At 41.0% G+C, this 60,948-nt stretch overlaps 5 protein-coding genes across 6 annotated transcripts; 4 read left to right on the top strand and 1 right to left on the bottom strand.

The window, feature by feature from the left end:
- Nucleotides 1-1,394: 1,394 nt before the first annotated feature.
- mgat1b (alpha-1,3-mannosyl-glycoprotein 2-beta-N-acetylglucosaminyltransferase b) lies at nt 1,395-8,702 on the top strand. The gene is made up of 3 exons (XM_080736010.1): nt 1,395-1,479; nt 3,546-4,880; nt 6,860-8,702. Exons 2-3 carry the CDS (start codon nt 4,011-4,013, stop codon nt 7,559-7,561), a joined length of 1,572 nt encoding a protein of 523 aa, XP_080592136.1. The 5' UTR covers nt 1,395-1,479; nt 3,546-4,010; the 3' UTR covers nt 7,562-8,702.
- Nucleotides 8,703-10,984: 2,282 nt separating this feature from the next.
- On the bottom strand, nt 10,985-25,849 carry ddx39b (DEAD (Asp-Glu-Ala-Asp) box polypeptide 39B). The gene is made up of 11 exons (XM_080734375.1): nt 25,796-25,849; nt 23,824-24,039; nt 22,003-22,130; nt 20,487-20,579; nt 19,711-19,894; nt 18,331-18,449; nt 15,200-15,331; nt 13,411-13,520; nt 12,640-12,784; nt 12,186-12,333; nt 10,985-11,390 (listed from the first exon to the last, which is right to left on the bottom strand). Exons 2-11 carry the CDS (start codon nt 24,032-24,034, stop codon nt 11,374-11,376), a joined length of 1,287 nt encoding a protein of 428 aa, XP_080590501.1. The 5' UTR covers nt 24,035-24,039; nt 25,796-25,849; the 3' UTR covers nt 10,985-11,373.
- A 74-nt stretch (nt 25,850-25,923) lies between these two features.
- polr1h (RNA polymerase I subunit H) lies at nt 25,924-31,619 on the top strand. The gene is made up of 5 exons (XM_080735062.1): nt 25,924-26,013; nt 26,773-26,892; nt 29,710-29,810; nt 30,061-30,170; nt 31,167-31,619. Exons 2-5 carry the CDS (start codon nt 26,775-26,777, stop codon nt 31,189-31,191), a joined length of 354 nt encoding a protein of 117 aa, XP_080591188.1. The 5' UTR covers nt 25,924-26,013; nt 26,773-26,774; the 3' UTR covers nt 31,192-31,619.
- Nucleotides 31,620-31,850: 231 nt separating this feature from the next.
- gtf2h4 (general transcription factor IIH, polypeptide 4) lies at nt 31,851-42,010 on the top strand. Of its 2 annotated transcripts, XM_080734836.1 has the most exons (14): nt 31,851-31,939; nt 32,148-32,266; nt 32,370-32,474; nt 33,195-33,326; nt 33,855-34,040; nt 35,276-35,384; nt 36,426-36,494; nt 36,660-36,743; nt 37,325-37,478; nt 37,591-37,721; nt 38,394-38,441; nt 38,580-38,658; nt 39,625-39,686; nt 41,719-42,010. In XM_080734836.1, exons 1-14 carry the CDS (start codon nt 31,937-31,939, stop codon nt 41,827-41,829), a joined length of 1,392 nt encoding a protein of 463 aa, XP_080590962.1. In that variant the 5' UTR covers nt 31,851-31,936; the 3' UTR covers nt 41,830-42,010. The 2 variants fall into 2 exon arrangements, with proteins under 2 accessions (XP_080590962.1, XP_080590963.1); XM_080734837.1 differs by having other exon boundaries at nt 31,872-32,266.
- Nucleotides 42,011-48,258: 6,248 nt separating this feature from the next.
- Nucleotides 48,259-60,773, top strand: sh3bp5lb (SH3-binding domain protein 5-like, b; the record flags this gene model as incomplete). The annotated part of the gene is made up of 6 exons (XM_080734502.1): nt 48,259-48,570; nt 48,966-49,028; nt 49,644-49,772; nt 53,297-53,458; nt 57,533-57,706; nt 60,147-60,773. The coding sequence occupies exons 1-6, from the start codon at nt 48,271-48,273 to the stop codon at nt 60,771-60,773; spliced, it is 1,455 nt and encodes a 484-aa protein (XP_080590628.1). The 5' UTR covers nt 48,259-48,270.
- Nucleotides 60,774-60,948: the final 175 nt, after the last annotated feature.

The following is a 60,948-nucleotide window of genomic DNA, read 5'->3' as shown; positions in this document are numbered from 1 at the left end:
AATGAAGACAAACAGAACGTGCACATTAGCAGCCAGACCGTTTGGAGGTTTTGGGGAACAGAAACTGAAGCTATGAGGAACCAGAGGTGGACGAGAAGCTGATCAGAGGAACCAGGAACAACAGAGATGTGTGTTGTAGTGAATGTGAGAGTGGAGACAACATCATCAGGTTGACATAACTGTAATGTCTGCATCTGCATGATGCTGATGCACAGCAGCTTCCTCTCAACATGCAACCAACATCATCATGCATGTCTGACAGAAAGCAATGGAAAGGGGTGAGTGGAACTGGAAACATCGTGCTACCTTCTAAATCCATGCAGGCAGCCACTAGCCAGTGTGTGTGTGCTGTGCATGTGTGTGTGTGTGTGTGTGTGTGTGTGTGTGTGTTATGAATTAGAGAAGTGCTAGCTAGCGTAGCTATGCGTTAGCCAGTCAGCTAGGACGTTCATGTTACCCTCCCAAATGTATGTTGCAGTCCTGCCAGAAATAACAGCAGTCAGTGGTTTACTTGTGGACTTGTCAACATACTGTATTTTGTATTTGTATTGGTAGCAGCAACTTGGCTAATGTTAGCTATGAGGTTTAGCCTGTTAATCTAAGCAGCTAGCCAACTAATGCTAGTTTAATTATAGGTAATTTGAAACTGCAGAGTAGATTCACTTTTATGAATGAACCTGGCCACAGCTGCCTGTCTTTGGTTGTACAGACCAACAAGCATGTAGACAGCCTGCTTTTGATTTACTTCTGAATTAAGTTCACTGATGTTTAATTGCATCCAGACACGACCCCATGCTTTATGAATTGACTGGCATGTCTGGTCTAACCTTTTCCATAATTTACTGTGTGATAATGTCATTAATACAAATGTGTCAAAATAGGCCTACTGCCTTTCTTTATACTGTCATTTACACTTTGTTACCCTTTGTACTTGTTGGGGTGCTGCTATGAGATATATTAATTTATCAGTCAGTTATTACATAATCATATCTTCAGACAAGTTCAGAGGTTCATTATAGGAGAAAGAAGACTGACAAAACAAAATTTATTCAAGGTATTACAAAACACACACAAAACAATTATCCTAGTCAAGCCCTATTTTACACTTCCCCCCAAATTTCCATTGTAGTTTCAGTTTCACCTTACAATAACACCAACATAGGGATGCCATGTTTTAAAGGCTTTGGTAGTGGTATGGTTTTGATATAATAATGCCACGTTACAATCTGTGCGGTGAGTCTGCTGTCCTGTGTGCATTATCCTACCAGGGGGCTACACGTTTGTCAGAGGGAGGAGGGGGTTAAAGAAGAATAGTTTCAGCTGGCAGAGTGTTTCTCAAAAGACCAGCAACAATTCCCTCCCACTCTGCTTGTCTTCCCTCCCATTTTCACAGTCAGCTCTTGTCCGTAGGTTTACTGTACTAGTGTTGAAACATAGACAGGGACGGGAGCACTCTTCTTTAGGCTGCTTGCTGTTCAGGTAACTGTTATTTTTATGACTTGTAGACTGGGGACAGCAGGGGTCTGCCCTCTTGTGAATCATCCTTGACAGCTTATTTTCTTCCTCTAACTTGGATGTATGTGTTGTCTGTTGTGTGTCTCTGCTCCTTTCCCCTTCTCACTCCATAATCTTAAGGACTTCTTCTGTGTAAACTGTGCCACTCTGTCTTTGAATCCCCCCACCTCTTTATTTATTTGTTCACAGTTTCCTTACCTTAGCAGGGCTTTAGTGTTCACTGTTTAGTGCAGTTTAAATGCATAGTGTGCAGTAGATGTACTTTGGACTGTGTGTGCATGTTTGTTTTTTGTCAAGAGAGGTAATGTTAGGTGAAGGATGGGTTACCATAACAAGTGTCCATAGCGTGTCATTCCAGATTTTCTGGTCTTTCACACTAATGTGGATCAACAGGTTTCAGACTATTCAGCCTATGCTGAATTGAGTTTGCCATTACATTGGAGTGTAATACATTAAGTTGTGATTAGCCAGAAGACTATTATTAGCCTGTATTTATCACCAGTAATTGGTTTAGACATCTATCCTGTTTAAAATCTCCTGTAGAAGAGATGGTGACCTCTTTCTACAACCCTCATTCAGTTACTTCTTCAATTCATCCTTTAGTCTGCAACAACACATAAGATAAGATAAACCGTTATTGATTCCTGGAGGGGAATTCAGGATACCGCTTTCTCCAGAGAAACATGACCGACACTTGATAGTGGCTTTGTTTTCTAAAAAGAAGGCTTTTCAAAGACATTTTGAAGGCATAGCATTGTCTGTGGCCGCTCTTGGTGTGTGACCATGACGTCCCTGTTTGGCAAGTTGGGAAATTTGCCTATCTGTCTCTTTATCTCTCGGGAGGTGCGTGGACTTTGATTGTTGACAGATGACAGATGTATTGGCAGACGAAAGGCAGAAAGTTGACCTTTTGCCAGTTTAATGTTTCAGCTCTCTTTGAGAACGTAGCTGTCAACTGGTGCAGGCCTAGTTTTACCACGCAGACTTGGTTCAAACCACAAATTCACTTCCTGTGCATTTACTAAGTTCCTAAGAGCACCGCCCTACCAACTTTACTCAGAAATGCCTCTCAAGTAGAGAATGTCCCTGACTGTCTGTGTTCACATCTAGCCCATCATTTCCGTATATGAACAGTTCTCTCTCATAGTTAATCAGTGGTGTCTCAAAGTTCTTTTTTTTAACTACAAGGGTTAATAGTGAATAATGTTCACTAAGACACGATAGATGGAGGCAAAATAACAGAACCTCGATAATCTTTATTGTTTTAATACTGATATCTTATTTAAGTGAATTCTATTACTGTCCAACATGTTGATGGTGATTGCTTTACAGATAGATGTCATTTTATCTGTAGACCTCTAGAATGTTAGCTGCACAGCTAAGTTACTTCTTCAACCGTTCTTCCACCTCAACTCCATATATGTGTCTAATGCTCACTATTAAATGGCACAATTTCTGTCTCAGGCAGGCTGTGGATAGCAAAAAAAAAATGGTGATGTCAAATCTGACTCACTGGCTCAGGAGGCACAGAACGGGGCACTTTTTAGACACCAGACTCTGTTTACTCGTTGTGTTAAGTATAATGTAGCATCATGTGAAAACCTTTTTCAAGTCTTCTGTGTTCTAGTAGAGCCAACCAAATTACTTGAATGACATTACTGTCATCTCAGATTATCCACCACCCGCTCTAGAGACACAGAGCACTTCAAAATATTATACCCACTACTCTAGATTAAACAGTATATTTTGTATTCTAAAATTAAAATATTTTATGCATTATTATATCAGTGATATGTACATTTTGGCCCATAAAATCAGCCAGCTGATTTTTCTTCATAATCAAGTAAACCGATTTTGACGTATTTTGTGACCTTTTTAAGGTTACATGTCCTGTGGAGAAGAGAAGGAAATCCTGTCTGCTCCTTAGCAAATTTGGGATAGTGTAGAATGCTTTGTTTCTGCTGTTCAGGAAAAATTAAGAAGCAAGTTTAATTTATTGCTCTACTAATTCACTCTTCTCTTTTTTGCAGGAGGATGGCAAAAGGATAACATCGAGGATTCACATTCCCTCGCCCCAAAGTAGCCCTCATTTAACAGCATTTTTGCTGTTTTAATCTGATGCGTTGCTGCATCCCCCTGGGAAACTATCGCTGCTTTCCTTTACACCTCGCTGTTTGCTGTGGTATTTCATGGAGTGCGTGCCTTCCACTTCAATATCGGCTCAATACGTTTTGAATGGGTCCATGAACAGCTGGGTGCTAGGAGTCAATTGGTACCCTCATATCCTCATGGCATTTGGACCTAAGACAGAGTGATGCCAAGTTTACTAACAACAAGAATGTGATTGGACATCAGATTCCTACTTGGATGTTTTCGTCTAGCCCTCTTCTATGATTGGGACCCTGGCTTGTGGGAATTGTGTTCTTGTTTAAGCGCTCATTCCCTACCTGTAGCCATTTCCTCAACCCCCACCCTCCTTTGGTGTCATTTGGGCCATGGTTCGCAAGAAAGGTTCTCTTATCTTGTGTGGAGCTTTCCTATTTGTTGCCTGGAATGCTTTACTTCTGCTTTATCTTTGGGGGCGTCCTCCCATCGGGCGCCATTCAGAAGGTGGCGGAGCCGAACCAGGGGGGAAAGAAGAGTGGGGTGTGGCCCAAGGAAAAGGGGGCGGGGCCAACCTGGCAGGGGAGGTGATCCGATTGGCGGAGGAGGTGGAAGTTGAGCTGGAGAACCAGAAGAATCTGCTGAAGCAGATTGAAAGTCACAGGTCACTGTGGGCACAACGGAAAGACGTCGGCAAAAGAGACACGGACGGTGGGAAGGAGGAGCAGAAACAAGAGGATGTCAAACAGCCCCTGGAGCCTCCAGCTCCTCCCAAAGACCATTTAGATAACAAGGACCAAACTGAAGTAAAACAAACACTGGTCCCTACAACAACAGTCCCAGACTCAACATTTGAAAAGAAAGAGGGCAGTGACCTCAAAGAAGAGACCATTCTGGACCATAAGTCGGAGGTTACCGACGGCACTCCTCAAGTCGTCATCCCCATATTGGTCATCGCTTGTGACAGAGTGACGGTGAAAAGGAGCCTTGATAGATTAATACAGTATCGTCCTTCCCCTGAACTCTATCCAATCATAGTCAGCCAGGACTGTGGCCACGCGGACACGGCCCGTGTGATTGGCTCGTATGGAGATCAAGTGACCCACATCCGCCAACCAGACCTGTCTGACATCAGGGTGCGGCCGGAGCACAGGAAGTTCCAGGGCTACTACAAGATATCCAGACATTACCGCTGGGCTCTCAACCAAGTCTTCAACACCTTCTCCCACTCTACCGTGGTCATTGTGGAAGATGACTTGGAGGTACAGTAAAAGCTCTGAGTATTGTAGCCCCACCACCAAAATAGAAAATAGTAGTGACATATTCTCTAGATAGTAAATCATTGACTCAGGTCTTGATAGGAGGGAATAATACTATAACAGATAAATGAAAAAAATACTGTAATTGGTTGTTTACATTGAAATAAAACGAACCCAAGCTATACAGTATATCGATTTATTATGATAGCACATTCTCCACCTACAAATCAAACTCTTTACGAATGTATAACCCCAATTTAAATGGTCAAAGCAGTCATGGTTTGGGCCTTAAAGTTCTGTATGATGCCGTTCCTGTTACTAATCCATAGCAACAGCATCATATATCGTCCAAAAAACACAAAAGTCTGGATAGCACATCCTGTAACTTGTGTGAGTGCTGTGGTACTGGCCTGTCACCACCCCTGCTCTCTTTTCTCCCTTTCCTGTCACTCATCCCCCCCCCCCCCCCCCCCCAGGCTCAGTGAAACACATTTGATTGGTCCAGGTTCATCTACTACTATGTCTGGTATCAATAACTCCTTCCCTTATGTAAATCATCAAAGTTTGTGTCTACTTAGTTCAGAGCAGGCTCTACAGCGCTGGCAGAAATGACATACTCTGCTACATTGTGATTGCTCAGCATTTTCCATAGATTTAAAATGGCCCTTTGATGGAAGAGGTGTAATTACATCTGGCTCAATTTTAAATTTGGGTTATAAATGATCGGAGTTGGTCTTGTAATGTTCCCACGTTTGTCCGGCTGCATACATCACAATCATTTTTCTTTCTCAGTTTTGTTTTATGGTTTCTTGATCTAGAAAAAAAGTTCTGCAGCACCAACCTATTTATACGGTGTAATTATGTTACAGTTTGAAGCATTGCTCCCTAAGTTAAACTCTGGGTGTACTCTTAAGGCTGAGTAGTGAACAATGAACATTGAGGAGTTTTTGATACCATGCATGCATGCATAAACCTAATATGTGGGGTGTTTGTAAAGTTAGGCATTTCGAGAATGATTGCTTGTAAACCATTCATAATTTATTCTAATTCAGAGTGGACAGCTAGTTTTGCATTTTCAGATGAGCACATTTAAGTGATTAATGAATTAATTAGCTTTCTCTATTCAGAAAAAGGGTGCAGCAGAAGTGCCTATGCAAATCAATTTGCATACTTGAGACCTGTACTTGGTCATACATTGTATTGAAAATAGCTAATCTACAAGCTTGTGACACATTGTGAGTTTGTAGATCTTTTTGGAAAATGTTCACCTTTTAATGCAAAGGGACAGCAGGTTGAAAGTCGTTAAAGCAAGCAAAATTCCCATCTGTGTCAACATTGGGTAAGGAAAAAAGAAAAAAAAAATCAAGAGGAAATGATTTGTAATAAAAGTTGCCCAACAGTCAAACAGCTAGTTCATTGGGCCACCTAATAGTGGTTAGGGCAGATCTCACATGGATCGTGAGTCTCCGGTTCGATTCCCAGGCGGTAAAACTATTTTCTTCATGTCACTCCCCTACTCTTTCTGTGTTTCCTGTCCCTTAGCTGTATCTATCAAATAGAGGCTCAAAATCCCAGCAAAAACCGTTAGTTCATCAACCTTCCTGTAAGAATTGGAGACTTTTCAGTTCTGGTTAAATTTACGTAACATGTTTTCACATGTTTGTTTTTTATCACAGACAACTGTGGGACTCTTGTTCACTTTCTGTTTGTTTTGGCTGATCCATTCACCTTGACGAAATTAAAGGTCAAGTTCACTAAAAACAGATAACAGTTTTCATTCCTTAGGCCTGAAGTAGATTTGTTCAGCCGCCTTAATCGTTTTTCGCTTCATGGTTGTCTGTGATTGATTATATGATTAACAACTGGCCTAATCTCTTGGCTGTGTGTTTGACAGAGATAAATGTTCGCTGTTAAGAGTGTGACGTGCTCCTTTTTTTAACATGATTCATAGACACATCTCTTTTTTTTCCCCCCACACACAGGTGGCACCTGATTTCTTTGAGTATTTCAGAGCCCTCTACCCTATCTTGCGCTCTGATCCCAGCCTGTGGTGTGTGTCTGCCTGGAATGACAATGGCAGAGACGCCTTGGTAGATCCAGGCAGGTCTGATCTCTTGTACAGAACAGACTTCTTCCCGGGTCTGGGATGGATGCTTCTCAAGGAGATGTGGGACGAATTGGAGCCCAAATGGCCCGCTGCCTTCTGGGACGACTGGATGCGTCAGCCGGTGCAGCGCAACGGTCGATCTTGCATCCGACCGGAGATCTCCAGAACTATCACTTTTGGACGAAAAGGCGTCAGTTTAGGTCAATTCTTTGACCAGTACTTGCGCTACATTAAGCTAAACACAGATTTTGTGCCTTTTACCAAACAGGATTTGTCTTACTTGATAAAGGAGAAATATGATGAAAACTTTATTAAGGAGGTTTACAGCGCCCCTCTGGTGAAAATTGAGGATCTACAACAAGGGGGCAGTTTGAAGGGAGCGGGTCCATTCCGGGTGCAATATTCCAGCCGGGACAGTTTTAAGGTCTTGGCTCGCAACCTGGGAGTGATGGATGACTTGAAATCGGGGGTTCCTCGTACAGGCTACAGGGGCGTCGTCAGTTTCCTGTCACGAGGTCGAAGGGTCTTTTTTGCCCCACCAGAGGGGTGGACACAGTACGACGTCAGCTGGAGCTGAGAGAGTTTGGATCCAGATATGATAATGTGAATGGTGAGCAGGGGATCGAGCTGGACACGAGACACAAGAGGAATGCCCTCTCAAACCAAAGAATATACTGTAGTTAGACACAACACATAAATGAAGGAACTTAATTAAAATTGAAGCAGGGTTGGGAGATTAGTTTTGGTGATGGGGCAAAACATTCTTTTACATTTGTTTATGACTGCAGACAGAGGCCTGTGTTCATAAAGCTTCTAGAAATGTACTGCTGTTAACAAGTTCAGAAGGTCACATGAGCAGATAAAGTCGGCTAGAATGTCATAGTCACACTGCTCTGGGGTCAGCACTGCTATTCCAAGATGATTTATGAATACCGGCCCTGACTGCAGTGGTGCACAGGGCACAATGTGATGTGAAGCTAGAGATTAATCTCAGAAGAACTAAGAGCGTTGTTCTTTGGCTCGAGCTGGTCTTGGATGGTCTGCTATTTGTTACTATGTGATGTCTTAAACTTCTTGGTGCAGCCCAGTACTTTGACAAAAGAACGACTTTTACATGAAGGCAGTGTTTTTTAGAACTACAGCATCTTCTCCTCTCTTTGGGTTAAAAGAATCTGCATTTCCAGTTCAAGATGTCCACCCAAGGTGAATGAACTTATGGTCAAAATTGTCTGGAATAGTTTTCCTTTTTTTTAATTGAAAAAGAAGGGGGGAAAACAACTGTATGAAGCATATAAAGATTTTTCAGTAAAGCTATTTTGAAATTATTTAACTACCATTTAAAAGATGTCATGCTGCAAATTAGTTGAGATTCAAACATCACTGGGTCTGATAGCCAGTTGTCCATTCTATTGAAGTATTATCACCACGAGCCGTACTACAGGGCAAGTTGTACTTAACATGACTTCCAAACAATGGTTTGGTAAGACTGGGTTTGTTGAAAAACCAACAATTTCTTTGTTTTCTTTCTGCCATAAGGATGAAAAATGTGGGCTAGAGTTTAATAAATGGTAATCATTGTACTGTAGCTTTGGGACATTATCCAGAAGATTGGCAGAGTGATTCCTGTCTGTATGGTGATGTGTAAAACCACTGCCTGATGTGTTTATAACTTTAATACGTTGCAAATAAAACAGACTATTTTGATATTTGTCCACTTATCTAGGGAGTCTCTCTTTGTATTTCACAGTGCATTCAGCTGTAAACACCTTATGCTGCCTAAAAAATAAAACTGAAGAAGTCTATTGTTTAAAATGACCCGTGATGGCCAGTTATCTCTCCCACTTCCTTTAAAAAACAAAAGTTGTCATCCTGTCAGATTCTTTCCTGCCCTATTTCCTGTTGCAAAAACATGCTGATATTGGTTTTCTTAAAGCTGCAATCCGGAACTTCTATTAATGGTGCACATTGCTCCTAATAGGATGGTTGAAGGCAGAGGTTAAATTTCATGTGCAAAAGTACAGTGACACATACAAGATCAAAAATGTATTTTAACGAATAAAACATTTGAACTAATCTGCATGGTAGAGTATGTTAACACAATATAACTTGCACATTTGCAATGGTTGAATCGGAAACAGAATCTTTGTCACATCACAGGTTTACAGATGTAAATCAGTAGGGGATATTCAGTTTTGTGCAAGCTCCGTAATGTTTTGTTTCCAGAAAGAGGTGGTGTTACTCAGGGGTGTCACACCACATTCTGGGCCCTGGGTACAAGGATTCACTGCGTTATTTTGTGCTTTAGCTATTGAAAAATAGCAGATATACAAGCTCACAGCGCAGCACCGAGTGCCGGGCTGCGAGCTTGTAGATCTGCCATTTTTTTTAAATCGTGAAAGTCTTAGAAGGTTTTTTTGAAAAACCTGTTTCTATGTCAGTGGTGCTCAAACTTTTTCCATGTGAAGGACCCCCAAGATTACATGTATTTGGCCACAGACCCCCATCTCAAAATATTTACTTCCAGGCAGGGACCCCCCAGAAGCAAAATTTGAGTTACAAATGTTTGCTTAAAAATACATAATATTCAAAGATTTGCACACATTTTCACAAAGTATGAAATAATTTAAGGCCCCTCCACCTTGGGCCCTAGTAACTCAGTCTAACTAACTTGACGATGGCGAGCCAGATTGCTGACATAGAAACATAGGTTTTTCAATTTTTTTTGAAGGATTCAAAAGACACTTATAGAATCGGGTCAAAATTCTAATTTTCACGATTTTTCAAAAATAGCAGATCTACAAGCTCGCGGCACCGCGCTGTGAGCTTGTATATCTGTTATTTTTCAATAGTTAAAGCATAAAATAATAATACACTATAATGTACCTGTTTAAAATGTATGGATTGCAATTTAACACCCTCTCAATCCAGGTTAAGGACAATTAAGAAATAGGGTAGCATGACTAGAATGAAAACTGACGAGACAAAGGTTGTTTGATTACGTAACTCCTCTCCACTCCACTCTACTGTAATCTCTATAAACATATCAAATCACCATCAGATTTTAGTTGATGGATTGACATTGCATGTCCCAGATAGATACAACATGTCAGGATATTATCTGGTGTCTTCTTCTGGTGGAGCTGGCAGAACGTTGGTCAGGATTAACAAGCTTCACTCTTCTTGAGGTAGAACATGACCTCACCAAACATGGAACAGATGTTTGGAGCACTCATCTGTAGGGGTCGACCGATATGGGATTTTCCATGATCCATTTCGATATCGATAAGTCGTGATCAAAGAGGCCGATAACCGATATTATGAATCGATATGCATTTTAAGTAAAAAAGAATAAAAAAATGTATCACCCAATTGGAAATAGTGGTTAATTAATTTATATATTTTTCCCATCCTAAATGTCTAGAGGCTCACATCTAATCGCCACATACTAGAATAGCGTGAAAATCAGTAACCAAGATGCAAAAAATAAATAAATAAAAAAAATATATCAAAACTTTTTTCAACTTTCTTTTCCGATATCGATATTTTGCGATATTAATAAATGTGATGAATATAGACTTCGGTTATCGCCCATTTCGATAATCGGTCGATCCCTACTCATCTGTGCACTGGGAGCACCAGGCCAGCTGTGTTTTGGTAACTGACATGCGGTGCAGGCCTGCTTATGACTATTTGTTCATATTTACAGCCACAGAAAGGAAAGAGTAATTAAAGGACAAACAACCGTCATCAAAGTCAGACTTTTGTTGAGCGGGTATAGCCAAGCACTTCTATTAGTAAATAACTTGTTATGCCTGATTATAAATACTTTCATGGCAGTCTAGAGTAGTTGCACAGCTGGATTAAGAATGAGAGAGATGTCATTGGAAAAAAAGCATTTATTAACAATTTCCTTACAATTAAGGAACTTCAGATAACACAAAACACAAGCTTTGTTTAAGTAAACAGGAAAACAAAAATCGAATTTTCAAGATGACGGAACACTATAAAATTGAACCAAGCAAATGGGTTCTCTCTCCTGACTGATGAAACTGCTGTCCCAAACTGCTGAAAATGTACTTTTTGTTAATATAAAGCTCAACAATATAGCCATGATTAATATCACACTATAAAGCTTTAATATTTTAACAAAAAACTTCAGTCTTCTTTTAAATTATACATACAGTCTGCAGAGGGCACTGCAACAAAATACAATATAAATAAAACAAAATCCCATTTGTATCATTTAAAATAACAAATGATGTTGGGGAAAATATACAAGCCAGGTTTTCAACTTGAAAAGAAAAAAAAATATATTGCACTTATTCTGTATTAAGTGATAAACTGCAAATATAAAACAAACTGCACACAAGAAATTGGGATCCGTGTCCTCTACCGTGTGGGTTCAACTGCAAGGAAAGGAAAGGGGGAGATAGGGTTGAACAATGCTGTTCTCAGGTCAGGTATATAGTACATCATTAAAGGGAAACACATATTGTGCATTTCAATTAATTCTAGGTGTGCAGTTAATAGAACTGAACAGTTTAAAACAGAGGCGACAAACTTGTTGACACGTTAAAATAGTTTTTCTCTCTTCTTTTCTTTTCTCTTGTGTTTCACTCTTCTCTCTGGTTGTATCTATTTAGCTCACGTGTTTTCTCTCCTCTCGTTTTTCTCATGTGCTCAGTGCGCTGTAATCAATAGTAAATACTTGCGCTCTGTAATGACGTCATTACAGCCGCGCTCGGGTCGCGCAGCAAGTGACGTTTGGCCAGTTTGATGTGACTTGCATGTGACTTGCGTATAACTCTATGGAGTGGATGTGGTTACTGCTTTCAGACTGAGACAGATGTCCTCACTCCTCAGATACGGGATTTGAAACCACCTCTGGATGTGGTTTTTCAAAATCGGATTTCATGTGACCTGCATGTGACCTGTCTGGATTTAGACTATTTTTTTAAAATCGGATTCCACTTTTGATGTGACTCAGATCTGATTCAGGCTAGATTTCAGTGGCAGTGTAAAGCCGGCCTTAGAAACCGGATTCTGCCAATAAGATGCCAAGTCCTGGTACTTACACTTTTGTTTACCTATTTCACCTACTAGCAACATTACACCGATATCAGGGGCCCATCGACTGCTGTAACTTCCACCAAAGGTACAATACAGTAAAACATGAATAAAAAAACATCAAAGGTACTTACTGTAAGAGCTGATGTCGATCTCATCAGGCAGCACGCTGATGTTCACTGCAAAGCGCTCCTGCACACTGAGGAGCGTGCGGACGTCAGTCTCATCTGCCACAAATGTGATTGCAAGGCCTCTGGTGCCAAACCTGCCTGCCCTGGCAACCTGGGGAAGAGATGATGTTTTGTAAACGTGTTCAACCCTGGCTGCATGGTCAAATAATGAACCACTGTGAAAAGAATAGATTCAAGCAGTCACTGAGTTTAGAGTCTAATATTACCACACATTACCAGAGGAAAACAATTTCTAGAACATGTGATTGTTGTGCTGTTTACCAATACTCACACCCTTCTGGAGCCCAATAAAATCCTTGTAGGACAATAAAGATTTGTTTTCGGCTGATTGCACAACAGAAGGTACTGGTAACAGAAAGTGCAGCAAAAAAGGGGTCGATGTTTATTCAATTCCTACCCTGTGTAGGTAAGTGTCCGAGTCCTCGGGCATGTCGTAATTAAAGGCAATGTTGACTCGCTCAATGTCCATCCCTCGGCCAAACAGGTTGGTGGCCACCAGGATCCTCTGCTGGAAGTCTTTGAACTGCTGGTAGCGTGACAGTCTGCAGAGGTGATGAGAGGGGAAATAAAGAACCATTTGATGCTTAAAGCTGCAATCTGTACGATCCATGTCCAACAAAACTGTCCCAAGATAACAGAACTGCAAGCTCTAAACCAGGGGTCTTCAACAGGGGGTCCGGGACCCCTAGGGGATCCTCAGAGTTACTACAGGGGGTCCTCCAAATCTTTGTGTGTATTAGAAACTTTTTTTCTCAAATTTTTTATATTAGCCACTTGAACCCTAGCGTCCATATTCTGAGAACTTTAGCCAAAATAGCAGATCTACAAGCTCACAACTTGTGGGCTTGTAGATTGGCTATTTTCGGCAAAGAGCTCTGGTGTAGAGGGGAAAAGTACAGAGTGAAAGGTCAAGTTCATTAAGTATTGACGGTTCAAGTGGTTAAATATCTACAAACACAAATTGTCATGAATCCAAAATACACTGAGGATTGTGCTGTCAAACAATGAAACTATATGGAATCTATGAAAAGGTTGTGGGGGTCCCTGCTTCATCTCTATCTCAACTAAGGGGTCCTTGGCCTGAAAACATTGAAGACACCTGCTCTAAACAGTGAGCTTGTAGATCGGCCATTCTCAGCGTGCAATTCTACTATCAAATGAGCCTCACCGTTCTTCCTGTTCCATCCCGCTGTGGATGGCGATGGCAGGGAAGTTCTGCTCCACCAGCAGCTGGGCCAGAGCCATGCAGCGAGGGACGGACCTCACAAAGATCACCACCTGGACAACAGCACATTTGTTTTTTGTGGCTGTGAATGATTAAACATGCTGGTACCACGTGCATGAGACGCATGCATGAGCTCATTTGCTCATCCAAATGAGGAATTAATGGATTCTCAAAGGGATATTTCACTTTCAAAAACACTTTTGGTAATGTACAGTAATAGTCTAATCAGGCTTTTGGGAACAACGCAGACAGTTTTTAAGTTGCTTGATTCAATATTCAGATATTTGATATTTATTTTATCAGACTCTTCCTATACAATCCCATTGTAACTTCAAGCTCCATTTTAACCATGATAGATTCATCAAATACACCCATCTTGGTTCTGGTGACTCATTGTCCTCCTAATACAGTATGTGTTTTTTCAATTACTTTTTAAGAATTATTTTGGAAGGGGAAAAAAAATTGTTCCCAAAAGCCTGATTAGATGATAAAATGACCAAAAGTTTTTTTGAAAATGAAATATCCCTTTAAGCCCATCTTTTCTTTCTTTCTACGTACTTGCAGTTCTGATTGGGGATTGACCGATGTTTTTGAAGCAAAACGTTCCCACAAATCAGGAACAGCCTTAGACTATCATTCATGAGTCACAAACAAACAATGGGGGACTCAGTGATCCATCATAATTTCTTTCAGTGGCAGGGGAAGTCGGGGGTAAAGTAGCCTTTAAATGATGTAATTTGTACAGATGAGATGTTGGAGTTCCTCCAGGAATTAGATTAGATTATTGTATATACCAATATTGACAGGCTGATATAAGATATTTAATAAAAATGCCATTTACAGGCTGTTGTATCGTCAAATAGTTTGGTCTTTGCCAACCAAGAATTTATTCGTTGATTTGTTGTTCAATATAGGTCTATATATCTATTTAAAATGGTAAGCAGACTGTAAACTCCGTACGAAAACCTTTCAATTCCATCAGTTTATAACTTTAAATGGTAGACAATGTGACAACATTGTGGGAATGCGGGAATACTGTATAATACTATGATAATTTCGGGGCGTGTCAGTGGAGCTTTAAGTGAAGTTGGGCTTTAAGTATGATTAATTTGTCTGTTAAAGTTATACCATGTAACTTTTTTTATAAAACAAATCTTAAAATGGTCCTAACTGTTAAATCGCTAAAGTTTTAGAACCCCCACTCCGTTATTTTCAGCTTCAAAAGCCTTCTCTTTATATGTTTTCTATGAGCCGTGAGGGGGGGAGAATTTCGCGGCAAAATGACGTCATCATACTACCAGCCAATCACAGCGAGGGTTATACACTGCTGGCCAATCACAGCGCATCTTGGAGTGGGGTCGCTAGGGCGGCCATATTTGTAGTCTCCCGTGTGTCTGTGTACTCGGTTGCACAGGGAGGCATGGGTGAAGGAGTGTATCTCCGGAATGGCTGAACGCACAGGAACCAGGTACCCCTCAAAAGATAGATCTCGGCGAGGTGGAGGCAGACGCGGGGGTGTGAGAACCGAAAAACGGCCGAAAGACGCGGACGCGACCGAGGTTTGCTATAGAGCTACTGACCACAAGTTGAGCAACTTACACAGTATAGCTTTAATTTAATAGTTCAATTATTTTATAGATTATTTCCTTTTTTTATAATCAAATTAATCTATTCGTTTGAACAACTGTTGAACCCCTGAAGAGAGGGTCAGCTGAGAAAGATCATCTGGTACCTGATTGAACTCCAGCACATCCAGCAGATCTATCAGCTTCCTGTTCTTTTCACCGTCCTTCAGCTTGACGTAGTGCTGCTGCAACCCGTGAAGAGTCAACTTGGTCTCGTTGTCCACAAAGACTTCCATCGGCTGGAGCAGGCAGGGGTTATTAGACAGTGTTAAGGTGAGGGGGTGAAGGCCAAGGAGAGTTATATTTGTTAGCATTTAAGACGAGATTGTGAATGATATCCAGTGTGCCAGAATGATTTTGGAAAGTCCTATCCGATGATGTTTTGATGGGTATACTATTAGGTATTATGTATTATGTAAAAAAGGGCAAAATCCTGAAATATTATATCAAAGGTGCTATATGAAAACTTAACTTAAAATAAACTTAAATATTAAATACACAAACGGAACTTTCAAAAAGTGCTGATCTATAAGCTAAAAAAACTAAACCTACCTAAAACTACCAATATTTACAAGCAACTTTACAGAATAAGAAGCCCAAAGCTTATAATAAGCAGACATGGAAACACTACTGGATAAGTAAGCTGCAGATGGCAGATCCCTCCCTTTTGATCGATAAGGCTGGTTAAACAAAGGTTAAATCAATAGGGTTTTACAACACAGATACAAATAGACGCATTACTCAGTACAAACAATGTCTCTGACCCCCTCTGGCCCTTTGTTAATGTGTCTAAAGAGTGAGGGGACCATTTAAGTAAAAAAAACTACACATTTCTGCGCTTAGGAGCTGCTACATGTATATTCAAACATTCGCTCATCAGTCCAATAATAACTGAACATTATCATGAATGTAATGTGTGTAATTTAAGAGAAATTCTGAATTCTACCTCAAAGTAACTGTCAAACCGCTATGCTCATCAAACACTGTCTAATCCTTTCACAAACTATCACACCCAAATTATTGCCAGTCTAGCAGGTTAGCCAGTCATACAGTCAGTCGGTTGACTGTTGGATCGTTTTTCATGTTTGTGAAATTGTACAATTTAAACTAGTCTAAGGGAGCCTATATGTATATGCCTACATTATACAGTACATCCCATCCCATATGTCATCAATTATATTCAGAATTTCAATTTGAATTATTTACCACTATTTAATAGTGGTTGTATGTCTATTCAGGCGGTTGTATTTAACATCTTCCGTTTGAGTTACTTCAGTTGTCCTGTTTACCTTTAATATATTTGGACTCTACACATCTTTACACGCTCTCCATCTCCATTATCATCTAATTCCTTGCCTGCTCCAGCGTTCAGGGTTCATGTTTGCCATTTCTTAGACTGCATTGACAATTAATGTGCAGTAAAGAACAAAACGATTGCTACAATTTAGAACTGCTGTGCTTGCCTACAGGGCGGTTAGTCTATCTCAAGGCAGTTACCTCAACTCCATTAAAGTTGACTCGGATGACAATAAAAGTAAGAGGCCCGTTCTGGCAAGGTGGCAGGCAGACTCAGGCTCTATTTCTTTGCACTGTCCTCCACTTTGCTGGGAAAAGTAATTAACTACAGAGGTCTCAAGAGCTAGAATCACTACGGCCTGGTTCACTCTCTGGGGCTTGACTTCAGTGTTTCTACTGGAAGGCTACTGTAGGTGAGAATGTTCCCTTCTTATTGAATTCCTTTTTCTTTTGTTGGAAGGATCTGTACATTTAGCCACATGGTGCACTAACAACAGAGAAGGAAGCTCAAGGCAGAGCAGAGATTTCACTGCCAAGATTATAGAGCAGTTTCTTTGATAAGTTCACATTAAAAAGTATCTTTTATGAGTAAATATTTGTATTTGGCGTCCTTGCATTGTCTGAAAGGAAATTAAGTTTTACTCTTATGTACCTGTACACAAGTTGTGACAATAAAGTACAACCTTGAACCGGTGGTAGTTCTAAATAATTTGATAGCTACTTGAAGTCAGCTACATATTTGATTGTTATCTAATAAATGTTCTGTATCTGAGTTACTTTTCTCAGCCACTAAGAGTCTGTTGGTGCTGGGGATAAAGTAAAACTTTTAAGATTCATGAAAGCTCATTGCCAAGAGGGAAATATGCTAAATATGGCAATAACCAGAGAGTGTAGTAGCCATAAATTATAACTTCCAGCAGAGGGTGCTAATATTCGGACGTTTTGTCTCTCCTGGAGTTATAACGCAGAGTCAAATAGCTCTCGCTGGTTGAGCCTCCACGTCCCTAATCGCCTCAAAACATGTTTAAATCATGAAGTTGCTCACCTCATCGTCGAAACAGCTTTATATCTACCTATTAGCCCACTCGTTGGCATGTGTTAGTCCATATGTTCCTAATACATTAATGTTTACTAAAACTTCACCGAGTCTCATCGCTTTCCTTGTTTTTGAACTGCTTGGGTAAAAATGGCCGAACATATCACGTGACGTTGATCGCCGTTGCGATTCGCTCATACTAGGACATGACGTTTTATTGTATGCGGAAGTATTCCAACGTTCTGTAGTTCTGGAGCGTTCTGAAGGCGGAAGGATTCCGACGAGGAAACGCGAGTCTCGGAGAAGTTTTAGTAAACATTAATGTATTAGGAACATATGGACTAACACATGCCAACGAGTGGGCTAATAGGTAGATATAAAGCTGTTTCGACGATGAGGTGAGCAACTTCATGATTTAAACATGTTTTGAGGCGATTAGGGACGTGGAGGCTCAACCAGCGAGAGCTATTTGACTCTGCGTTATAACTCCAGGAGAGACAAAACGTCCGAATATTAGCACCCTCTGCTGGAAGTTATACTTTATGGCTAGGAGTGTAGGAAGAAACACTAATTGCAGTGGCACCAAATTATATTGTGCTGGGACTATAATTAGCTTAGCTGATTTAGCTATCACTGGCCAAGGAGTTGCAGGGTCAAATAGAGTGACCAAGCATTGGCCATTCACAAGCATTATGAAGACCTCACGATGACAATGATTTGACATTGCCCATGCTTCAAACTAACTGAAGGGGTTTTCTTGGAATAAGGAATAAGGAGAGACATGTCTTCCTTGCCAATAGCTCGAATTTATGGAGGCCTTAAGGCAACATAGACACAGAGTGGGGAAAGAAGTGGGGGGAGTGTTGAGGGTGGGTGTTGGTGATGCAAGAGAAAAGACGAAATTACATCTTGCATGAACTTTCTGCAGACTGGACGGATCTCTTTACTCAGGGTGGCACTGAACATCATGACCTGCTTCTCATGGGGCGTCATGCGGAAAATCTCCTGGACATCTCTGCGCATGTCTGGAAGAGGGTGGAAGAACGCCGTGATTAGAATCAGTAAATTCACTCTGTAGCTGGAAAAGGAAAATTGGTAGAAGGGGACTAAAACAAGCACAGAATTCATGATGAGGTTCAACCAGCTCTCGGTTTTCCTCGAGGTTGTACAAATTCATAATTGTGGCATACAGCAGTCGCCAATACCAACAACCACAACACAACTAACAACAGACAATATCAAAACACATCAACGTAATTAGAATTACACACCTATTACGCCACATATCATATGGTGATATTGAATATAAACACAATATACATTCATAGTAACTACTTATGTGGACTTATCATGTGGAACTGATGCAGATTGTATACATTCCCATGTGAACCAATGAGTGTATACAGTATGTACTGTAAAGCAGACTTATGGAGCAAATCATTTTTTTCCACCAATGTTTCATGCAAACTCACGATTTCATGGAACTGAAAAGTGGAAACACTGTACATACTATTTTAGCATCATATGACCAAAATAGATAATCAACTTCTGCATAATGGGCAAGGTAAACTGTTGGACCATCTCATTGATTACACAAGGTATTGCAAATACGTGTCAGCGGTGAGGCCCGTGAATGTGCTTGTTAATCATCAAAAGCTGATGTAATACGGCTCAAGTGGTGAAAATGGTTGCTTCTTTTGGGCTTGTTTTCATAGACCTGTTGTTCGCTTGTTTCACTCACAGAATCTGTCAAATGTGGCAATACTCTCTCAGCCCGGTAGAAAACAAACAAGGCTTGGTTCTGCAGCAGTAGCAGACTAGAGGTCCACTCTACAGGAATATTTACCCCCCTCAATTCTACCAACTCCTAGCAAAGATGGCAATCGACTGAATATGTTCAGTTCTTCATTGACGGGTTCCGACAGCGCTATCGACGGCAAACCGACTAAGTGCCGACGGCAGCAGACGTTTCCGACTATATCTGTCGCCGAATCTATGCTGTGAAGAGACAGTTTAACATCCGTCTAAACGTATTTTTGGCCTCATTGTCCGGAGCTATACTTGCAAACTAGTAACAACTAGATCAATTAGTGCCAAATGTATATTGTATATTATATATATATAATTATTTATATATTATATTTATTTCCTTATCTATCTATGCCCTGAAAACCATTCCCACATTTGGAGTCATATATGTGATAGATGTCACAGACATCTGATTTACGGTACATTTAAGACTTGAATAGCTTTACACAACGTGGAGGAAGATGCGTGTTTATTCACCGAGCTGTTCGAGCATCTTGTCACATTCGTCCAGGATGAAGTGTTTGATGTGACGCAGGTTGAGTATCTTGTTGCGCACCAGCGCCAGGATTCGTCCGGGTGTTCCCACCACCACGTGAGGGCAGTTCTTCTTCAGGACCTCCGCGTCTTTCTGGATAGACAGACCCCCGAAGAATACTGCTACCTGGAGAGACAAACACGACGATGGGATGTGTTACACAGGATCATCAAGGAGCTGGGGGACACAGTGTTGTAGAATTGTACAGATAATAATGGGTAGACTAGTGCAGTGGTTCTCAACGTGGATTCCAGGGACTCTGTGGGTTCCTTTAGTCTAAATTGATCCTTAAAAGTCTAACTCTGACAATGTACAAATGGAACCAAATGAAACCACGTTCCATTTGTACACTGTCAGAGTTAAGGGGAGACCTTGATATTTGAAAGTTTGAGAAACACTGGACTAGAGCAGTGGTTCTCAAACTTTTTCATGACCCCAAAACGTATTTGGCCACAGACGCCCATCTAAAAAAATGTGTTAAAAAAAAAAAGTAGCAGATCTACAAGCTCATAGTGCAACACAAAGAGTGGGGCTATGAGCTTGAATATCTGCTATTTTTAAATAAATAAAATATTGTTTAAGTGTTTCAAATGATTGTGATACTATATTAACTAATTATACTGGGGATCCCCACCCCTTTAGCACCCCCTGGTGTCCCCTCCCAGACCCCACTTTGGGAACCACTGGACTAAAGGATAAGCACACCGTGCATGCATACCAATACAGTGGGCATGTATTTGGAGAATCTCTCATACTCCTTGCTGATCTGGAATGCCAGCTCTCGGGTGTGGCACATGACCAGGACAGATACCTACAACAAGAAAAGCATGTGAGTAGAATGATACGTGATACAATTACATAATGGTATTCACATTTAGTAGGACTGTCACGATTATGACATTTTACATTATTTGTCACTCAAATAATTGCAATTAACGATTTAATTGTGTTTTTGTCGTTGACAATTACATTTCTGTTCGGCTTTTAGGCTTTGAAGTTGCACATGGTAGATATGACAAATAACCTAAATATACAAAGAAATTACAAATACATATTTGACAACTTTATACTTAAAAAATAACATTGATAGTGGAAATAGCCGATCTACAAGCTCGGTTGTGAGCTTGTAGATCTGCTATTTCGGAACTTGAGTTTCTCAGAACTTGAGTTTCTCAAAACTCAAGTTCCGTTTCACCTAAATGACTGGATTATTGTCCTTTACTCTGTATCATCTGGATTTGCAGAGGGCGGCAGTCACTGGTAGAGCGACCGTCCATGAGCAAAACCCTTAACCCCTAGCTGCTCCCAGGGCGAACCCTGGGTCTGCACACTGCTTTAATATCGACAAATAGTTTCTACAAATACATTTTTTTAACTGATTGCTTAGCATTGCCTGGTTATTTGACAGTCACTTTAACAGTCTGTTGATTTTCCTATTTACCTTCACAAAATGTTTACTGTTATCCTTTTTTCTATTGGCTTTGCTTATTGGAGATACGAGTCTCTTCTCAAGCTATTTGTACTAATTTGTTAATTTTGAATTCTTCATAGCTATATGCCTCGTTTCTGCTGATTCTCTCTACTATTACGACAGACCCATCCATCCTGCTTTGTAATTATTATTCATGCATTTATACAGTGTTTTCCTTACTTAATTATCATAGACAATTTATTATCATTACAGGGAGTGTAGATTGTTAACTATTGTTTTCAAAGGTCATTTTTACTTGTGGAATGAACATTCCTATTCCTAACCACTCCTAAAGTATAATTATTAAGCAGTGCGTTCTTGTGTGATTTAAGGAACATTAGCTGCTAAACATCAGATTTATGGCAATAAGTTACATCACCAGAAGGGAGTTTGCCATCTAGAATTCATGTTTATTTGTTTTTTAAGATGGCTATACTTATTACTTCAGATGAGTTTAGAAAGTTGGAAAGTTACACGTTGAACCAATTTCCTGCAAGCAATGCTATTTTGCAAGCAAGGTGAGAAATCAGCCATATACTGGTAAATCTATGACAATGCATGGAATCTCTATTCCTAGTCTACCAGTCAGCCACAGGTAAAAAAATCAATCAAAAATAGCACATCTAAAAGCTCACAACGTGTCGCATTGCGATGTATTGTGAGCTTGTGTCGGTCAGGATCGGATCAGTCAGGCTCTAGTGCCAGTAGACTGTAATGACATTAGGATGAAGGGGATGTTCGAGTGACAGCTGGGTAATGTTACCTGACCAGCGACAGGCTCCAGCTGCTGTAAAGTGGCCAGAACAAACACAGCGGTCTTTCCCATTCCAGACTTTGCCTGACAGAGAACATCCATACCCAGGATGGCTTGAGGGATGCACTCATGCTGAACTGCAAGAAGAATGTACACCACCAAGATTATGTCTTCAGAACAATACATGTATTCCATGAAAAACAAGTGTTGTTATGTGTCTAGAAAAAAGGATGTTTCTGTAAACTACTGGCAACATTTCTTCCAAACTCCTAATACAAATATTCATTTATTTGCATAAAATGCATCAAAATAAAATAAAATAGAATAAAATAAAATATTTTTTTTTCTGACTTTGAATAATGCAAAGACAAGCTCGTAAAAAGTTCATGTTTCAATTTAGGAACAGTTCAGAAACCCTTAAACCAATACTTTGCACTGTTTGCCATCCAGCTGGTCCTATTGCTATCCTAATTAATTGCTATTAAAGGACCAGGTGACTATGACAACCACAACAGTCGTTTTTTTTTATTTTCCTCGTTAAATAAGATTTGGTTCAGGCGATCAGCTAATCAGTACCTCATTAAGTTAGAATGAGGTGCATTTGTGTTAGAATTCAAGGGACAGTGGAATGAAATGGCTGTAATGCATGTAGACATGCTGAATTATGTTAACTTTGGAGTGGACCATAATGTTTTCCACAACTGTATATCATTGCTGTCAGGCACAAACCTTGTATCTCCATATTTAAAATGTTTGTTTTTAAATCAGGGGTTTTCAACGTTTTCAGGCCAAGGACCCCTTAGCTGAGAGAGAGATGAAGCAGGGAGGGACCCCCCACAACCTTTTCATAGATTCCATATAGTTTTATCGTTTGATAGCACAATATATTATGTATTTTGGATTCATGTCCATTTGTGTTTTCAGATATTTAACCACTTGAACCGTCAATACTTAAACTTGACCTTTCACTCTGTACTTAGTTTGCGCTTTTTGCCAAAAATAGCCCATCTACAAGCTCACAACACCTTGCAGTGTGAGCTTGTAGATCTGCTTTTTTGGCTAAAATTCTCAGAATATGGACACTAGGGTTCAAGTGGTGAATATAAAATAGGAGAAAAAAAAACGTTCTATCACTCAAAGATTTGGATGACCCCCTGTAATAACTCTGAGGACCCCATAGGGGTCCCGGACCCCCTGTTGAAGACCCCTGTTTTAAATGAATACCTTATGTCACACTACAGTGTCACACAAAAGTAGCAAAAATAGCCGACCTACAAGCTCACGCCTCACAATGCAAATGTTGTGAGCTTGTAGATAGATTGACTATTTCTTGCTATTTGAAATTTAAAGTGAAAGTGGTAAATGGATAAGTATTCAAAAATAGCAGATATACAAGCTCACACAGCGCGCTGCGACGTTGTACATCTGCTGAAAAATCTTCAAAGTGTGAAAACTACTGATTTTAGAAGGCATTTGTAGAAAAAAGTATTACAGTAGATTTACCCCCATTGATTCTGGATGGGGACCCAAATAAGGCCCTGGATGGGGACCCAAATGCATTTGGATCAGAAATCTGAATTATTTGTCTTAGTAATGCGACAAATACAAAAAAATATTATTGAATTCAAGTCTCCATGGTGACTAATCAATAGAAAAAAAGTCATATTGGGGTGATCTACTCTTTTAACGGGCTAAAAAAACCTTTGGGACAACTTGGGGGGGGGGGGGGGGGGGAGTATGTATTTTAGTGTTTTATGTGTTTATTTGTATGGACCTCTGAAGTCTACACAAATAAAGTTGATGATGATGATGATGGCGATGAACACTCACCCTCAGACGGATGCTCAAAGCCACAGTCCACTATGGCCCTCAACAGCTCGGGCCTGAGCAGGAAGTCTCTGAATCCAGAGGAGTGAATGGAGACGTAGGAGCCCTTCAGCCCGTCCTTGGAGTCCAGAAGATCCACACTCCCGGTGTCCACGTCCACCTCGTCCTCCTCGTAGTCCAAGAGCTCATTCTCATTCACGTCGTTCAGCGACATCCTGACTGGAGGAGACAAGGGCACCAATAGGCCTATCAATCAATCATAGGGGGCAATAATTCACTGTCAAGTAAAATGTCATAAACCGTGACAGCCATAGGTGAAGGAATATAAATAAGCACAATGGAAAACACAGGTGTGAATGCAAATCTTTGAAGTCTAGCTAAATAGAAGGGGTGCATTTAGTTCCACTTACAGACCAACCTTTTTAATAGTGTCTTTTAGCTTCTCCAAGGCTTAATATGCCCCAAGTGATTTTAATGTTTTAATATATATATATATAATATATAACATTTTATCATTTGTCTATTAAAACATTGCTAAAAAAGCTCAAAGCTTTGTCATGTTTTATTGCGACCGTCAGGTCGCACTTACTATCAAAACCTCCACAAACTGTGAGTCAGTCAGTCAGTCAGTCCGTCCGTCCGTCCGTCCGTCCGTCAGTCTGTCTGTCACACCTCACACGTCACACTATTGCCCTGCTCATATCTCCGCAACCGTTGCCCCGATCCATGCCAAATTTTGCACACACACTCCTTGCCTGCCAAACTACAACCTCCAAGGACCCCCGGGGCTCCAGGGACCCCCAGATGTAAAGAATGACCAATTGTGCAAAAATGACCAAATGACCACCCCAACAGGGCTGCTCACGGGGAATTCCCGGGGACCACCGACTCCTGGTGCTCCAGAACGGATGCCAAAGTGGTGGCGCCCCCAGTGGAGGACCCCCTCCACTGCAGCTCACATAAAATGCGTAACTCGGGCTAGGAGCGTCCGGGAGAGCCGGGACCGGTACCTATTCGTCCGCCAAGGCAACGCGGAGACCCCACCCCTCATTTCTCACATGGCCCTCTTCTAGCGCCACCATGAGGCCGATTCTTGCAAAACACATTTTTGGACACTGCTCCTACAGTTTTTGCCCTAAAATCACACAAATCGGTACACACTATGTCTACACTCATGTCATCAACATGGATCTGTCCCATATAGCGCCACCATCAGGCCGATTTTTTCAAACACATTTTTGGACACTGCTCCTACAGATTTTGCCCTAAAATCACGCAAATCGGTACACAGTATGTCTACACTCATCTCATCAATATGGATGTCCCATATAGCGCCACCATCAGGCCGATTTTTTTAACCACATTTTTGGACACTGCTCCTACACATTTTGCCCTAAAATCACGCTGCGACCTGACGGTCGCTTATCTCCCGATTAGGGAGTCTTACTGGTACAAATAATGATTATGTACCTGAAGCACTTTGAAATGTGTTTCAAAATGTTTTCAGCCCGTGAACTTGAATGTAATTTTTTTAAATGCTTTACATTTACAAGTTTCAAAATGTAAAGCATGTTACATAAAATATATAATTATAAGTATACTATTGCTTTTATATAATGTTTCAGTGTATGTGACACAATTCACAAATACACTAATTTGACTCCAAGATAAAGGTGCATGCATGCACAGTAAGTACAGTATGGTAACATGCATGCACCATGGGGGGCTGCCTGGTTGTAGGTTAGTAGCTCTGGATTACAACAATTAAAACATGTCGTACACAGCTGCAGAGACAATCACGTGTGCGTCAGTCCCATAACAAACAAACTAAAGTAGCTAACGTTAGCTAGACTAACCAGCAGGTCGTAATTTTCCCCCTTTTCATATCTAAACGCTAATGAACCGCTGAGTGAACTTTACAAAGTGTTTTTGCCTTGTAAATGAACAATAAACTCTTTGTAATTAATTATTGTACCTGACTTTACAAACGACCACCGCGACGAGTTCAAGTTGAGCGCTTTGCACACCACTGACGTCATCCACACGCGTCCTAACTTCCACGAGCAGAGGAAGGACCCCATAACAACAATAGTACGTCCAGTACATGCCTGTGCAGACAGGAGTGAAAAGAGGGAGCTGAGAGATCCAACTAGATCGTTTTGAATTTATTCATCGATTTTGAGTACGACAAAGGTAAACCTGAACTTAACATTACCTAACGGGTGTACATGTATCCTGAATCCTGATCATATTGCTAACGTTACGTGGTCGGCTCATGTTTTTTCCAACACGTGTTGAACACTGAACAGACATGTCAACACACAGCTGCTAATCTGGGGTTTATTATTTGTATTCAAAATCTTACTTCAGTAATACAACAGTATTAGCATCTAAATGCACTTCAATGAGTTGTAAAAGTGCCCCCAGTGTGGCTTTGCAGAGGATACTTGGGTGCTAGAGAAGAGTGGGCACTTTGGCTGAGAAGAGTGGGATTCTGTTTTGGTGCCCACATGTCCCTCAACTCAAACTACTGCCCACTCTTCCAAGGTGCCCACCATAGGTGCCCACACGGAATCTTTGTGCCCTGCCTTCCTGTTACAGAATAACCCACATGTCATATTATTGGACAGTAATTAGTACTGAATTGATGTGTTAATAACGTTAATGTTGCAGCTTGTAAACGTGGAACTGATTTTAATTCGTTCGTGATGCTATATGCTTAACCTGTCAACCTGTAATCAACATTTTATAGTAACTAGAGCTGTCAAATAATTGTAGTGGAGCAAAAAGTACAATATTTGCTCCTGGGATGAAGTGGAGTTGAAGTATAAGGTATCAAAATGGAGTAAAGTACAAACAAATACCTAAAACTTGTACTTAGTTACTGTGATGACAAGAGTGAGTGTCCCATTTCTATTGACCGTTTCTCCTGAAATGTCTTTGTTTTCACAGTCATGTCGTGTTTCAGTGGTGATCCAAACTTTTGCCCCGAATGTGGAAATGTCCTCCCATTACCAGGACACCGAGACACAGTTACTTGTCCCCGCTGTGCCTTCAGCATCCCTGTAGAAGGTACACATTATTTACCATCTGGCTACATTCTTCAGTTCAGTTCTGTCACTTTGAGCTAAACACGAGCCAGCCTTTATTTCAATTGGTACAAATGTAGGTCGTTTGTCGACGCATTTGTCATCCTCCTGGTTTTTCGCTGGACTTAAAAATAGTGTTGGAAGATTCCAGCTCATTCAAAATGCTACAGATCTCACTCCTATTATTCTATTGGCTCCCTATGTCACAGAATTCAAAGTACTATTTAATATTTACAATGTATTGGCTATAGTCACTCAATTAAGGTAATTAAAAGTTAATTCAAAACTCACGCTCAACACTTGCCAATGTTACAGCAGTCACAACCATATGTCAAATCACTATCAAATATTATCATACCAATCTATTATATGCAAGACTCTAAGTTAAAGGTTACCCACAAAATATTGATAATATAAAAAAAAAAAAAAAAAAAAAAAGCTAATTCAGTCACAAATCGACACCATGTAACATTAGATTATGTTTGTGTAACAGGGCAGCACAGATTATTTTTAAACCCCGAAGGACAGTGTTAATTCATTCACCAGCCAACACAATGCAACATTGTGAGTGTGAGATAAAGCAAGAAGGGAGGTGGCTGCTCGATTGTAGGAGAGAAATGAGGGCAAGGTGTTTCTTCACCCCGTGTTGGTGTCTCTGTGTGCCACCCATGGATCCAAGTATCAAACGCATGGAACCAAAATTGGCTTGGTTCACTTTCAGGCTGTGACCCCCAAACTAAAAGATGAACAGGCTTGGAATGAATCATCTCATCGTGTGAACCTTTGAGGAAACAAGGTGTTGCTTACCTTTTGATCGACCGATATGTCCAATCTGATGGTTGATTCAGTCAAGCCTGGTCACGTGTCCCTCCTCCAAAGACGAGGGAGTTCTCTGAAAAGATGGAAATGATGGTCTCTGAGTTCTGCGAATAGTTATCGAGGATCACATCTGGGTCACCAAGAATAGTGACCCAGAATCCTCACTGAAGCATCAATGTATCAGAAGCTGTAGCAAGTTGATACAAGGACATGGCATTTGTTGCTTTATGTTAATAGTTTTGAAACATTGATTTAACTGGACTCCAATTAATAGTAATTCATATTTACCATTTGAGTACATACCTGCATACCTCCGTATAGTCAAATGTTTTATGTTTTTAATGTAACAGTCAACCTTGAGTCCATATTTATAACATTTTTATCAGTGACCTATGCAGAGGTGCAAGGTGCATATCAGATAAGATACAGTATAAATGTATAGGCTAATTTAAAAGTTGATATTACATTGACTCAGATTATTTTATGTAACTATAATATTTTTTATTGTAGGCCAGAGTACACCAGAGTGATACAGCTGTCTTGTTGTGAAAGGACCTCATTGTAAAGTAGTTTGGCATGTCTACCAAATCCATACAGTTTGAACAGAACACAACAGAACACAATTAAATTGTACAATGTGTGGCCCTTCACTCACTTTGTCGGGGTCCGTATGGCCCTCTGGAAATTAATGCTGCCCACCCCTGGCTTATATACACACTTGATTAATCCCTTTTCCTGCAACCAACCATCCTAAATATGTCATGTCAGACACAACGAATAATAGTTCTATGTTCCTCCTTTAATGCCAGGATATCATTCACTGAAACGGGCGAGCCCTAGATACATGTATGCCTTGGAATATTTAAATTTAGCAGACCTATTCAGTACCATATCCTCCTGATATGGAGGCCTAAAGAATGGATAAAAGTTAAATTGGATGTCAGCATGGCTCCACAGATCTATAGAGCAGTTACATGTTGGGATGGAGCTCGTTCATTTGTATTGATAATGAGAACCTTATCGATCCTGCTTATTGAGCTGGGGCTTTTATCGAGCCCATTTCTTTATCTAGTTCTACTGTGTGTGTGGACTTTTCTCTCCTCCACATGTGACATGTGTTACTTTGGATCCAGCACCCGTTGCAATTCTTGGATGTGCGTGCTCCATCACCCCATTACTTACCTCATTCAGCTGACTCCTACAAACATTGCTTAATACCATATTAAAAGTGTCGCTGTTTCTACATGTCATCTTTTCGACAACCAAACCTAACCCTAACCCTATCCTCTGTGGGGTGAGGCGCTATCCTGCCGACGCTCCGTATCCAAACACGTCCTTGTTTGGATACGGTAAAATATTTAAATGTTTAAAATAGGACTCATAATTCCAGTGTCCCATCAAAGAGCTTCCAGCAACAGATACATAAACACAATACCTCTTCACAAGAATGATTTATAAATATTTAGAGTTAAGGAACAGGTCCCACTTAACAACACATGATTATAAAGAATATGTTGTTCATAGTAATTCATCTGCATATTATAACAAGTTACTAAGTCTTACAAGGAATGAGAAGGTAGATTATTGAAGATGTGCGTTTTCAGACTGCGGCGCAAAATGTGGAGTGACTGCAATGCAGGTATTTTGCAAAAACTGAAACAAAACAGCGTGATCTGTAAAGTGATAAGTTACGTGCTGCATATTAAAACTGCAGTCTTTTCTCTCTTTTTTTAAAAAGAAAAAACAGTATATATCTAGTAAATCTGTAGTGGTTTAAGATTGACTGTGTTTGGGTAGGAACACTAGAATTGGGTAGTACACTGGTATTTATTGCCTGAAGCTCAAAGCACATAATTTCTGCCCAAGTGGGCCTGGTTTAGAATCCTGGGAAGGACATCAATCTTATGGATTTCAAAGTTGTTGTTTTTTTTTACTGCTTTGGACAAATTATTATACTAATAAATCAATGATTCATTTACAGAATTCACACGTCAAGAAATCACCTCTACAATCGTCTTCAACCGCCTAGAACAGTCCTCTGTGTTGGTGGAAGAGGAGAATTCAGAACTCAAAGGACCAGTGGTACGATTGATTGTTAATGTGGATGATCTGTTTATGTTCTGCTGTGCTGTATGATAAAATATATATTTTGTATTGATTGTTCGCTGCCAGAGACGGCATCTGAGATTTTATTTGCTTTCATTATCGCTGTTAATTGAATTGTCTGCTTTGCTGACATGTTTTTCAAGTTTTCTCTCGGGCTGTATCAGTTTCTCGTTAGTGAAACTCCCACATTTTCCTCAGTGATCAATTAAGGCTTCTCTTATCTTAGATTGACAGACGCTGCTCTCGCTGCAATAAAGAAGGAATGGTTTACCATACAAGGCAAATGAGATCTGCAGATGAAGGGCAGACTGTCTTCTTCACTTGCATACACTGCAGGTAATGACTGGGTCAACATGTGTTACTGTGTGCATGAGTGATGCAGGGTTCCCACGGTCATGAAATTCCTGGAAATATTTTGAAATTAGAAAAATATTTTTCCAGTACTGGAAAAGTTTTGGAATTGATCAAGGGTCCTGGAAGGTCCTGAAAATATCTATGCATTGTCTTTGGTTATTGATTTTGTTAATACCTCTGAAATGACAAATTAAACCTTGGCCAAATTGTCAAATATATGAGGCAGAAATTGTGAAAATAGCCGATCTACATGCTCACAACGCCTCGATCTGCTATTTTCACAATAGAACCGTGTTATACAAAATTCCTCAACTCATAGTGCTCGTCAAGGTGCCGGGGTCCCCAGTTAAAACATGATTATTTCGGGGGTCACGGCCTGAAAAGGTTGAGAACCACTGGCATACACTACCTGTCTTTGTGCATTGCGCATAGGAGTAATCGACCTGTTATTGAGCTGAATTATTGTTATATAGTTCTGGAAATTGGGTTAAATATTCTGGAAAAGTTTTGGAAATTAATTGGTAAAAATGTGTGGGAACCCTGGTGATGGAAATGAAAAGCAGTTGATACTTAACCAAAGCTATACTATAACGCGGTGGGTGGTAAACAAAAAGTCTATTCATACTATATTACACATCATTACAATTGCTTACAGATCTTAAACCGAACATAATCCATGGTTATAATAATAGTAGGCGAATTAGTCTGATGTCTGGTTTCTAACTAGTCTTTTTAAAAGAAAGGGAGTACAGGTACATTGAAGACTTCTTGATAGTCATTAAAAAACGGATTAAATGAAAACCTGAGATTAAAAAAGGAAGTGGATTATAAAGACATGGCACCTCAAAACAAATAGCAAAGTAAAAATAGGGAAACAAAACCAATCGGACAAAAGAATGATGGAGGACATGTGTTTATGATTGTACAACATTTAGCAATATATAATAACAATATAATTGACTGTCTTTCACATTGCAGGTATCAAGAGAAAGAAGACTCATGAGACAACAATTCAAGACCTTGTGCTTCTCCCAGCTTTGTAATGCTTTTACTGGAACAAGAGATACACGTGTCTGTTTAACAGTTTGCAACATTTTACTGCAGATGAACAGTAGTTGTTATGTTAATGTAAGGTGTTATGTTATGGACATTGTTTGGCCTCTTTATTCAAATTGCGATACATTTTGTAATTGGTAATTCATTTTGATATGCAATTTGGTCATACTACATAGAAAATGCATTTAGCAAAATGACAATGCAATATGCAAAGCAAGGCAATCCTCAATTCAGTGTGAATTATTATGATGAAACATTTGGCATTCAGTAAGTGGTCATGCATGCAATTATAAAATTCATTACCATTTGAATAAAATAATATAATTGTCTGTTATTCACTTCCCTCAGGTTTTGTAATGAGGATTTGGGGTTCAACCAGGCTTATAATATAGCTGTCATGTGTAAATAAAGATTTTGTTTTGACTAAAGGTGGCTTGTATCAACTTCTACATATTAGTATTGTTGTATCTTTTTTGCATATCAATTATCAAAGTAAAATACAATTTTAAATACATTTAAATGAACTGCCATAGTTTCCCAGCTTTCACAATGCAACTCTGTTTAAGGAAATCACGTGACTGGGTCACGTGACTGTCAGAACAACATGGCTTCTTTGTGATAACCGACAACTTGCCGAAATGCGTTTATGCATTGTTTTATGTTTAATTATTTGAGCCAGGAACTCAGCTAATATGGTATAATAATCACTTCGTTTTCTCCGGTGTTAAGTCATTTATGAACGCGTTTACATACCGTTGTCCTCCATAATGCTCCATTCTTTGCAGATTAGTGTGATTTTGTCGCTATTAGCAGCGACAGTTGATGGATAATGAAGAAAGGCTTCACAGTGACAGTGACACGGAAGATCTTAGCACAATAAACCTTCTCCTTTGTTGTTGACAGAAAATGAATCTGCGTGTCCAGTTGCAATGCAAGAATCTACACGAATACCTCAAAGAGCTGAGTCCAGATATTCTGGACAGGTTGTACAACCATCCAGCCACATGTCTGGCTGTCTTCAGGTGGGTACATGCAATAGTTTTCTTTTTATTGTGTGTGAATATTTGAGTCACAAAGCTGTATTACTCCAGAACGCTCATCATGACGTTGTTTTGATTTGTTTAGGGAGCTGCCCTCCTTGGCAAAGAATTATGTGATGCGTATGCTGTTCCTAGATCAGCCTCTCCCACAGGCAGCAGTGGCTTTGTGGGTGAAAAAGGACAGTCAGAAGTGAGTTGATTACCTCAAGTCGTCGTGCAAACTACACAAAAGGAACCTAATGGGTCTTAATGGTTATTTTACTCTGTAAAATGTACATTTGAGCGATTTGACTGACAATTGTTCCCATGTAGCCTAATAAAAATAACCACAGATCCTTAAGCTATTTCTGGTAGTGACCTATGGTAGTGACTGGTACACAGTCACAGTCAACATAACAAGCAGCAGAAAAACATTCTGCAGCTTCAGCACCAGAGATGCAATTCATGTTACTGTGGCAGCTTGTTCATACTTGATTAATTACATTTCCCTGTAGGTTTACCCACACACACACACACACACACACACACACACCATCACCAAGCTTAGCCGCAAATTGCAACACTAGATTTTGTGTCACTCCCCATCTCTCCCCCCATTTCCTCAGTCTACTGTCCTATCAATAATGGCATAAAAGCCCAAATCCATTTAGCGTTTATAAGGTTAATATCAACTTCAACAATACCCACCGCATTGGGTACAAAGCTACCTTCGATGTAGTTACAGCTACTTTTACTAATTTGCTCTGTAGCTAGTTAGTTGTTTTGAAAGGGAGCTTTTAGTGCAGCTCAGTTAATTTTGAACAAGAGGAACTAGTAACTTTAATAGCTTGCTACATTTGTACAGCTTGCTCAACACTGCTGATAATACGTACTATAACGAAACATTTTGACTCTCACTTTTGAATATCAGGGACCACGATGAGTGTGTCTCAGTTCTGTCTGGCCTACGACTCTGGCACAGTCAGCAGTTGCAGGGTGGTCTACAGGGAAATATCCTAAACCCCATATTCAAAGACAACCTGAGGATAGCACTGCTTGGCGGGTAAGTCGGTTCCACATTAACTCACTAGGGCTGTCACAATTATTACATAATCGTCTAATCGTGATTATTTGACATAATCGTGATTGTTTTTCATAATCGTCATAATCGTTTCCATGTCAAAAATAATGGAAATAGCAGATCTACAAGCTCACAACGCGTCGCATCGCGACGCGTTGTGAGCTTGTAGATCGGCTATTTCCACTATCAATGTTCTTTTTTAAGTATAAAGTTGTCAAATATGTCAAAAATGTCTTTGTATATTTAGGTTATGTGTCATATCTACCATATGCAACTTCAAAGCCTAAAAGCCAAACAGAAATGTAATTATCAACGACAAAAACAATGTCGTTAATCGCCAATTATTTGAATGACAATTAATCGTCATGTAAAATGTCATATCGTGACAGCCCTACTCACAACATGCATTTTGAATGAAAGAATAAATAAAGAAGATACGTACCGCACGCACGGGTACGTATACATTACTTTAACTCTACAGTGAGTGCACTGCTCTCTCTACATGCACAGGGGCAAAGCGTGGGCGGATGAGGGTAGCAGTCTGGGCCCTGATCGACATGCGCGCGATGTTGAGAGTTTGGACCGCTATGCCATGGAACGCTGGGAGGTGATATTGCACTTCATGGTGGGCTCCCCAAGCGCCGCCGTCAGCCAGGACCTGGCCCAGCTGCTCATACAAGCTGGCCTCATGAGAAGGTAACTGTTGTTTTCACATTTGGTTCCTTTAAGCCAGGGGTAGGCAACCTTAGGCACGGGTGCCAACATTGGCACAGGGGAGGGTGATCACTGGCACAAGTTTGAGAGAGAGGATTGCCATTTTTATTTTAAAAATCAAATATTGTTTTAAACATGGTCAATTGAATTAGGTCACCTAATTTGCAGAAAATTACAGATTCTGCACATAATTCTACATTAATTAAAATTCTGGAGGGAGTCGGGGAGATAGGTGTGTGATTGTTCAGTCCTGGCAATCAATATGTCTGAATTTTTTATGCAATTGTATTTTAGCCCTCTAGGCTTGCTGCAGACATACTGCATTCCAACCTTAAAAATGTATAAATTAATTAATCAAAATTAATTGACAATACCAATACTATTGGTATTGGTAATAAGCTCGCAATCTCCTATTATCTCTATTATTATGAACATTTATTTAACAGTATTTATTTGCTATAAATGCTCTTAACACATATGGTGCCAACCCCGAGTTTCCCGAGTTTGTATTGGTACTAGTGCTGTGCCAACCCCGAGTTTCCCGAGTTTGGGCCGTTTTTGAATTTTTTTTTTTCTTTTTTTTCTTTTTTTTTTTTGGACCTCCAGAAATGTATTAGGCATGATCGCGATCGCGAAATTGCATGTTTAACCCCCATACCAACCCATTCTTTCAAACATGGCAGCCATGTTTGTTTACATCTGAAGAAAACATAATGGCTGATAAATCATGAATGCCTGAACGGATTTCCAAGCGGATTTTTTTGTTTGAAAGCTGTGAACAGCATCTACACACGTGGTGCATCATCTAGGCATGGGCGTGCACTTTTTACACACTTGCACAATTACATGGAAGTCTATGGTAACCATGGCAACGCGAGACATTGAAGAGAAAAAATCATTGCAACATAAGTGTTAATAGGGATACCTGAATGGATAGCGATGTGCAAATAATAATGCAAATGCGTGACAGGTCTATCTCCATCCTAGTATCTTTTGCTTGGGGATCAGTTCTTGATGTCAAGCGTTACTGTCACGAGTTTAAGCACTTGAACCCTACCATCCTGTTCTCTAGAGCATTCGACAAAAATAGACGATATATTGAAATTCAAAGGCAAAGAGATTTGGTATAGAGGGAAGAAAGAGCGGTACAGAGTATGTATGACCCCGATCAAGTTTACTACTAGTAATTGTTAATTGAGCTTCTCTCTATTTCCTAGTGAGCCAGGAGATGCCCCATGTATCACCTCTGCTGGTTTTCAGTTTCTCCTTCTGGACACAGCCTCTCAGCTTTGGTATTTCACCCTTCAGTACCTCAAGACTGCAGAGGTAACGGTCTAATAATTATACATTTTAATTGATTAGTGTTTTTGTTTTTTTAATTCAAGTGAGTAGTCTGTGTCTGTAGTCCCCATCTCAACCACCACCACCACACTAACTCACACATGATGTCACACTTTTGCGGAGAGGATGTGTGTTATCTAGAGATGACATAAAACAGTAAATGGACACACTAATTGATAGTGTGCTGCGATCAAACTACAACCTGGGGCTATTAATTACTTTGCTGCAAATTGTGTGCTGCTGGCTGCCAAATTGTTCAGCTGCATATTATTTCATTTGCTCCAAAGCAGAAATATAAATGGATTGGGATAATTACAGCTCTGAAATTTGACAGGTCTGATCAAATGCGCAGCAAGTTGGGCACGGACAATTTTCAGTTTTATTTTATAGATTACGACTATGATTACAGATTGTAAGCTTTTGACAACTGATGTCTAACATTGAAATTGGAAAATAATTGAAGAAGATGTACTCATTTGAATGTTGTTGAAATTAATCAATAAATTGGGTACAAAATAGTTTCTAATTTAACGATTATTATTTTGTGATCTGCTGTTTGTTATATTGAGTGTATTCTTAAAGATTTAAACTTGTGTAATGTGATAAATCAATCATGTGAAGTCAGACATCTATGACGTGCATATATGACACTAAATTTGTGCAAAGTTTCAGCCCGATTGACTACCATTATACATTTTAAGTTAGCTATTTCAAAAGGCAGGTACTTCTTTGAGCTACTGGCATTGTGCATACAATGTTTGGTGCTTACTGGTACAGTGGTTATTGAGATTAGCTCCAGACACTCTCACAGACCAGTCTAGTCACGTCAAGTTCATGTTTGCCTACTTGTGTTGCATTTTATCAGACCCTGTCAGAATGTCAGAATATCTGTCTGTTTCAATCTACAAGACACAAACAAATGAGCTGAAATCTCTAGTCAGTGTTCAGTTTCAATTAATTATATCCATCCTAGTCTTGACCTTGTACAGATATATTCCCATGTTCTATTCCTTTTTTATCTTCCAGTCACGAGGTATGGACCTTGTTGAGATCCTGTCATTTTTATTCCAGCTAAGTTTCTCCACCCTTGGCAGAGTGAGTGCAAGCTGGGTTTCTAATATTTGATTCTCACAACGTAGCTCGTGTGCTTTCTCAAAAGCAACCGCAAAATCAAATTTCATAATTCAAGTTCCAAAAATGTATGCTGGGTTTTTTTATTTGCTTTTCTCACTATTGATCGTGCCTTGCTTCATGTGTCAGGATTATTCTGTTGAGGGGATGAGCGAGTCCTTGCTCACTTTCCTGCAGCACCTGCGGGAGTTTGGCCTTGTCTTCCAGAGGAAGGTGAGGAGTTAAGGAGGGAACAAGAAGCACTGTAGACTAAATTAAGTTATTTTCAGTCAGTTCTAACCAAAATGATTATTATCTCAACGTTTTCCTCGCAACATAATCACTAAAATATCGTCACTGTCGGGCAGAAACCTCGTATCTCCAAGTTTCAAATGTGTACGTCTTTTGGTAAAGCAAAGCCCTGCTTCATCATACAAGACTGTCGCACAAAACTAGTGAAAACAGCCGATCTACAAGCACACAGCGCCTCGCGATGCGAGGCGTTGTGTGCTTGTAGATCGGCTGTTTTCACTTGTTTAGTACATTTTATAGCTGTTAAATACAAAACTAACGGTTTTGTACATACAAGGTTTCCACCCGACAACGATGATATGCTATAAATATAAGGTGCTGGGAGTGAAAATTATAATGTTGGGGTGCCTCGGATTAAAAAAATATTCATGGGGTGCCCTGAGACAAATGTTTGGGCACCCCTGGACTAAAAGAATCACTGTAAAAAAGAAAGCGAAGCGCCACCTCCCTCGTGTCCTCGTCCCATCCCTAATGCATCTCTGCTTGCACTCCTTCCTCCCCAGAGGAAGTCGAGGAGGTACTATCCCACCAGACTGGCAATCACACTGGCTGCAGGAGTCACTACCAACTCTTCAGCTTTAATGGGTGCCACCCCAGGGACTGGCGATACAGGCTTTATTGTGGTAGAAACCAACTACCGCATCTATGCGTACACAGGTATGTGATGATGATACAAGACCTTTGGAGGGATGTACTTTGTTATTGTTGTTGTTGTTGTAGCCACTGTGGAAAGGACAGATTTTTGATGCATTTATTTTTCTTCCAACAGACTCGGAACTACAGATAGCTCTGGTTGCTCTTTTTAGTGAAATGCTCTACCGCTTCTCCAACGTGGTGGTGGCTCATGTCACCAGGGAGTCAGTGCAGCAGGCCATAGCCAATGGCATCACTGCACAACAGGTACTTACTGTAGTCTCCTCACTCAACAGCAAACAATGATTACCAAGAAAGAGCCATTTTAAGAGGGAGCAAGCAATGATCAGATTATGTTACACAGGGAAATCTTGCTATTTCTACGTCCCATTATTTCGACTACGGGCGTCGGCAGGTTAACTACTCATAGGGTGGCCATTCGTCCGGATTTTGGGTGCATAAATAAAGGAGGTAGGCTAGTCTTAGTTTAAACCACTTTAAACCTATTTTACACTATATTCATAAATAGCCGATCTACAAGCTATGAGCTTCTATTTTATTTTATTTTATTTACTTTATTTATTTTTCTCCAAAAAGTGTAAATTTGGAATAATATGTGGGTCCCTGGCTGGCACAAAATATTTTGAGAAGGGGGTCCGCGACTAAATAGGCCTACATATCAATTTGGGGGTCCCATACAGCGCGCCCCGGAAAAGTGTCCTCCTTTCTGAGGTCCTGCTGGTGGCCACCCTAGCTACTCACCAGCGTCACGGTTACTGAGGTTAGGGTTTGGGTTAGGTTTAGGCATAGAACTATGGACAGGTGTTGCTTTGTTTGTTTGAGAGCTACATTATAGCTGAGAACCACTTTAGATTAGCTGATCATCTCATCTCGTCTTTTCTCATCTATTTTCTTTTTTTCTTTCTTTCAACTTTTTAGATTATCCACTTTCTAAGGACCAGAGCACACCCTGTTATGCTCAAACAGGTACGTCAAAGATTAAGATTGTGCTGGTTTTTCATCTCCATTTACAGAGGTCTTTTCACACTGTTCCAATTACAGTACAGTCATCACAATACCCGCCTGTCGTCACGCAGTCTTTACCCTCTTTTTTTTATCCAACAGACCCCAGTTCTGCCGCCAACTATTACAGATCAGATACGATTGTGGGAGTTGGAAAGAGATCGGCTACAGTTCAGTGAAGGTGGGTGTGTGTGTGTGTGTGCGTGCGTGCGTGCGCGCGCACACGCGCTTTCATAAAGAAAAGAACCTGTGTAACTTCTAATCAAATGGATCCAATGTAGTTATTTAGTCACAAGCGCTTGTTATTATTATTTTAAGATTGCCTTGGGCTAGGTTAGTATACACAATTTGAAATCTAACATATAATTAGAGAGAGAGGTCAGTCAGTCAGTCAGTAGGTCACAAAATGCATTATACTGCAGTGACCAATACAGCCCAGTAGAGGGCGGAATCATTCCACAACAAAAAGAAAAGAAAGGAGAGGATAAAAACAAACTTGCAGTCTCTCTCTCTCTCTCTCTCTCTGCATGGGTCACGCATGCAACGGGTGATGTGTGTCTCATCTTCCAACGGGTATAGAAACCTTATGTGGAGCAAATACATCCTCATACTTCTATTCACCTAATTTAGCTGTTAAATTATTTGTATCCATCATAAATACACTCCTCCACTCCTCCATGGGCTGCTCCTTACATTATGATGCTCCCACATATTCTCACGCACGCACCATGCAGTTACAGTTACTTTCCCCATAACCCACACTCTGCACATATTTTGCAGCACATATATTCGAACGGGTAAGGTCTAATAATATATATTATACAAAAAACTAAACTTTTTTTGTATAAATAATAATGAATTGACTGAATAAGACCTGAACCTTAAATCGTGTCATACCGTGGGCTTTGGGGAGATGCGGAGTTGATTGATTTCTCAGGGCTTCATTTGGCCTGCCTCAAGGTTATGACTGACAGGAGTAGACGGTGCTCGAGTCAACACAGCAGAAATGTAACCCTTGCTCTCCGATATGCCCTAAAAGTGTAACCGAGTGGATGGGTATTGATGTTGTCCTGCCCTTTAACCTCATTTCTTAGCCCCCCATATTTCCGTGTTGACTGACCTTTCTCACCTGTTTGTTTTCTCCCAGGAGTGCTGTATAACCAGTTCCTCTCACAGGCCGATTTTGAGGTTTTGCGGGACAGAGCACAGGTTAGTTTTTTTATTTATTTTGTACCTCAGGTAAAGCTGCAATCTGTAAGATTTATGTTCTGCCAAAGATCTTAGAATGTCTGTGGCTGTGCAAAGATGGAAAGCCTGTTTGGGGGAAGTAAGGGAGATATTATGCTTTGAGCTTCATATACAATACCTCTTGGAAATCAAATCAGTAGTGGTCCTACCCAATCACATGATCTGTATTTGCTCTAATAGAAGAGCAGGAAGACTTTAACTATGATATTATGTTAACATATTCTACCATATACAGATTGGTTAAAAGAACAAACTTGTCGATTGCAGCTTTACACACTAGGTGGGGTTGGCAAAAGGGCCTTTCTGTGTGGAGTTTGCATGTTCCCCCCGTGTCTTTTAGGGTAGATACCCTCACAAACACATGCCGTAATCATGGTAAACATGCAGTAAACCCTGGCTAGCCGGAGCACCTGATGAAGGGGAAAGGAACTGGTTGGAATAACGTGTTCCTTCCACGCGCTACGTCCAACTGGGGAGGCTCCCCCTGTCAGGTGAAAAGAGCATGCCTGCTCACTCCTCAAGCACTGAAGGAAGCATGAGCTCAGTTCGGGGCCCTCCCCAGGCATGGCAGAGGGAGAGCAGAGCCCAGGATTACAGCTTAGGCAATTTGCAAAAATAGTGGTTATAACCAGATGTTAAACCAATGCTTTTTGTCTGAAAGGTTTTCCTCCAAACTAGCTAGCTCTTGGTGTTCATCTTTTCCACCCCGTCCCAACCGTTTGACACATAACCTTTGTGTGGCACTCACTTCACCCATTGAATCACATCATACATCCCAATCCTTACAGCTTGTATGGATAAAAACATCTGTGAAATTCATGTGACCTTTTTCCTAATTGACTGAATTCACGTTACGCAACTTCCTGGTGCTGACGTCACGGTTGAAGGGGAAAAACTACTAATATCCCATAGAGTTAACAGAAATCGCAAATCTAATGCAATTTCCGAATAGTAATGTATAAAATACAGCTAGCATGATCAAGAACACAAGATAGTAAAAGGCACAAAGCATTATAATGTACTTCGAAATAATGATTTGTTGGCTTTAAGTCCAGCGATTTCTATGTTATTTTACCCTCCAAAGCTGACGTCAGCACCAGGAAGTTGCTGAGAAATTCGCTGAGTGCGCGTGCGTGGGCAGGGCGTGAATAGGGTCTATTCAGTGTATTCACTCTTATGCCAAATTTAAAAAGTGATGCGGCAACTAAAAAGCTGTTATGGCAAGTGACAAGACATATCGAACAATACTTTTCCACCTGGAACATGAACTGGACATCTGCACCTACAGACCTCTTAGCAGACCACATCACACGACAGAATGCATTGCAGGCATGCACGTTCAAAAGAACCTGGCCGCTCATAAGAAGTGATGGAAAAGAAGTTGTGTAAATATGGCTGAATAATTATGGCTCAATAATTAATGAATATAATATTAATTTGGTTCTCACTCCGCACTAGTCTTTGGGTTATTGTTTGTTAATGTACGTGAAATTAGTCCACTGCATTTACCCATCATAACTACTAGAAGTAGTGAGTGCTATTAGTACAGCACACACCGAGCAAGTGTTTTGTTCATGGACACATACACCTGGGCCGGGACGCAAACAGTTGCAAACTTTCCCAGGCGGTGCCTCCACCCACTCAGCTGCGCCAATGTGGAGTAAACAGGCTTGGAACATGTAATGTGACCTCTCCTTTCATACACTCCTTGTCACGTGTAAGCGATTCCCAATACAGATGTCTTCAAAAACTCCACCCCAATCGACGTGATTCAGGCTGAGATGCTCAAGGCCATCAGCTGCATGGTGCAAGCACTTGCTCTCCTAGCGGCTTGCTCAGGTGTGCCTCACGGTCAGGGCAGGGCATTAGTGAACCAAAAGGTGCACTCCTCGCAACAACTGGTTTCGGAATCGCTTGCATGCAACCTGTATGCACACACTGTCTCAATGTTTGTGTACAAATAATTGATCTGATTGACTTTTCTGTTCCTCAGGGCCTGGGTTGTCTGGTGTGGCAGAATGTTCATAACAGGGTGATGGTGGTGTCACCGCAGGGACACAGTGAGGTCAAGAGGTTCTGGAAGCGACAGAAGTCTCACACATAATAGGAACGCAGGGAAGAAAGAATGAGCAATAATTTCACATTGACCGAATATTATCCTGGATGAGTTGATTTTTTCAAATTGACTGAATCCAGAGAATTCCCGTCAGACAACGCAGCAAGATACAAGAAAAATGGCTCGGGACTGTTAAGAGAAGACATAATTGTTTTGTATCTTTCTTTCCTAAAATGTTATATATGTGTATTTTGGATTAAATGCATAAAACAAATGCAATGCCCCAACTACAGTAATTTCCTTTGACTAAAGAGGTGATTGCATGTATACTAGGTATCTTTTCAGAGCAGAACAACACTAAAGTGTGGGAACCAGGTTGGATCAGGACCAATTTGACTACCTAGACAGTTGGACCTATCATCTGCGAGATGACCTGTGAGCATAAGATGATGGCAAGTGAATTACACCATTTTCAGCATAAACATAGAAAGGTAGACGCCTCCTCAGCTCTGGGGCGTTGGTAAAAGAGGACTGGCAAGAAGTGCGGAACTGTGGAAAGTACTCTGCCCATAGAGTATATGACTCTGCCCCCTGCAGTTGGAAAGAAGGAGTACCGCATCCAATTGGCCTACCGAGCATCCATCCTTCAGAATTCCGGAAGCTTGCCAGTCCCCTTTTACCAGTCGCGGCAATGAACTGCAGCGGAGGAGGTATCTAGCTTTTTATATCTGTGATTTTCAGGGGGAAATTATGGTCAAAACAGTAGTAGTAATAGTATTAGTTACCATACACAATGAACTGTGGTATGGATGTGCATGCCCTACAGCAGGGGTGGGCAACTTTGATGATGGCAAGGGCCACTATATTTCCACCTTCACTCCAGAGGGCCACAATGCATATTGCTACGTCCTACTTTGTCATTCTAGTATCGCATACAATAGAAGCAAAAATAGCAGATCTACAAGCTCAAAACGGCGTTTTGAGCTTGTAGATCGGCTATTTTTGCTTCTTTTGAATTGGAATCCTGAATTATTTTTTGTTATTTCTTAATTGGAATCCTGAAATGTAACATTTTGATTTAATTTCAAACTCATTTAGTTTTTTAGTTCTTTATGAACCTAAATACAAATACATTGGACATAAAAAATACATTTTAATACTACTATACTAGTCATTAAGCTACTAATATAGACTGATGGAATTAAAGCATCTTTGGAAATGTAACAGCTGAAATCAATAATATATTCAGTATTCTGGTATTAACCTGTGGGCCGCATTAAGTGAAGGTGGGGGCCGCATGTGGCCCCCGGGCCGCCAGTTGCCCATGTATGCCCTACAGGAAAGGTCCACTGTGCTCTCAAAATAGTTAACCAAGGTCCAGGGCACCTAGGCTCCAAAGTAGTCGAGCCCCAATCCTGTCGATCTTTACTGTATGTCTCCATCTCTCTCTCCCCGTTTCCTGTCCATCTCCACTTTCCACTATAAATAAAGACAGAAAGGGCTCCCAAAAATACAGTAGGCATATCTTAAAAAGAAAATCTAACCAATGTCAATCCCGTCGTTGGTTCAAATTTTAGAGTTCTCTTTTGAGAAACAAAATAGATACAAATGTATTCAATGTTTTATACAACAACAAAAAAAAAACATGTTGAACCAGGGCCTGTTTAGCTGTCCTGTAACACCTGACCCATGTTATAGCTTTCAATTAGCTGAGTGGGATTCTTGAAGGTGATGGGCATTGTCAAGAGGTGTGTGAGACACACTGGTACAGTAGGAGAGCATGTGACTTTTCTTTTTTTAAGAGAGGAATATAAGGCCATACCATACCATGCCATTACTTGAATACAAATTCTCTGGGGTCGATAGATGGCAACGTGAATGTGACAATATGACCAGTGACCACACATTGTAATGAAAAGGGACAATGCCAACTGTTTGCGCTTTACATGCCCATCAAGAGTGCACAGTTGCTGGATAGTGCATGGACACAAACGACAAGCAAACTACAGACTTGAGACTTCACAGTTCGTTATATAGGTTTGCCAGGAAACTCATCTGTAGCCACCCACTGATTGGGGTGACATTTTAATTTAAGAGAAAATCTGTGAGAATATCCATACTGAGGAGAAGCAACCCGCACTCACTTGTACATTAAGAGTCTTTTTTCGGCCCTTAGGCCATCATCAATGTTACATGAGTGTTACACTGATGATGGCCTAAGGGCCGAAATGCGTCTGTATGTCCTGACAACTGCTGCTGCTGTTTTGGAATTAAAAAGACTATTTTAATGAACAAGTGAGTGCGGATTGCTTCTCTACACGTTTCACCCGAATTCCGCACCCAGGAGACCCAGAAAGATGACAAGTCTGTAACGAGTGAGCGAACCAGTTCTTTGAAATATCCATACTGAGAAATTATCACAAATATTTACTCAGTAGATCTAATCTTCAAACACCTTCAGAATCTAGTTATAACCATTTGACAATTTAAAGTCATCTCCCTTCCCCAATTATCTTGTATACCTTATCTTCCCTTGTTAGGAACTGGCAAGGAGCGTGAGAACTTTTAAATAGTGTAGTGTATTCATATTATTTTTGAAGTTATACATTTGCATTAACAATGTGCTACTCTTTACAATCATTAGAAATAGAAAAGTTTAAAAAGAAAAGTACAAAAAATATCACAATAAAACCAATAACAGTTTTTTTTTTAGATGTTAATGAGCTTTTATGAAAAGGAAAAAAAAGGCTAATCCTGATGATAATCCTCAAACTCTGCCTGTGTAATCATTCTCATAATCTCTATTTTCACATTTGCTTTTTTATAAGGGGCTAAACGTTTGAGTGCAGGAGCTAAACTCAGCACAAAATGTTCGTCCTCATCGAGAGACTTGTTTGCAATGGCTCTGAGCGCTTGTTCATCATGGTCTAAAGAAGGTTGGTAATCTAGGAACTCTTGTTCCACTTTTCTTTTCACTCCCTTCCCTTTACTGGCGGGAGGGCCGAGTTGACGGACAAGGGTTTCCACCGCCTGGGAAAGAGGTGTTGGTGGTAGTTCAGCAGATGAGTCTCGCTCCTTCACCTAAAAGTGAACACCATACAAACAAACATACAAGAATACAGCTCAAATTAGCCATGTTATACTGTACTGTATACTTCACCTGCTATCAGTTCCCATAGTAACAATGAATGGCTACACAGTAAAGAAAGTGTACAATTCAAATTACTAGGCTTTATTTTGTACAGACTAACACTAAATAACCAACACTATGAGTTATAAATGGATAAATTAACAGGATTTTACAGGCTGTGTGGTGATGGCTGCTTTTGACATTTAACACAAATTCACAAATGTATTCAACTAGAGGGTCGCGGCCCTTCGGGCCGCTCACATCTAGTAAAAAAAAAAAGGAAAAAAAAAATGGGGGGGGAACTATTGTGGCGGAACTATTGTGCCGCAGCGCACGTTTCCGGTCGGACATATTTGACCGGCGGACTATTTTATACAGAGGCAAAATATGAGGGTAATAACGAATACAACTGTATACAGAGGTTTGGAAACGACATCTTGCAAAGGTGACATGGGTGTTTGAATTTTTAAGCTATATTTAGTATATGTAGTACATCTTGGCCAAGTGGTTTGGTATTTAAGTTAGCGATACATGACCCGGAAGTAGATCACTTACTCTTTTGTAATATCCACAAGTTTCCGCGGGAGTTTACTGGAGACTATCAGGACCAAACTTCCGGGTTTAACAGCAGACATACAAGCTCACGTCGCGTCGCAGATGCAACCCGTTGTGAGCTTGTAAATCGGCGGCGGAAGATCGATGCAGACGTTTGCGCAATGCACTATGGGGCGTAGGAAACTCGTGGATAAAGATGGATTTTCCCCCCTACCCTGTGATATTGTTGACCGAGGCAAAGTTCATAAAGTTCAGTGTTTGAGGGGCCGGAGCTTGGAAGTCCCATCAAGGTTCGTAACGCGAGAAGATTGGACACTTGCACACAGTTTTATAGGAATAGTTCACCCCCAAAATGACTTTTTTTTCCTATTGATTACTCATGCCGTTTTTAGTTTTTTTTTGTCGCATTCCTAAGACTATAATTGCATTACAATAAATGTACCCCCATTGATTCCGGATGGGGATTGGCTTGGGGACCCAAATGCATTTGGGTTCCCATTCGGAATCAATGGGGGTGCATTTACTTTTAACTTTTTTTTTGTCTTCTTAGAAATGTGGAAAAAAAAATGTTTTTATTGAACTCAAGTTGTCTCCATGGCGTGAGTTGGAGTAATCAATTATAGAAAAAGAGTAATCAATAGAAAAAAAGTCATTCTCGGGGTGAACTACTTCTTTAAGTTAACAGTACAGTACAGTACACGTTAATTAAACCCACCTTCTCTTTAACGTCCGTTTCCCCGTGCTTCACATAGTTATTGAGCCAGGACAGTGATGTGAGGATCCAGTTCCCTCTGCGGTGGTCTCCAGGGCGACCTTTCCTCTTGGCCTTCACGAAGCGGTCCCTCATGCTCTTCCACGTCTTGCGCACGTGCCTCTCGTCGCTCTCGAGCGTCTGCGCGATCTCCTTCCACGAGTTGTTCGCCATCTGGCCGTCCGTGTAGTCGCGCACGGACCTGTCGTACAGATGGCGGTGTTTGCGCACCTCCTCGCAGAGGCGCTCCTCTAAGCTCGACATGCTTAATTAAATACTCTGTTGTTGCCTTTCCCTTCTTTTTGTTTAGTTATTTCTTAAATGTATAAAATTATTGCCGCGTCGTTTTGAAGGAGCGGAGGAAACTCCGCGAGAAGAACCAATAATTCAACCGCAGACGGGTGTCCTGCATGCGCACTGCTCTCTGGTCTCGCGCACTGGTGTACTGTCGCGTCTCCTTGTATAAATAAGGATCTATCAATCTTTGCGAACTCCTTCTGGCCTTCAAACAATGTTCGCGTGAATCAGTTTAACGTGATTTAAAGGAGAGATACGGTTGTGCAGTCAGTAATAAAGCAAGTTTCCCAAAGCGCCTACGATCAACTGCCACACGAGTTTACTTCCATGAATCCCATCATGCTCTGCGCAGCGTGCGCGGTCGCGCGAGTCGCCGCGCGCCGCTCCCCGCTGGACTGCGATCAATGTAGCTTTTGTTGGGTTACGTATCCGGTCTAGACAGAACCAGCGGATACGGAAGTGGACTGCGTGTGTGTGTGTTTGGAAATAGCCGGATACAGTTTTAGAATAGGCGGGCTCTTAAACTGCTGCTGCTTGAAACTTGGAATAGAAACCAGACTGTCAAGTCTGGTGGTGACGTGACGCGAGGTTACGTCCCGATGCCGCGATGGAGCGGCAAGGCACTGGCAGCCGCGCGCGCGCGCTGCGGCCCGCCAACAGGACCAAAGCCAAACAAAGTTATGTTAATCATTTATAAAAAAGAAAGGCAATAAAAAAAGTTGTCTGTACAGCAAGAAAACCTGAATTAATTCAGATGCGCACATGCTTTATATGCGTTTAAAAAAGGACCTCAATTTAAACAAGCCATAGGCTTTTGGGGGTTTATCCTTTTAGTTGACTTTGTACCAGTGCTGTCATGAAATTGTACATTTTCTTTTCCCATGCAAACTTCTAATAAAGTTATTATCAATCAATCAATCTAAGGTTTTATGAGAAAAGAAATTGCTTCGTAGAACATACCGACTACCATACATAAAATAACTTGAGTTTTTTTACAGGTTTTATACTTTTACATAAACACGTGATAAGATAGATTGATTGATTAGACAGATGTGGTGGAAATTAACATTGTCAACGGCAGTTACAGCAATGAAGAAGATCAGAAAAAAGTAGATAAAGCTAGCGAAGTGCAGTAGTGTCTTGATAAAAAAAAATGGACGTTACAACTTTGTAAAAATCACATTAATGGATGGACGAACACCCAGAGTCCAAAAAAACACCACAGTTATGACACATGTTTGCCTTGTGAATGGTTTAATTGCATATTTCATTTGTTGCATATTATTTTAAACTTTATTCAAAAATGTCATCCATAGAATTGATAGACTACGAATGGGGGAAGGGAACGTTGACAGGAGGACTGTTTGTTTCACAATAATTATTTTATGTCTCTCCTTTCATGTTCAATTCAAGCCAATACTCCCTAGTACAACGGTGTCGCTCGCCAAAAAGAACAGATCTTCGACAGTCGACACGACGCGTTGTTAACTTGTATATCTGTTTATTTTTGGACGAGCGACAGCCACGCGCGATGGAAACAGCCAGCTAGCAGCTGCTGCTGGCTTCACAGCTAGCGCTTTAGCTAGCTGGCGTTTAGCAGCATGATTCTCGGATTTCTGGAAGAACAAGACACTTTAACTGTGTATGTTTAATGTGGTAACGTGCCTCGTACATAGGATGTGACCGTGAATACAACCATTATCGCTGGGGGTGGGGGAAAAGTGACGAAGACGCGAGCCGACAAATTAGGCCGAAAATGGAGCCGCGGCACTCGCTTGAAATTCCGACCGGTTCTGGGGTCCCTGAGCCGGGAGAGTTACGACAAGAGACGCCCGGCGAGGAAGCGAGTGGTGGAGGTAGTATGATCGCGTCGGGTGCGAGCGTTCTGAGGGGAGGAGACGTCGCGGTGCCAGGGGGAGTAGCAGGCAGCAAGGATGAAGGGATGAAGATGAAATCAGATTGTGCAGATGATGGAGACACGGATACCCTGGAAAGGACTGGGGATGATGAAGATGGGATTTGCAAATATGAAGAGGAATTGGACCCAAGGATTCAGGCATGTTTGATTAGGCAATCTTCTATATACAGTAGGCTATAAGTAAACAGAATGAGTTCACACATGCCAACACAACACGGGTTCATTTTAAATATAACGTGACGTATCTAGTCCACGAGTTGTCTTGGATTAAGATGATTAATGGGGTTGTTTACACGAGATCAGTTTGCAATATAACTTACTGAGAGATGTTTGTACAGTCAGGCTCTACACATTGCATAATGAGAATTGTGAGTGTAAATAATTATGCCAAATTTGTTATTCTCAGAACAGAGGCTTACAGCCACAAACCCCTCATCTGGTGCAAAACCCTTCCATGGTCTAAATGTTTCATAATATCAATAATATTATAGCCCTAACGTCATGTCTATCCTTTCGCTTCCATCTGTTCTCAGGAAGAACTTGAGCACCTCAACCAGGCCAGTGATGAAATCAACAAACTGGAGCTGCAGCTGAATGTGAGGAAGCTGTTTGTTTATAATATTTTTAAGTGTGTGTGTGTGTGTGTGTGTGTGTTTTATTCTTATTTTATTTTTATTTTCAAGAAACAGTAGTTGTGAAGAAAAGGTAACAACTTAATCAGTCCTTTATTTATTGAAGAAGTTCAAAAAGCATCTATACTGGAGCGAAGCTATACTTACAAGCTTGTGAAAAAACAAGCAGCAGCACATACACATAAGTAGTATACAGGCCTAGAAAATAGGGGGGGAAATGGGGGGGAAACAGAAAAGCTAATGAAATAATAAGAAATTAATCAATACCATACGTTGAAGATCAGACAAGACATGTATTTAAATTGTTTCCTGGAGACTGATAAGGAAGATGATTTACTTTAGTGATACGTTCAGTGAATTCCAGGTAAATGGAAACGAAATGAATAGGATTGAATGTCAGATGAAAAATGTATCGGACTGGATTGCTCGTCTCAGGCATTACCAATTTCACTCGTCTCTTGTGACCAGTTTTCTCATTATCACAAAACCCCTTTTAAGTGTGACATTGCCATATTTGTGATGTAGGCGAGATGCGCTTGTTTTGAGATGTTTTAGTTCTTTCTTTGATTCCCACCACAGGATGCCAGGTCAAGCTACAGGAGAATCCTCACAGAATCTGCCAGAAAGCTCAATGCACAGGGCTCTCATCTTGGTAATTGCATTGAGAAAGCCAGGCCCTATTATGAAGCCCGCAGACTGGCTAAAGAGGTATGTGTTGCCTGTGCAGCTAATCTGTGTGCACACTGAATCATTAGGGAGTTTAAACAAAGACGGCTCCACTAGGTGGAAGTACAGCTGCTATGACGCAATCGCCGTAGCAGTCAAAAATGTTAAGCAAACACCCATCAGCGACGGGTTCCCACCACTTTTACTGAACTCTTTGGTTCCCGTGGTGACGCGTCTATGCAGCAGACGTTGTAGACGCTACGTGGAAAGGTAGTTTCTGCCATTGTAGGAAGGGCTGCGACGACAAGCAGAGTTATCTATCGAGCACTTATCCATTTCCGGTTACCGTAGCGGACTGCCGCAGCCGTTCTTGCTTCAAGTCCCTATTATCTCCACCAGGCCGGAAGGCTGTGAGGCGGAGTTAAATGTCACCACCCCTGTCTCTGTCTGTCTCTGTGTGTCTCTGTGTGTCACTTTCAGAAACCACTCTACCAAATAGTGTAAAGATTTCATTCACACTGTCAAAATAGGCCCACATTTTTATAATTGGCCTCATGGATTTTTTGGCAACCAGTTTAAGTAATTTTGGGGTGCTTTTCTTTCTTTTACTGATAGTCCATTGTGTTGAGAGACAGGAAACGGGGAGATAGAGTCAGGGAGAGACATGCAGCAAAGGTCTGCTGAGCTGGGGAATCGAACCTAGCCGTCACTCGCTGTCAGGCATCAGAGTCAATGTGGTATGCGCCGTAATCACTCTTATATTGGCAGCCCATGTTTGTTTGAGGATGCCGGGAAGTTCAAGCCATCCAGAACAATGTTTGTCTGTATGTATGTAACAGTATGCAAGTAGACCAATCTATCACTCACATCTCTACATGCATGATGTCACGAAGCGGTACAACTTGTGGCGCACAACAAGGAAATACCTGGTGACGTGAAAGTCATTAATAGAACCCTTGTTCAAAATTGGATTGTAGTTGACTGCATTCTCGCAAGTCTCTTGTTACATGAAAATTGTTTTTGTTATGTACTTTTGTGTTTTGTATGTGAAGCATTTACTGTATAAAGGTCACCATTATTGGCCAAAGGAGCTATACTGTCTGTCAACACACTGGTCAACATGCCCACAAGCTGCCAGTTTAAGTCCTGGATATACGGTATATTCAAGGCTTCAAGTTCTCTGTCACTGTGCAGCTGACGTTCTTCTCTATTTGTCTCTTGCTCAGGTCTGCAAAAAAGAAGAGTTTCTTATGTTTGTGGGTATGGAATAGCTCTTCCCCAAACTAGATTTATGTTGTTAAATTAGATTTAGTACAGAATTCTGTGTATACTGTAGTTGGGGAGATAACAGTGGAGAGTGTGTGACCTATCATCATTCTTAAAGTATATATTCCCTCTTCTAGCCAGTGATAGTGAAATAAAATTGTTCCTCACTTTTGCTGGGGACCCCAGTTTGAGAAACGCTGACTTACCACAGCGATTCGGCGGCGGATGAAGTCAGAAAGCATCTGCTGCCGACAAGCTTGCAGGCACATTGTCGGCAAGAGACGCTTGCCGTTGATAAAGCCGCCGGGACCCGTTGATGAACTTTTTGATGAAGAACCGACTTTTAAATGCTTTTTAAAGTTTGACAACTAATGCAGACTACAACAACAGACCAGCAGTTAGAAAATCCATCCAAATTCAACGCAGTACTCAAGTTCAACATGTTAGATGATATTGCCGAGGGACTTGGCTTTGAGGTTCAAACATTAATTAATGATCTGGGCCAGATTATGCATATATTGCATAAAGATAAGAAGAATGTCTCAGTGCCTCTTTGGAGACCAGGGTGGCGAGGAGAGAGGGGGGGGGGGGGGGGGGGATAAAGTTACCGTAGGTTCAAATACCTTACTCATGTAATGTAGTCTCTTTCTTTATCTGTATCAGTAATGGCATCAACAATTTTCATTTGGGACACGGAACATATACTGCTCTCTGTCATGCTTTATTATGTGGTTAAAAAATAACCTAATTAGGAATGCATATGTGATTAAGTTGATTTGTCAAGATATTACAGTCTGAGACATTAGGCTACAGGAGGAAGGCCTGACCACAGTAGCCTGGCTACTGTGGGTGGTCCACCTCTCCTTAAAATGTGATTTGTCAGTGTGCCCCCGCATTTCTTGTGGCATCATTATTATATCACATTAATGCAGCTGCTCCCATGGACGATCCAATTTAATTTTCCTTAGCAGAAAATTGTTTGCATCTCTCTTCCAATTTGCTGAATATATCATTTGAATAACAATGCACCCAGGCACACCTAGGACCTAGCTCTTGTCTAATTTACGATGTTATGCCCAAAATACTCTCATGAATAAATACAACCCCTTTGCGCCGCATATTGCATTTGTGCCATGGATTGTATAAATAGGGCCCTATGCTATGTATAGGTTGTTTACAAGGTAATGTCAGATTTTGTCATTTTCTTAAGTAGCCTATCCATATCTGTGTTGAAGAATTTGTAAACGACACTAGTTGATTCAAAATATGTTTCAATGAGCCTCACATGTACATAACTCTACCGAAATATTTCAAATTATGTTAATAAAAAGAAAGCCAGTAACTTTATGATAGGAGTGGGCATTTGTGCAGGCCGAAGCATGTGCTCTAATAAGTTATGATTGATTACGTAAAACATTAACCCTTGAAGAAAGCATGCACAAGTGCCAGTCATGTTTAATCAGCATTGTGAAGGGTAATTTCAAACTGTAATTGAACTAATGAAAATCATTAGGATAAAGAGCAAGGGTCTAATTGAAAACAATTAAGCAAATAATGGATTATAAATCTGTCCTGGTTAGCACTAGTGTTTACAGAGTTATGAAAATGCAGATTAGAAAATGATGCGAGAGTCAAATCAGTCTAAATCCGCGGGGGTATGCTATGCATCATTGCCCATGTATAACGCAATCTTCGCGGTTAATTATTCAGTGCACAATAGACAGTCACCGTTAACATGGCTGATGACTACCAAACGATCAGGAGTCGGGACATAATCTCAAATCATCTCAGAACACCACGTCACAACATTTACCCAAGTGTTCAATCTGTGGCAGTCATCAATTTTTAAGCATCGACCTTAAACTTGGGACATCCTGTGTGTCCAGCCGTGTTACTGCTCCTACACAGTCGATGACTCTGTCCTCCTCTGACTCTGAGTCACCTTGTCTTAACTGCCTCCTCCCAAACAAACCTAGACACATCTGCCCCAAGGCGCTGACATTATACGCTGACTTGCATGACTAGAATACAATCTGCTTTTTATGTGTTATGTCTCCATGAATTGTTTATCCTGCTGCTGCATGGCATGCGTCCAAAACCTCTCTAGTTTGTTTCTTGTGTTTTTTTCCCCTTGTTTCTGGGCTGCTTCTTGCGTTCTCTCAAACTGTGCATCCTCACAAAATCCCTTGCTCAGCTGGATTTATCATATCATGATTGATGCTGCATCTCCTGGTCTTGTCTCATGATTTGTTTTGATGTATTTACTGTAAGTGAGCTGTCATGCCTCATCTTCCTCCTAGGCTCAACAAGAAACCCAGAAAGCTGCTTTAAGGTATGAGAGGGCCGTCTCCATGCACACAGCCGCCAGAGAGATGGTGTATGTGGCAGAGCAGGGGCTCCTGGCAGACAGAAACACCCTGGATCCAACCTGGCAGGAGATGCTCAACCATGCCACTTCTAAGGTAGATACCGCAAAAGCAGGGGGTCAGGCTGAATGCTTATAAAAATAATGACGGGATTATGAAGGCTATGCGTCTGACAAGAATCTGAGCTTACAATGACCAGTCCAAAGGAAATGTTTCCAAAACCAGATAAGGTAGTTGTAGTCATAATAGATTAACTGTAGTAGGTAGTGCAATTACGTGCTGCAAACAAACCCAACTGTACTGGTAGCCTGGTACTGTAAACCATCCCGGTCGCATGAATCACATTATCATGTGTCTTCTGCAGGCCGGTCTGGCCCCAAGCACTGGATGTGTTTTGCAGAAACCAAAATGCGGAAGGACCAATCAGTGTCTGCGCTCAGGGCCCTGTGATTGATAGACGCTGATTGTCTGTGTTCCACATTTTGGTTTACCTACCCAGCGACCAGGATGGTTTACCAGGCTACGGTATTGCTACCATGACAACAAAACAAAATGTTCTATCACAAATCAAAGCAGCCCAAAGATTGAGTGGCAAAATATTAGACAATCACAGTCAAGCTTTGAATCGCCACGCTCCTTTTTAATGTTTCTATTTTGTATTTCTAATTCAATTGAACGCATGATCAGGTCTTATCTTTAGTCTTGAACTGAAGTTCAAGACACTCTTGTAAGCTGTTCTAAGGGCCATCGGTCTCTGTCAATAATCAATGATATGTTATGACCAGGGCAGGAATTTCATGGAGGCCATGAAGGCATGACTGTTGTTGCCCCTCAGTTTGGCCTTTTGCCCCACAAACCAAAGGCATGACTTGAGGCCCAGTGGCCTTAATGCCCCAGATGACTGTACCACTTTCTCCTCTTGTCTCTTTCTTGTCAATATGTAGACAGTAGACACCAGTGTCTCTTTCTTGTCATGTAGACGCCAGTGTTTTTTTGTTGAGATTCTGAAATCTTAACTCCCCAGACTCCCCATCTTTTAAGCCCCTAAAATGACAAAATTCCAAGCCTGGTTATGACTACTTTCTCAAAGATCAAGTGTAAATGTAGTCATTCACATTAGGACTCATTTTCCTTCAAAAGCAAAGCGTCAGCCCACTCGGCTATTTATTGCAATTAAGCCTCTGAAGCGAGTAAATTCATAACCTTACAAGATTAAGCTGTGGTCACTGACTTTCAGAAGCCCTTATAGTAGGGCAGGAGAGAGGGGTCTACCAGCACCCCAATGACATGTTTTCGAAACCTGTTTTTTTTGGACCGTTATGATGTCTAGTTATGATTTCTGCTTGTTGCCGTCGCCAACTAATGTCCCATGGGGTTCATTTTTAACCTTTTCTCACAACTATTCCCGATCTGAACCATACAATGGTCATAACAGAAAATGCCATAACGCTTGATGTAAACAACCTACAGGGACAAATGAACACACTTTTCTATATGATTTTGACCCAGGGAATTCATTAAAGTGGTTATTTTTAACATTTATGCACATCTTGACCCTATTTCAGGACAGAAACGGTGAAAAATAACCCAAAAATGTTCAAAACACGTCTATACTTCTCTTTGTACAGATAAATTAAGGTGTATTCTTTTGATACCACAGGTTTTTTAGGACCCTTATGATGTCTAGTTATGATTTCTGCTTGTTGCCGTGGTCAACTAATGTCCCATGGGGTTCATTTTTAACCTTTTCTCACATATCCCCAATTAGTGTGGGGATTTAGGGGAGCAAATGCTAATTTCGTGCAATTTTGACTTAAAGCGCAAAATTTTGCACAGATGTAGCCCAGGGCTTGCTCTAATGATTTAGCTAGGGCGCCCGAGTCTGCGACCTTCGGGGTCTCCACAGCGGTCAAATCAAGTTGGGCTTCCATTGACTTTCTATACAGGAGGAAAATACCCAGAAAAAGATTTTTTTTCTGGGTATTTAAGGAGGATCTGAGGGGTCTAACTAGGGGTTTGTCATGATGCTGAATCCATTGCAGGCATTTGTTTTGCACAAAAAACATTCTGTGGGCTAGAAATGGCCTCAGAAAACAATACACGTATGGGTGAGTATTCATGTTAGTCGGAGGCCTTAGGGTTTTTTTTTCTTGTGCTAATCAGTCTAAAAGTTCAAAATTTTGCACAGATGTAGCTCAGGGCATGTTCTAATGATTTAGCTAGGGCGCCCGAGTCTGCGACCTTCGGGGTCGCCACAGCACCCACACAACTCTGAAAAGTGATGACTCATCACTTTTCATCACTAAAGTCGATGGGAGCCCAACTTGATTTGGCCGCTGTGGCAACCCCGAATGTCGCAGACTCGGGCGCCCTAGTTAAATCATTAGAGCATGCCCTGAGCTACATCTGTGCAAAATCTTGAACTTTTAGACTGATTAGCACGAGAAAAAAAAACCCTAAGGCCTCCGACTAACATGAATACTCACCCATACGTGTATTGTTTTCTAAGGCCATTTCTAGCCCACTGAATGTTTTTTGTGCAAAACAAATGCCTGCAATGGATTCAGCATCATGACAAACCCCTAGTTAGACCCCTCAGATCCTCCTTAAATACCCAGAAAAAAAATCTTTTTCTGGGTATTTTCCTCCTGTATAGAAAGTCAATGGAAGCCCAACTTGATTTGACCGCTGTGGAGACCCCGAAGGTCGCAGACTCGGGCGCCCTAGCTAAATCATTAGAGCAAGCCCTGGGCTACATCTGTGCAAAATTTCGCGCTTTAAGTCAAAATTGCACGAATTTAGCATTTGCTCCCCTAAATCCCCACACAAATTGGGGATATGTGAGAAAAGGTTAAAAATTAACCCCATGGGACATTAGTTGACCACGGCAACAAGCAGAAATCATAACTAGACATCATAAGGGTCCTAAAAAAACTGTGGTATCAAAAGAATACACCTTAATTCATCTGTACAAAGAGAAGTATAGACGTGTTTTGAACATTTTTGGGTTATTCTTCGCCGTTTCTGTCCTGAAATAGGGTCAAGATGTGCTTAAATGTAAAAAAATAACCACTTTAATGAATTCCCTGGGTCAAAATCATATAGAAAAGTGTGTTCATTTGTCCCTGTAGGTTGTTTACATCAAGCGTTATGGCATTTTCTGTTATGACCATTGTATGGTTCAGATCGGGAATAGTTGTGAGAAAAGGTTAAAAATGAACCCCATGGGACATTAGTTGGCGACGGCAACAAGCAGAAATCATAACTAGACATCATAACGGTCCAAAAAAAACAGGTTTCGAAAACATGTCATTGGGGTGCTGGTAGACCCCTCTCTCCTGCCCTACTATTAAGTCAGTAACTCATCAAGAGAATCCTCAAATTACCGTAGTATTTGGTGTTGAGTGGCATCCAGTTTCTGTTGAAGTTAAATGTTAGTAGACTATAAAATCCTTGGTGTTAATTTAGCTCAGAGTGTAAAACAGGGTTCCCCAATAGGCGGCCCGCGGGCCATTTGCGGCCCGCGGGGGACTACTGTCTGGCCCCACCAACCCCAGTAATAATGGTGGTATAAGAGCTGCAACAACACTATATCGTCGTTGTTGGGTAGAAACCTTGTATGTCCAAAACCGTTCGTTTTGTATTTATCATCTAAAAAATGTACTAAACTAGTGAAAACAGCTGATCTACAAGCACACAACGCCTCGCATCGCGAGGCGTTGTGTGCTTGTAGATCTGCTGTTTCACTAGTTTTGTGCGACGATCTTGTATGATAAAGCAGAGCTTTGCTTTACCAAAAAACGTACACATTTGAAACTTGGAGATACGAGGTTTCTGCCCGACAGTGACGATATCTGAACTGTTGCTGGAGTAGCGGAAACGCCACTGTCGCCCCCTGCAATGTTGTGGCCCTCTGCTTTGTACCCTAGACATAATTCAGACCTTGGGGAAAACTATTTGGGGAACCCTGGTGTAAACAGTGAAGGTTGATGGCAGTGGTTATACTGTAGGAGGTGCATATGGAAATCAGCTTGAGATATCTGAATTTAGGCATATATCATTCTGTAGATAGTCAGTACCTGTGCAGTAGTGTGTGCACAGCTATTATATAGTAGAACTTATGAATATACCATTTTCCTGGGTGGATGTGTGTGTGTGTGTGTTGGGTAGGTGAACGAGGCAGAGGAGGAACGCCTGCGTAGCGAGCGAGAGCACCAGCGTGTCACTCAGCTGTGTCAGGATGCAGAAGCTCGAGTGCAGACGCTCCAGAAATCCCTCAAGAAGGTCATCCTCAAATCCAAACCTTACTTTGAGCTCAAGGCACAGTTCAACCACATACTGGAGGTGGGTACCAGGCATAGTTCAACCACATACTGTACTCTTGGAGGTACACTACAGGCATTTGGAAGGCTACATTTACTTTGTGTGCTGGCGCATGTTTCTTTGGTATTGAGCCAAATGTTTTATGCTGATGTTCAGTCAGGAAATTACAAAAGGGCTTCCTGTAGAATTCCTGGCTTGTTTAGCAATTTAACAGTTTAATTAAATAAAATGTATTTTTACCTGGCACCTTTATTAGGCACCAAAGTCGGTAATCATGTAATCTGCAACATTGTAATGCTATGGCTGCAGGAATATAAATTATTACATATTTAAACAAACCAATAATTCTGATGTTTTGCAGTCCCAACGAAATTATTTTCTATTATTTCACAATCATAATATATATGTTTAAGTTTTTTTTCCTGGCTTGTCTGCCTTTATTGATAGTGACAGTTTTGAGAGACAAGAAACAAGAGAGAGAGTAAGGAAGTGACATTCAGCAAATGGCCCAGGAATTGAACCGGGGACTCGCTGTCATGCATCAGAGCCTATGTGGTACGCATCCTAACATAACCACTAGGCTATCAGGCACACCCCGATCAGCATATTTTGGGAGAAGAAACTCTATTCATTCACCCCCACCCTTAAAAAGCTCTCTGGATATATTATTTTCTTTTTATTAGTTTTCATAAATATTTTATCTATACCCTTTAAGTAAGCCAGAAGAATCATCTCAATTCCCACCATTATGTCTGTCCTGACTTTCAGCCTCTCCCCTCAGGCAGCCTTTATACGGTTATAGAAAGATGTTTTATAAGCCGCCTTATTTCCCAGTCCATCCAATGACTCAATTCTGTAGCAGGTAGTGACTTACAGTGACTGTGTGTTTGTTAGTAGTGGTTTGATTGGGTTTCATTGTATTCCTGCATTGTGTGTTTGTCTTATTTTATAGTGTATAGAACAATTGTTTTGCAACAGAGCTGCAATTCAAAACGAATTTCCCTTTGGGGCACAATAAAGTGAATCTGGAATTCTTCCACTCATAATTTGGTGGAGGTTCGTTGTTATAACTATCAATGTTGATATCCACTGTTATATTATTAAACTAAAAACGTTTAATTATGTTATATTATTAAACTAAAAACTTTTAATCATCTTTTAAAACTTTGTATGACTAAAATGTATTGTCTTTATTTACTTGTAGCAGTATTTAGTTTGAATAATTTAAATTCAAGAAGCTCAATTATCCCAAAATTGCATTCAGGGTCGTTATTCTCATCTCATATCAAATTATAAATCATAGATATCAATTTTATTTATGAAGGACCGTTGTCTCTAAAATGGAATTTCACCTCATCATTCACGTTGCCTGGTGACAGGCAATTAGGAGCACATGTACAGCCTAGTGCTTTGTGGTAGCCTTGTGACACGACGTTGCATCAGAGAGATGTCCAGCCAGAGCAGAAAGGTTAGTAAATCTCTCTTAAAGTGCTTTGAAGTTTTGCTGTAATTTGACCCTCGTAGTACCTGGTTCACAATGTTACGAATATACCGTATGTCACTCCCGATAGCCTTGAAAACCATGTGGTTTTGTCGCATTTCTGTCATTTCAAATATCTGTTTTCTTTTGGTATTAGTATGGTAGGCAGTTTCTGCTACTGAACTGAAAGCAATCAAAAAGAACAGATTTTTTCCCCCCGTGACATTTCAGAATGCTTCCTCACAAATGTGTGGTAGACACCCTCTGGATTCTGAAATAAAGATTTGCACGAAAGAAAAATGAGAATGCAGATGTATACATTTGTTAGAAAAAAACACTCAATTCAATACTTTTAGGAGGAATAGGCTTCAGTACATGTCATATTCAATGACACGAATTGGGCATAGCAGCGGGCGTGGTTTTCTGGTGCCAGCCAAAGATTGGCCATTAATTTTTCCCATAGAGATTTACAAGAATATTTGTATCAATTATTTTAAAGCTATACTGTGTAAGTTGCTCAACTAGTGGTCTGTAGCAGTATAGCAAACCGCGGTCGCGTCTGCTTTTTTCGGCCGTGTTTCGCCGCGGACCGGGCCTTCAGACCACCTTTGATTCTGTGAAAAAAAAACTAATTTCAATATTTAATTATGTGATATGATACATTTAATAAATACCCTTTGTTTAGCGGTTTTCAACTATTATTATTTCTTCACAGAATCAAAGGTTTTATGGTCATGCATGATTCACCAGGATCCTGGACGGCTTGATTCTAGGGTTAAAATAATTGATATGTTGCTATGCTCTACTTTAGAATGACATTTTATAAGAATAAAGCTTTTGAATATCATGTTTGACACTTTGTAATTTTATTCCCATTTTCTAACTGCCATAGACCCTATAATATACTAATTCCAATGACATGCCAACAGTTGGCCGACAGAGAACCATTATAAGAACAGTCCTGTAATTATGTGTTCACAGGAACATAAGGCCAAAGTGGTGCAGCTGGAAGAGAGAGTGGCCAAAGTCAAAACCCGATATTCCATCGCCCTGCGCAACCTGGAGCAGATCAGTGAGCAGATCCATGCGCAGAGGGGGCGTGTCAGAGCCAGCAGGGCGCGGCCCCTCGCCTGCGGAGGGCGGAGCTCCCCGGTGGGGGCGGAGTCTGAGGTTAAAGCCACGGTGGCGATTCACGTCGTTGGTGCCTGTGGAAGTCTAGGAGTGCTGGAAGACGGAAACAAGACCCGGCAGACGAGGCAGTGGGTGGAGAAACACAGGGAGTCCGGCTGGGGCCAGAGGGAGAGGCTGGAGGCCGAGCAGGCCGGGTCGGATTCCATGTCGGTCATTAGCCTGCAGACCATCGCCTCCGACCTGGAGAAGTGCGACTCTGTCGAGCACCTGGGGGAGCTGAGCGATGTGGCGAGTCTGGTGGGGGAGTGGGACAAGGAGAGGGTTCCCCGAGCCCAAGACAGGAAGATGAGGCCCCTAGAGAGAGTGGCAGTGGTCAATGACCCGCTGCAGGACAGGGCAGATGAAGAGAAGGGAGCAGCAGGCCAAGAGAGACAGGAGAGCTTTGTCAAGCAGCACCACAGAAGTGTTAGCTTGTGAGCTTCGTTAGATTTGCGATACTGACGAGGACAGCATGAATTGTGAATGATGATGTGGAAAATCTGCAGGGGGGGCATCAGAAAGAAAGAGACACACTAGGGGAACGAAGAAGACCTGAACACATGGGAGGTTGCAGATGAACCGGAAAATAGTAAAGAAGAAAAAAATGCTGGCT

The sequence above is a fragment of the Nannobrachium achirus genome, assembly GCF_963921795.1.
Source record: "Nannobrachium achirus genome assembly, chromosome: 10".
Lineage (NCBI taxonomy): Eukaryota > Metazoa > Chordata > Actinopteri > Myctophiformes > Myctophidae > Nannobrachium > Nannobrachium achirus.
Note: the sequence above shows the minus strand (reverse complement) of the source record. Positions and strands in the feature narration are given on the sequence as shown.

Coding starts and splice junctions, on each gene's coding strand:
- mgat1b (XM_080736010.1), top strand. CDS start 4,011: ATGGTTCGCAAGAAAGGTTCTCTTATCTTGTGTGGAGCTTTCCTATTT. Junction 4,881..6,859: donor TTGTGGAAGATGACTTGGAG/GTACAGTAAAAG, acceptor CCCCACACACAG/GTGGCACCTGATTTCTTTGA.
- ddx39b (XM_080734375.1), bottom strand. CDS start 24,034: ATGTCGCTGAACGACGTGAATGAGAATGAGCTCTTGGACTACGAGGAG. Junction 18,450..19,710: donor CAAGATGCTCGAACAGCTCG/GTGAATAAACAC, acceptor ACCCTCTTCCAG/ACATGCGCAGAGATGTCCAG. Junction 12,785..13,410: donor GGGATGGAACAGGAAGAACG/GTGAGGCTCATT, acceptor TCACCTCTGCAG/ACTGTCACGCTACCAGCAGT.
- polr1h (XM_080735062.1), top strand. CDS start 26,775: ATGTCGTGTTTCAGTGGTGATCCAAACTTTTGCCCCGAATGTGGAAAT. Junction 26,893..29,709: donor CTTCAGCATCCCTGTAGAAG/GTACACATTATT, acceptor ATTCATTTACAG/AATTCACACGTCAAGAAATC. Junction 30,171..31,166: donor TTCACTTGCATACACTGCAG/GTAATGACTGGG, acceptor TTCACATTGCAG/GTATCAAGAGAAAGAAGACT.
- gtf2h4 (XM_080734836.1), top strand. Junction 33,327..33,854: donor AGGATAGCACTGCTTGGCGG/GTAAGTCGGTTC, acceptor CTACATGCACAG/GGGCAAAGCGTGGGCGGATG. Junction 37,479..37,590: donor CCGCATCTATGCGTACACAG/GTATGTGATGAT, acceptor TTCTTCCAACAG/ACTCGGAACTACAGATAGCT.